The sequence below is a fragment of the Ambystoma mexicanum genome, chromosome 11, assembly GCF_040938575.1.
Source record: "Ambystoma mexicanum isolate Mex_15411 chromosome 11, UKY_AmexF1_1, whole genome shotgun sequence".
Classification (NCBI taxonomy): domain Eukaryota; kingdom Metazoa; phylum Chordata; class Amphibia; order Caudata; family Ambystomatidae; genus Ambystoma; species Ambystoma mexicanum.
This window is the reverse complement of record NC_090934.1, coordinates 1081721698-1081793786: the sequence shown is the minus strand read 5'-3', so window position 1 is coordinate 1081793786 and position 72089 is coordinate 1081721698. Positions and strand designations below refer to the sequence as shown.

The following is a 72089-nucleotide window of genomic DNA, read 5'->3' as shown; positions in this document are numbered from 1 at the left end:
TGAGGGAATGGTCCTAGGCCATGATTTAATTTTGATGGTAACTCACTCTGTAGATGTCCTATTGAATAAAACCCAAACGCAACACCTCACCTCTGCACGGCTGACAAGGTATGAATTAATTCTGTTTGCCCCTCACATTCAAATTAAGAGGTGTTGTGTTCTTAATCCGGCTGAACTTCTACCTTTCCCGCAAAATACTGTTTGCGGTGACGAAGAATTACATGACTGTCTGTATACCACTGAACAGGAAACAAAGGGCAGGATAGATCTTATAGATACTCCTTTGGATAATGCGGAAGGGGAGCTGTTTTGTGATGGCTCCTGCTTCAAACTTCCAGATGGAAAATCTACAGCTGCTTACGCAGTTACTACGTTGAGTACAGTTGTTGAAACTAAGAGAATTTCGCATAACTCCGCGCAGGCCGCAGAGATTATAGCGTTGACCCGAGCTTGTGAACTCTCCGAAGGGCGTATAGTAAACATATATACTGATAGCCAGTACGCCTTTGGGGTGGCTCACAACTTTGGGAGGCTCTGGTCGGAAAGAGGGTTCCTAACCTCACATGGGACCAAGATTCAGCACGGTCCCCTGATAGTGCAATTGCTCTCGGCACTCTCACTCCCTAGGCAGTTAGCGATCATGAAATGTGCAGCACATCATAAGGTCATAGATGATGTGGGAAAAGGGAACGCTTTTGCTGACCAGATAGCCAGGCAAACGGCTACAGACCTTAGCGCAGACATGTATGCTCTAAGGGAAACAAAAGATGCCTATGTAATGGATGAGGGTATTGGGTCTGTGCGAGATATTCAAACTGATGCCACAATAGAAGAGTCTAAAAGGTGGGCCGAAGGAATGGGGAAATTGGATGATGATGGGTGTTGGGTGGATACATCTGAAGGAAAATGGTTGCTCCCTGATTCATATGTGCTGGAAATGGTTACGATGGCACACGGTCCTACGCATGTGTGTGCTCAGCAGATCACGAAAATGTTAGAACAAGTATGGGTGAATGATAAAATTTCGAAGATTGCACAGCGCCATGTTCAGAATTGTATGATTTGTTTACAGCACAATGTGGGGAAGGGGACAGTAACTCCAAGGGGAAGCTTTGGACCCCCTTCTGTTCCCTTCGAGGTCATCCACTTTGATTTTATTGAGATGGAGCGGTGTAACAATCTAAAATATGTTCTTGTGATTATTTGCGCTTTTAGTAAATGGGTCGAGGCTTTCCCCGTTAAAGATGCTACTGCCATGACCACTGCAAAGACTATGGTAAAAGAATTCTTTCCACGATTTGGGCTTCCAAGGGTAATTTGGTCGGACAATGGTCCCCATTTTGTTGCAGCAGTAATTTTGCAGATATGCACAGCGTTACACATTGAAAATCAATTTCACTCAGCTAGACATCCTCAAAGTGCTGGGTTGGTAGAGAGACATAACGGTATCTTAAAGAATAAGCTTGCAAAAACATGTGCCGACACCAAATTGAAATGGCCAGATGCCTTACCTATTGTATTGTTAGCCATGCATACCACACCTCAAACTAAGACTGGGCTTTCTCCATTTGAGGTAGTGATGGGGAGACCTGCTAACATTTGGGGTCTTCCAAAGCCTAAAGCATTGAGGGAGGTAGAAAATGTATTGCTTGTGGACTACTGTAACCAGTTGACTAAAAATCTGTATCTCATTTATCATCAGGTCCAAACAGCTTTACCTGTACGGTTTACGGGCCCAGGACACGATATTCAGCCTGGAAGTTGGGTCCTAGTGAAGGCCTACGAAAGGTCTTCCTGTCTCGCTCCTCACTGGAGGGGACCCTACCAGGTGCTGTTGGTCACTCGGACAGCAGTGTGGGTGGCTGGGAAAAAACACTGGATCCACGCGACGCATGTCAAGAAACTTCCTCACCCGACGCCACACGTTACAGAAGAAGCAGAACCCCTCGCTGATGCTACAATCTCTGATCTTGGAGTAGCAAACAGTGCTGTGAGTGTGTCAGAGAATTTCCCTGAGCCCGTGGAGCTTGGGGAACAGTCCATTTCGTCTCCGCACTCTTTGAAAAAGTAATTTCCGGAAAACATTGTTTCAAGTTCTTCCGTCGCCTCCGATACGTCGCTTCCCTCAGGAAGTGACGTTACCTTGTTTCCGGATCAAACAGTTTTGGGTACCACCAGGTACGACCTTCGACGAAGAAAATAGAACCACGGCACGGGTCTTTCCGTGCATTTGGAAAGAAGAAGTGATTGAAAGTTTTCTCTTGTAAAAGAAAGTTCCTTTCGAACAAAAGGAAAAAAAGGGATTCTGCTGGCTAGGGTTGGGAAGGACTAAGAAGTTGCGCGACCGTAGTGTCGCCAGCAACGAACATTGGGATCATCGTTTGAGAAACTACGATGCCTGCCACCTCCACCGCTGCGCCCCGCATTGGACTTGTAAATAAGGGGGTGACCAACTTGGACAACGAACAATGTGCCTGGGCCCCGAAAACGTATTGCTGTGTTGTGTTAATAATAATTGGAATTTGTGTAATTACTGCCGTGGGACTTTGGTACTTTGAGGAAATTTACCCTCTAAAACCTCTACTGCCAATTGAGATTGTACCTACTGCTTTGACTCCCTCTGTACACCTTCACACTCTGTCACCTAGAGACTCTCAGCATAGACGAAAGTATCATAATAACCCTTTAATGATAGTAATGAATTCAACTCATGCCATTTTTAATAAGAGTAATTGCTGGATTTGTACTCATTTACCGCAACATGGGAACAAGGGGCTAGGATGGTATATTCACCCTTTACCTTTAACGACTGCTTGCTATGCCTCTCTTAGAGCACTATTCTTTGGCCGTTGGAATGATAGCATCTCAGGGAACTTTGATGGAACTAATTTAAACGATTTTGAGAAACGTGAATTGACTCCCCTGGGATGCTCGCTTTTTGCAAATAGAAGTAAACCTAATGTTGCTTCTATTAGGCCATCTGATAAACTATCTCTTCCTTTTCAAACTCTAATTTCCTTTAAAATGGCTCCGATAGGCAATAAGGACGCCGTGCCTCCTTCCTACTCTATTAATCATAGCCCTGATTCAGTCCCCTTTTGTGTAGAAATGGCACTCGGCCAATGGGAGATTTTGAAGGTTGTGTAAACATTGTAAATTTGACTGGAGAGAACAGGCCTCTGTATGTAGGGGGGCCTGTTTATTTTGTTTGTGGTAGTTCAGCATTTCCCTGGTTGCCCAAGGATTGGCAGGGAACCTGTTATTTAGGAATCCTGTTACCTGGGGTATTTATAGCTAGTACATTGGAAGTTTCTAAGGCTCGCCCATGGCGGGACGAGAATGAAGATACCCCTGGGCAAGTATTGGGAGATATAGCGAAATCAGTTGTGCCATTTTGGGGACAGAGAGCAAACTCTGAAAACATTAGGGGACTAGCAAGAGTACTGTAGAGAACCATCAACCGGACCACGGATATACTCTACAATATGACACTAGAACAAAAGGCAATAAGATTGGTAGCACTTCAAAATTGGATGGCATTAGATGTCATTCTGGCAGAACGTGGTGGAGTATGCAAATTAGTGGGGTCAGCTTGCTGTGTTTTCGTACCAGATTCCTCGCCGACAATTTTCAAAGCAATACAGAACTTGCACATCCTTAGTTCTGAAATACATGTTCCTGTGGGAGATTGGAATATTAGCGCCTGGTTCTGGGAGTCTCTACGATCCTGGGGTTGGAAGGTGCTTTCTGTTATCCTGGTTATTTTGGGAATCCTGCTATTCCTTTGTTGCTGTTTCCAATGTCTACCTAGTTTATGTGCAATGCTAGGGGGGTGTTGTGCTCAAGCGGTGAGCACAGTAGGGCACAAAATGTATGCCCCAGATACAGCATCTAAAGAGTTTGTGTTACAAGAAGTTCTGATGAACGACCCAATGGCTATAGACATTACAGATAATGATTCAGGATGTATGGACGACAATGCATGGAGTTATTTGCAGAAGTATTAGAAATGATATTAGCACTTGGCATAGGCCAAAAGGAGGGTCTGTCGGAATTGAAACAATATTATGCCTCCTATCGCAGCAATTGTATGTGTATTGGCCTACGCCAAGTTGTCTAAACATCATATGCGAACAAACTCCGCGGCAAGGTCTTGACCTTAGAGAAAGTAATGTAAGTCGCCATTTTGGGTTAAACCGCCATTTTAGGTTCTCTTGTAATATGGAAGTCACCCTGAACATCAAAATGGAGGCCGAATGACATTCTGAGTAAGATTCTGGCCGTTGTGACCTCCGTACACATGAATAATTAATATGCCTGCAGGCCACTTGTCGGGGTCGCGAACTGAAACCTTGTCCTATTGCTGACCTATGTGTAAATGTACAACTATATCAGTGAAACTAATCAAAATGCATATATCATAGGATTGACCTGGCTAGGAACCCATAGGCCCGATCCCTAGAATGGTTAACCTGCGATGGGGTTGGCCAAGGGCTGGACAAATCATATAAAAGACCCAAGTATTCCAATGTACGGTCTCTCTTACTAATGCATCGAACCTTCGTTGAAGTTCGTTACGTTACTCTGAGAGCCGAATAGCTATCTGTTTGTCAATTGACTTTGGTAACTGTTGTAGCTTAAATAAAGCACTTGTATGTTCTTTGTAACCTGTGTTGGTGTGTTTCTTTTTTTGGGCTTCCCGGTCTCATAATGAGGCCCTAAGTCTGAATCTGTTAAGCATTTTATTGTGTGACACCTTGATTGGGGAGGGAAGGAACTCCCTGAGTTTAGAGTGGGCGCCCAACAAATTGGGGGCTCGTGCCAGGAATTGGTTGAGGTTATGAAATTTGCATTAGCAGCAGACTATTTATTCGGGTGTAATTGTATTACAGTGGATAGAAAGTTGTGTTTGCATTGTTAAGTTGCTGCTCAGCCTTGAACCCTGGGTTCCAGGGTGGTGGATAGGGAAAACACAAAATTGAACAGTATTGATTTTAATTTGTCATTGTGAGTGGAAACTAAGCAGGAACAGGGTGAGATTTTGCCCCTGCATAGAGAGACTGTATACGGTTGAAGAACACATTTCAAAATGAGCACCATAGAAATCAATGTTTCCAGGAAGCACCTCCTATCCAGATTATTTATTAGGTGAATGGTTGGAGGAAGAACATGAAATGTGACAGGCCAAAATGATGCAGGAGGTTACCTCTGTAAATGGTGACATGTGACAGGATAATGGTCTGTTACATCAAGCTCTAACATACTTTTATATGACACAAACCACTAGAGATGAGCAGACTAAAATGGCTCAGTTGACAGCTTATATGTACTTTCATTTGCTGATAGAACTACATCAGAAAAGTGTGGCCTGTGTACGCAGAATCAGACTGTGGTGTTGAATGAACCCCAGCAAGAACTCAAGCAAGTACAAAATAAAGCACAACAGAGCCGCATTTTAGAGTTAAAAAAAGAAAGCATCACTGAGTCGCTAAAAAATGAGTTAAAACACAGCAACAAGAAAATGCAGAGCATGAAATGCACTTTTCTGCACTGCAAGATGAGCATAAGGAGTGTGTGGAAAATATGAGTAGACTGCCACACAAGCTAAATGATCAGGCTGCTCATAATAGAGTCTTAGTGGAGGACAGTATAGCCTTCCAATTACAAATAAAACAATTGAAAATTGAAAATAGTCAATTAATTACAAAGGAATTGAGTCCCAATGTGATTTTGATCAGATGCACCAAGATATGAACACCTTGAAACAACAGAAAAGGCAGTTGAGGAAAGAGAAACACCTAATAAACTAAGAGAATAGTGTCCTTTCTCAGGAACTGACTGGCATGAGGTGAGAAAATGCAGAGTTAATGGAGTGTGTGAGGTAGAGGTTGTATTGTTGCAGGCAACACAGTGCAGAAAGGTGCAAGAGGAAGAGATTAGTCTCTTGAAAATAAAATGCTCAGACTATACGCACACAATACAGGCCTCACAAAATGAGAATTAGTCCAATTGCGAAGAAATCAAGGGATTAAAAGATCGATTGATGGCTCAAAGTAAAGTGCTCGAAGCCAAACAAGCACTTGTCAGAATTAAAAATTCAGGTCCCTGCATCTCAGCAAGAGATAGGGACAGAGAACAACAGGTGTGAGAGGTTGGCAGATCAAATAGAAAGATACAAACAGGCTCTGAGGCCCCTGACCAGTCAGGGTATGGAAAAGCACCCTCCGATCAAGGAGCAGTGACCTCTCTACCAGGGCCCTAACGCCAATTAATCACCACTGTGTATGTCCGGAGTGCATCTGACCTCAAGCATACCACTTACCAGAAACAGGGAAACATGAGGCAGCTGGACTCATCCAGGCCTAGTCAAACTGAGCCAGATGGCCAGTCCTTATCGGATATTGATGAATATTCATCTCTCCCACACAGAAGGGAAGGTGGCTGGACCAGTAGGTCCTGGGAAATCAAAAATACTGCATGGAGAACCTTTGACAACGAGGACTCCTATGATGAAAAGATCAGGGAGTTGGACTGGCAGAAAATGAAACTAAAGGGATCACTGTGTCTGCTTTACAGAAGGAGAAAAGCCAGAGTTTCGGTCTAGACAGAGCCTCTTAAATACCTCCACAGATTCAGGCAGATGGGGGGATTTCCCCAGCATACCTCATAGGAGGGCTGAGGAGGATGAGTACTATTCTGCACCAGAGGGTGACCGCAGGGCAGTGACCCTGAGAATCCATGGCGACATAGGAGAGAGAAGTCTAGGCCCCGTAATTCTGGCAGGCATTCCCAATCTCATAGAGGTAGGGAGCCCCTAGAGGGCAGGGAATAGAACACAAACAGTAGCAGCTCTGAGTCAGAAGGCGAGGGGACTCAGGTGCCGTGGAAAAGGAAAGCTCCCAAACAGAAGCAAGGTTTTGCTAAAAACCCAATTCAACAGATAAAGACCATAAAGAGCTTCATGATTCCCTACCACAAGAAGGCAAAATATTCAGTATGGGAGTATTCTGATCTTTATGAGCAAATTATGACATAATTTGGAATTTAAAATGATGGTAACTGCATGGAGTTTGTCAAGTGGACATTCTCCCCCGAATACTCCAACTTCTGTTCCAGGGTGGAGGTTCAAGATCACTATAAATGGACCACCTATAAGGTGGCCATTTTGAAAATGTTTCTACTGACAGAAACCCAGAGGAGGCCCGAAGGACGGCATGTAACTTGCAGTGTAGGGGAAGAACAGGCGCCTAGAGAGTTTGTGCATGATTTGAAACAAGCATTTGCCCTGACTTGTAGGCGGGTGAATACCAAAAGCAGGGGGTTCATAACTACATATTTCCATGCGCTCCCTAAATACATAATGACACAATTGGTGGGAGATTTTCATGAGCATAGGGCCCTGGATCAGGTGATTGAACAGACAATCGGGACCTATGAGGTCCAAAAGCACTCTAAAATGTATAAACAACACTAAAACCCCTAAACCATCCAACACGCCTGTTGCGGCACAAAGGGGGGAGGTCCAATCAGGTAAGTACCACCCCAGGAAACTTCCCTCTAGACTTCCCTCCAGAGAGAAGTAATACTCTGCCTCCCAACCTGAACATCTTCCCCAGGTGCCCCCCGAACCAAAATTTCCAGAATAATCCTCCTCTCTCTCTCCCCACTTCCAGAACAGTAGATTCCTGAACCCGGGAGAAGAGAGACTAAGGATGGAAAGTTATCGGTGAAATTTCCAATACCAAAGCTATTACGGAGAAGTGGCAGTTACCCTTTCTGGGAGCAGGAAATGTAAGAATCAAGACCTCCCTACCAACCAGAAAAAGTTTCCCAACTGGAGCGACAAGTCCAACAACTAACCGAAGACCTGGGTCGCATTCTGAGAGCTCAGTCAAACTCTCAACTGGAACCTGCTGCCCATAACAACCCAAAACCCGGGTCTGATGCCCCGGAGGGGGAAATGACTAAAAAATAATTCTGACAACCAACAGGTTCCTGAGGAGGAGGCCCTCGGGGAAGGGGAGAGGCAAAGCCCTAGAGGAAGCTTCCTTCCCCACCAAAACAAAACCCCTGGAAATCTCTGAGCCTGAATATGAATCTTCTTGGACCTGATTAATAATAAAGCCTGGTCACGACTGGGGGGTAACCTCATGGGCTTTGACAACACTGAAAAAGCATTCAGGTCATCTCAATTGCTGCCTTATGTGGTGGACGTTCAAGTGAGAGAAGAGGTTACCGCCCTACAACAGGTGCAACAATTTACGATTCCCCTCAAAATTAAGCGAGGACAGAACTTCAAAAATCAGGACGCCTATATAAATTTGAATCCTCATCTCCAATAACAAGGTTTATATTTACATCCAACATCCTACTCGACCTAGAACACATCACCATTTGAATATTGGTGGGTAACAGCGACCCTCAAACTATCACTTTGCGCGCAGACACCTTTATTGGAATGGCGGTTGATGTCCTACATTATTCTTTTGATTTAGGTAATGAAATCATTGGACCAAAATTCAAATGACTGTTTCAGTATCAACAATGGTATCTCTTCTGAAAAGATGTTCACCAGCCAAGGGGGGAATTTTTTGGTGTACTCTTCCTGCCCATATGGGGTGGAAAAGGTGGCCTGTGACATCAGGGAGGATGAGGTGGTATTCCGAGTCAACAATGACTACTACGCATCCTTGGAACCTTATGCCAGGTCAACACCATAACAAGAGATCTCTCCACCCAACTGGAGCATACTGCTGAAATTGCCAAGCCTGAGGTCTTCCCAGGCTTCAAGTAGATGGTCGAAGAACGGATCAATCTTGCTGATGCCTGTGAGACTAAGGAGAAAAGACAGAAGCTAAAACAGGTGTTCCTGGATTTCCAGGATCTCTTTTCAGTGGACTCATATGACTGTGGACGCACAGATATACATTCAACCACCATACCCATGGACCCCCAAGATGGTTCCAGTATATGTGAAACAATACCGGTTACCTCTCGTTTCCATGGAGTCACTCACAGAGATTATTAAAAACGTAGAATCCCGTGGGATAATTCATCCAATCCACAGTACCTTTAACAACCCGGTACAGAGGACACTCAAACCCAATGGCCAATGGAGATTTTGTGCAGACCTGAGGGAGTTGAACAAACGGGTACACATGTCAAGAGGGCCACTTCCCAACATCGATCAAGGGCTGGCACAGATCCAAAGGTCAAATGTGTACACATCTATTGATCTGACTAAGGGCTACTAGACTGTGCTCTCCCAACCTGAACTTCTTCCCCAGGTGCCCCCCGAACCAAAATTTCCAGAATAATCCTCCTCTCTCTCTCCCCACTTCCAGAACAATAGATTCCTGAACCCGGGAGAAGAGAGACCTAGGATGGAAAGTTATCGGTGAAACTCCCAATACCAAAGCTATTACGGGAGAAGTGGCAGTTACCCTTTCTGGGAGCAGAAAATGTATGAATCAAGTCCTCCCTACCAACCAGAAAAAGTTTCCCAACTGGACCGAGAAGTCCAACAACTAACTGAAGACCTGGGTCGCACTAATGTGAGGAGAGAAGAACAATACAAGCTTACCTTCACCTTCGGGGGAAGCAATACATGTGGACCCGAACCCCTTTTGGATACATAAACTCTGGCAACAAGTTCAACATCTTTCTGCATAAGGCAATGTCCGATTTGGACAAAACGGGAAACTTAGCCTATGTAGATGATGTCTAAATCAAGAGTTCATCTGTGGAAGAACACATAGCAGAAATTTGCTTTGTTCTGTCCCAGTTGCAGAAAGCCGGAGCAAAACTGTCCTTCCAGAAGGCACAGTGCTGTAAGGCCCGCGTGAAGTTATTGGGCCACAAAATCACCCCAAAGGGTCTTAGTCCCCATGCAAAGAATGTGCAAGCCTTATTGAAATTAAAAGACCCTACTACTCTGTGAGAATTAAGAAGCCTTCTTGGACTCACTAATTATAGTCGAAAATCCATTGAAGACTACGCAGAGATCACTCGACCTTTGGTTACATTTATTAAGGGCCGGAGTCAAGTGGGAGTGGGGTCCGGAACAAACTGAGGCAGTTATACAACTGAAAAGATGCCTTTCCCAAGCTCCATGTTTGTCTTACCCCATCAAGAATGAGGAGTTATTCTTGGAGACAGGGTTTTCAGATACCTGCCTAACAGCGCTATTGTATCAAAAGCACAAGGTCAATAAAATAATCTCATACGCAAGCAAAAATGTGTCCTCCATCGAGGAAAAATTCAATGATTGCAAAAATGCACTCCTGGCAATGGTGTGGGCATTGAAAATTGACCACCCCTTCATCCGGGGGAGCACATCATTGTGGAGACTCCTCACCAACCCTTGCAATACTTACAAAGTGACTGAATCTGAGCAGGGAATGTAAGTAATTCCAGAATTACTTCCTGTATTCTGTCCATGCACAGCTTTTCTGTGGAGGTCAGATATGGCCAAAACAAGAAGAGTCCTCTAGTACAAGTATTGGCAGACTTGCATGACTGTGCTCAACAAAACTGTCTCAAGGTCGCAAGTCTAATCACAAACGAGAATATGGAGGTGTACCTTACTTCCCCGAACAAAGTCTATGAAGAAGACACGTGTCATGGGATACTCATAGTTTATGTGGATGGGTGCTCCTACCATGTTTAAAATAACAGGGAAAAGGAATTAGTGGCTGGCTTTGGCAATGCCTGGGTGAATGATACCACAGAGCCCTTTGCTGGTTACAAAATAGGCCCCTGAAGTGGTCAGGTGGCAGAGCTGATGGTAGTGCATGAAGCCATCCTAACTGCAGCACTTCACCAAATCAAAGAAATGGTCATATTCACTGACTCTGTTTATGTCAGGAATGGGTTTGTGGAACACCTGATTAACTGGAACAATCATGGCATGCTGTGTGCAAACAATAAACCATTAAAGTATGGGAAATTAATCCAATCATTTGATGATCTGGCAACCACTAATGAGATGACTATCTATTGGAAAATGATCATAGGTTAATGCAAAATAGAGGGGCTAGATAAGAATGGAAATGACTTGACTGGTCAGCTGGCTAAAACTGGATTTCTACACAGGGATTTCATAGAAACAGAATCCCTGCTGTGTAAAATCGAACTCACTGCTGTCACCCGGTCCCAAACCCATAACAACAACAAACTCTCAACTGACGAGTGCAGGAAAGAACCCCTAAATGCAAATTTGATTACTGCACAAAAGGAGGAACTGATTATTGGGAAATTATATCAACATATTGAAGACCCTGTGAATTTTCCTCTGACAGATTCGGATTATACCGGGAAAGATGATCTCCGGGTGTTGATGAAGTTTTCCAAAATGTTCTGAATGCAAGACGGTTTGTTGGTACAGAGATCCCTATCTGGATGTGGCCAGTGGGTAGTGCCTGTCTCATTCCGAAGCCAGATGTTGAGGCAACCCCATGATGCGGCCACTGCTGGTTTTAGGGGGTTTCATGAGACATTGGAAATCTTGCGTGAGGTTGCATACTGGTCACACATGGGTCAGGACCTTGACATCTACTTGACATCTACTTAAAGGGGTGTCTTGTGTGTGCTCAGTTCAGTTCTCACACACACACACAGTTCCCCTACAGAAAAGGGGAATGACACTGGCTTGGTCAGATTTTCAAGTCAATTTCATCAGGCCTTTGATTTGTTCCTCTAGAGACTGTAACATGCATGTTTACCAACTTGGTTGAATGTCTTCCGCCCCCGAATTGTAAGGCACAGACTGTTGCTGCACTAATGATCAACCACATCTTCTCTCATTTCTGCCTCCCACAAAGGATTGAGTCAGACAGAGGCAGTCATTTTACCAGCGAGGTGATGATCAAGATGTGGGAGATTCTAGGGGTAAAAAGAAATCTGTACATTGTCTACCGCCCAGACTTGAGTGGGGGCCTTAAGAGGTACAAAAAGACGATTGTGGGCATCTTGAAGACGTTTGTGGTGGACTTTGGACCTAGTTGGGACATCCAATCACTGCTTGTCCTGATGGCCATTAGGTCAACACCATATTCTGCAACAGAATGTCTCCATTTGAGCTCAAGACTGGACAAAAGATTGTACTACCTCATCATCTGCTCTACAGGACTCAAGAGCAGACACTGATAAATGCGTCCATTGCCCATGAGTACATTGAAACTTTAAGGAATCACCTGCAGCATGCTTTTGCTTCTGCTCAGCGCAATCTAGAAAAGTCGGTCGAAGAAATGAAAACCTGCTACGAGTAGAGGAGGAGCCAAGTGCCTCTACATGAAGTCCTGCCCCCATTTTACCCATATGTTGGAAGCCGGAAATTGTGACATGCACGACGCCAGTAATGGCCCCTATACCGCGAAGAGTCCTCGAAACAAGGTATCCATTGAGAAAGCCCTGTATGATGTAGCCGCAGAGAAATGACAGACTCTTAAAGGAGGTCCTTGAAGAAGTGTGAAGTGACAAATGCAAGAGACTGGTGACATCACATGAAGCAGAAGTGACGCACCCAGAAGAGAGACGAAGAAGAAAGTATATAGACTTTATAGAATCTGATGACGAAGTGAAGAACTAAACAACATTTCGTGAGCAAAATGAAGATTGCAGTGTGGAAAGCACTGAAGAAAATGCAAGCCGTTTTATAACTGTATAGATGCAGAAACACAAGTAGACTAAGTAATCATGAGGCTGGCTATACGTAGTGAATAGACTGCAGGCGATGCCGCCAATATATATATATATATATATATATATATATATATATATATATGTGTGTGTTTAGAATCTGGATGTTCCACAACGTATCTTAGCAAACTCGGACCCCATGAACAGAAGGGCTGAAAGTGTAGCGCAGTACAAGAAAACAGCTGATGCTGAAGGAAGATTCGAGAAGGCTTGTCTGCCCAGTGTCAAATGTTGGGGCAGCCAGGAAACTGTTTATCTATTCAAGAAGATACAATGAACGTGAGAAGCAAGACAAGCTTCGGTTGAGGTATAATAGGATAACACTAGCAGTGCCAGGTTTTATTCATTTAATAAAATTAAATATGAAGTAGGAGCTCAAAATACGGTTTGCCGTCACATGGTCAAGATGGAAATAGACTCTAGGCAAGCTGCACCGAGACCAGAAGATAACACCATGCTCACACTCTGTTCTATTCTGAGACGCAGTGATACTTGAAAGGCCGAGTTCAAAGACTAGTTTGACTGACAGACAACAGGGGTGATGATGGATGTTGGACTAATTGGGTGGAGAGGCATGGCCAAGTCCAACCCTCCAGCACCTTCTTATTTTGCCACATAGTATGACGTCACGTATGACAAGTTTGGTTATAAATATGTGTTTTTTCAAGTGAAACATTCAGAATGCTTGTGCGGCGTCCGTTGATGCCCATTGTACTCCCTGTTTTAGATACTTGTTAATAAAACAGCTAAAGATTTGCCAACTTCCTGAGTTGGTTTGAATATTGGTGTCAGAGTAAGATCTGCATCCCCATCCATCCCAGATAGCGCTACCTCACTTAATAGAATTAATAGGCCCAAGGTATTCATGTATCTACCTGCTCCTCTGTGCCCTGATACCTCCGGGTCTTGTGCGCATTACAAATAAATAAACAAACAAACAAACAAAAAGGGCCTAAGAGTTCACTTGGTAGCAGAGGATGGTTCAGGTCCGTCGATTAGTAGGTCTGAACATTTTCAGATAGTCGGACATCCTCCGCCATCTAGCCGGAAGCTTGCAGGTTTCCTGTGGAGAGCGGCCGATACAGAAGTCTTGCAAGAAAATCGATACAGGTGGGATGGGTCCCTCTTTCACAAAATCCCTCCTGGTATCCACAGGTGCTGATGGACTGGAGGCGACGGTAGTCGATTAGAGAAGGGGTCGATACCGAGGCCCTTGAGCTGAAGATTGAATGGTGAGTAGATTGAGGGGACTGGCAAAATAAGGTAATGGGATTGTGGTAATATCAAAAAGTAACGGAGGGTTGTATAGTATAAATGAGAAGTGTTTTAACGAGGAGCGTTCTGTAGAGCCCGGTTTCCTACCTCAATGCAGGTCTAGAAGGAGTCATTTTGAAACTCTGAGGCGGTAATTAGGCGGCACAGAAACAGGTTTATGATAGGGAATGACTCAAACTCCAATCAGGGTATTTTAGGAGAAAAGGAGTACCATGGTGAAATATATGTAAAGTTGACTAGTTTGTCTGTTTGTGTATTTTGTAATTGAAAAGAGGTGTCGAAGAGCGACAAGAATAAAATTGTGAGGTTAAAGAAGAGATAAAAAGTAATTATCTATCGTTTTGTTGTTGTCGGCGCCGACTGAACAGATAGATTGAAATAATTGAGCAGTAGAGGCTTTGAGCGGCAAGGTTGGAGCACGCTCATATTTGTTGTTTTCTGAAACGTATTTGTGTAATTAATGGTAAGTATTGACAGTCAATTGAGACTTGTCACAATGAGGGATGTTACTCCACTGATGCATCTGTGCAAGACGCTGCCAAAACACACATCTAAGCTCAAACAGTACAGTGCAGAATGGGTAAAGGGCACAACAGACAAAATGTTCATGCCATGGCCACAAGAGGGATCGCTTTCAAAGGCGGTTTTGCAACACATGACGACATACTTGCACGCTGCATACACGGGGAAGAAATTGGAAAAGAGGCTAGCTAGTTTAGAGCTTTGAAAAATGTACCAGAAGGAGCAGGAGGATTCACCGCCTGAGGATTGGATCCTTAATCAGTGAAGGGAGGAGGATGTCAAGCCTTCTGCTTCCCTTGCCTCGCCCGAAGTAAATGGCGATAGTACAAAAGATGAAGGATTGTATCCGTTGAGGGAACTAAAAGCGGTAACAGAATATAGTAATCGGTATATATACTGCCTGCTTATGTCAGTGACGATAGTCCAGAAGAGACTAAAAGAAAGGAGGAGATGTTTAAGGTCTCACAGAAGAAAGAGGAGAAAAGTGAACGACCAAATATATCAGCAGACATAGAACAAGAGATTAAGAGATGTAAAGGAGAAAAGGATAAAGCTGATGAGGTAAAGCTCGTAGAGAACAAATGTTTGGGTGGACAGATATTGCTCAAGCTCGATGGGAAAGGTATCGAGGAAGTTGGGCAACGGGAAGATCAAGACGAACAGGATAGAAAAGACAGGGAATGAGAGAAAAGATTGAAAGAAGATGAGCATAAAAGAAAGAGCAGGCAGAAACGAGAACATATGTATCAGGAGGAACAGCAGATAAAGGAAGAAAGGGAATAGGAGCACAGTAAGTATGACAACAGACAGAGAGAAATCAAAGAACGAGATAGGCAAGAAAAGAAGACAAGAGGAGGATGTGCAGAAATTATGGGATAAAAGAATGCAAAGACTAAGGGAAGAAGAAATGCATAGAGCAAATGAGAGAAGGGAAGAAAAAAGAAGGGAAGAGGAATGAGTTACATGCGAAAGAAAACAAAGGGAATTAGACAAAGAAATGGAGCAAAAAAGGAGACAAAGAGAACTCAATATCGATCGCATTCAGAAGGAGTTGATGGAACCGAGTCCAGTAATATCATGGGGCGATTTAGAGGAATTCCTCCCGTCACAGGGAGTAACGTCTGGGCCATCTAAAGTTACACTAGATGAGAACTCCGAGATAGGGAGCATCGGAGATAGGATTGATTAAGGGGGTAAATCGGGAAGCAGAGGAAAAGAAGTTCGATCTATAGTCGCTCAGTCACAAGGTGCAGAAGGAAGCCCATTTAGTCTCGAGCATAGAGCCTTGTCCTTAGACAGGCTGACTTTAAATAAGGGTGATGGGGATGAAAGCCATACTAGTTCTGGAAAATATATGCAAGAAGAAGAGAGAGAGACCTTCCATGGGGAAGAGGGAGGAAGTGTATGCGGTCCCGAGGGATGTCTGCAGACAGATAATAAAGTAAGATGGTTTGTTTGTTTGTTTATTTATATTGCGCACCAAACCCGTGGGTATCTGGGCACAGAGCAAGTAAATAACAAGTGTTACAGTTTCACAGAAAGACACAAGCAGTTAGGTATAATGCAGTAGATGACATACATAATGAGCAAACAAGGCAACAGCGCGAAGCAAAATCAGTACTCAATAAGGGGTCACCAGAAAGCAAGGACTTCGGGTCATCAGATGTTATTTAAAGCTAGCAACTTTTTTTTGTATTTTTCCTAAAGTTTTGGAAGGCCTGTCCATTCGCAAGTGAGTAGGGAGAGAATTCTAGAAGTGGGCAGCCTGAACAAGAAAACGAATGCGCCCAGCCTTTTTCAGATTTAATCTGGGCACTGTGATACAATGCGTGTTAACCGTCCTCATGGGATGGGAAGAGGTTTTTTTCTTGATTTTGTCTCTTAGATATTGCGGTGTGTGATAAGAGACTATTTTGAACTCGATCCTGTCCTTGATGGAGAGCCAGTTGTGATTTCTTCTGACTTCAGAAATGTGATGTCTGCTTGGAATGCTAAGAGCAGTTCTTAATGCATTATTTTGCAGGATTTGTAATTCATTCAGAATCTGTTTATTGACACCTGTATATAATGCATTACAATAATCGAGTTTAGACAATATTAAAGCCCTTGCTAGTGTAATGCAACTATTGGTAGATAAGAAGGTTTTGCAAGCCTGTGTCATTGGTAGATAAGAAGGGTTTGGAAGCCTGTATCATCTTGCAAGTGTACGCCATAGCCGAAGCCGTGGCGTTGACTTGATTCCTTAGGTTCAATGCTGAGTCCAGGTAAAATCCTAAGGTTTTAGTCTCATTGGTGACTTTGATGTCAATGCTGTCAATATTAAATGAGGAATATTGACTTCCAAGTTTGATCAGGTTAGTAGGGGGTCCTAAGATCAAAATCTCTGTTTTTTCATCATTCAGACATAGGCCGTGGGCTGCCATCCATGCCTGAATGATTAAATATATTTTATTGACTAAAGCCAGGTCTTTTTCGTAGTCACCTGAGAGGTGTAATCTGGGTGTCATCTGCATAATTGGTGCAGGTGACACCCAGATGATCCAGTTCCTCGAACAGGGTCTTCGTGAATATATGATACATAGTCAGTGAGACACACGAGCCCTGTGGTACACCACATGTAATTGGAGAGGGGTCAGCCACGGCCGAGGGAGAGCAGACTCTCATTGACCTGTTGTTGACAAAGGATTGAATCCAATCAGCGGCTTCTTGCGAGAAGTTTACGGCAGTAGACAAGTGTTTGCGCAGCACTTTGTGATCGACCAGATGGAACGCAGCGGATAAATCCAGTAAGAGAAGTAGGGCGCATTGTCTGTTGTCTTTAAGTTGGTCAATTTGTGTTTTCAAGTCAATCAAGGCCGTTTCTGTGCAGTGGAGTGGTCTGAAGCCCAATTGGCTTAGCCCTAATAGATTATTAGACTCTAGATACAGCTGGATCTGAAGGTAGGCAGCTTTGTCTATTATTTTGAGGAGAAACGGGACAGTGGTAAAAGGTCTGTAGTTGGTGGGGATGGGTGGGTCCAGTGATGCTTTCTTTAGCAAGGGTAGTACCCATGAATCCTTAAGATTAGTGGGGACATTGGAAGCAAGGAATGAGGCATTTATTAATTTGGTGATAATTGGTGCTAGGTCTCTGGCTGCCTCTATAATAATTTGTGCTGGGCAGATATCTCGCTGGCATCTTGATGGTTTGAGTGAGGCGATAATCTTTTCCACCTCTTGAGAGAATTTAAATTCTTGCAAGGGTTTGGGAGAGTATTCTTGTGGGTTGTCATAAATATCTGGTTTGGTAAGGTTAAGTCTCTTAGCTGCAATTTTATTTTGGAGTGTGGTGATATTGTTAGATAAGGCATTTTGAATGTTAGTACACCATACTTTGTCCTTTATGCAAGAATCCTCTGGGGGGATGGGGGATTCCATTTCCCTCAAGATCACAAAGAGTTCCTTAGTATTGGAATTTGCTTTGTCGATCCTGTCATTGTACGTTTCGCATTTGGTTAGTAGAATTGCCGTTTTGTACTTAGTGGACATTTCATTCAGGTTTTGTTTGCTTTCTTTAGATGCATGTTTTTCACAAAACTTCCATTTGTCTTTTCTCTGCTCGAAGAGCTTTTAACTGAGGTGTAAACCATGAGTTGAGGTGGGCTCTGGGTTTACCTTTTTTCGCAATTTAAGAGGAGCGATACTGTCTAGTGCTTCTGTGATGGAAGAGTTTTATAGGTCTACTAGTGCGGCAGGGTCTAGGCACTCAGATGCAGAGTTCAAAGTAGGAAGCAGAAGAGGCATACGCTTATCAACTGTGATGTTCCGTTTGTTCCTAGTCGGAAGCAGTGGGGCTATCAGGATGGTCTTGGTTGCTGAATGTTTGGCGAGGGTAGTGAAAGAGACTAAGTAGTGGTCAGTCTACGACTGGGGTCAGTAGATGTAATCACTGTCTCGCAATTTAGGTCTGCAACCCAGTCTAATATTCTGCCTTTCTTGTGGGTTGGCTGGTTGACTCTTTGAGTTCAGTAAGGGTCTCAGACAGCTTCCTGGCATGTTGGTCGTTGGGGTCAAGGAAGCCCAAGTTGAAATCACCTAGCAAATGTATTTGTCAGGTGAGGTTTGTGTCTGACAATATGGTCATGATATCTTCCTCGAAGCATCTGATGGGACCTGGGGGTATGTAAATTAGGTGAACTGTTAATGTACTAGAGTTCGAAGTAGTTAGTTTAACCTGGAGTAATTTGCATGACTTCACGATAGGAGAGGTGTTAACTCTAAGCCCTAGGTTGGACTTTACAACAAAGGTGATGCCACCTCTTTTCGAGGTTAATCTATCAGCTCTCACAATGGTGTATGTGTCAGGTATGGCCAGCAGCAGGGACGGACCTGCCGCAGCATGCAGCCATGACTCTGATATAGCTAGGAAGTCTAGGTCTCCCGACTTGATTAGATCGGCTGTATCTATGGCATGGGCGACCACAGATCTGGAATTTATTAAGGCACCTTTGATATACGGGCTGGTAGTAAGCGACAAGGCAAGGGATTCCTTCTTAAGGTTAGGTGTTGGTATTTTTTTGCGGTTAGCCTTGGGAATAGCATTATTGGTCCCCAAAGGGCGACTCGGTATATTTCTAGGTTTAGTTTGAATGGAGAAATAATTAGTAAGTCTAGAGCAGAGCCTACTATTTCTGACTTTGATAGAACAAGGCTGGTTAGGTGTAGGTTTAGTAGCATATAGATTGATCCATTGGCTAGGGATTAAGGTATCTGATAATTCCGAAGGGCTGACTAGGTCAGTATTGCAGGTTTTGGTGTCTAAGTTTAGTTCTAGTAGGCAAGAGGTCGGCTTAATGGAAGCAAGGAATATGGTGGATTTGAGAGGAGGTAGGAATTTAGTTGGTTTGATCACCCGTGAAGTGGATGACGTCATGGTCATCATTGGGTATTTGAGGACTAGCAAGGAGCAAGTGCCTTCTTGGCTCAAGTAGCAGGCGGCTGCTACGGTGAACAATAGGATAACAATGCGGTGGCTAACAGACTGCATAATATAGGCTGGGAAAGCAGTTATGCATGGATGAGCCACCTGACAGTAAATGCTACTCATTAGAAACGTCCTATCGGGGACCTAGCAAGGCAGGATAGGTCAGATCGGCAGTAATCATATACAGTATATGGCAGCTACATCTAAGGCATATGAATATATGAACATGTTATTATTAATGGCAATGCCGCTAGTACAAGGTAATATCATGGGTATACAACACAGTGGTAGGCAGGTACATATCTAAGAGGCCTCAGAGGCATGCAAGTGTAAATAGAAGTTACAGTTGGCATCAAACTGCCAATAAACACTGTTTGTTAGAAGAGTTTGATCGGGAACCTAACAGGCAGGATCGGGCAGATAGGCAGTAGTTATATGCAGTATATGGCAGCTACATCTGAGGCATGTGAATATATGAACATGTTGTTATGGGCGGCAGTGCGGCTCATTCAGAGTAATAACAATGGGTATAGTACACATTGTCAGGCAGGTAAAATGGTCTGATCTAGAGCATCCTAAGGATAAGACGCCAGATCCCATTGCATATCCAGAGCAACCTAAAGGACGATCGCATAGCGAGAAGGGAGAGTTGCCACCATATGTAAACAGGCTGAGGTCATTGCCAGGTAGAAGGTGACCAGAAACCATTTTCCCCACTATGGATTGGCAGACAATGGGAGCCGATTGCGGATTTGAGTTCACGCAGTTCCCTTTCTTGGAGAAAGGAGGGACCAGACCACAGTATATCCCCTGGTCACAAATGGCAAACTTTCTAGCTTAACGGATGAAAGATGACGAAGATCTGCTTGCTTATATTCAAAGTATTCAGGAATGATGGACTCTTGAAATGAGGGAACCATGGGGTAAATCAGTGCCAGTATTTTACCACATTTTGTGTCAGGGATTACCGGAGCAGTACAGAGACAGCTCAAGAAATTAGTGGGAATGGAAGCAAACCCATGGGCGGAGATACAGTTGACTATAGCACATCACTGTCAGCTGTTACAAGAGAAAAATAAGAAGAAGGAAGATGCTAGAAAACTTGAGGAAACCAACTTAGTTCAGAAGAAATTGTCAAAGTACGCCATAGAAGGGGCGGTACTGACAAGCGGAGAAGGATTGGGAATGCTGCAAGCAGTGAGTACATCACAGGTGAATAATCAACGCCAAATGGATCAAGGAGGGAATGGGTTTATGCCGCGATCAAGGCAGAGGAATGGGCTACAGAGGAAGGGGTAGTTTTCAAAATAATCAAGGCGGGTTTCAGAATATGCAGAACAATAATCAGATTGTGCAAGGAGAATTTAATCAAGGGTGGGACCTAGTCAGAAGAGTTCCTCCTGTATGTTGGACATGTGGAGTGACAGGGCACATTGTGTGAACATGTGGAAGCCAAGAGTATGTACAGAATGGCCAATTCTCAAGAGGAGGCACAGCTTATCCTCCAGCATATAGCTCACAAACTAGGGATGGGTTTGTCCAAGATCAGACAGTGTATCAAGCACAAGCGCCGCAAATGCAACAGACATTTGAGACACAGCAAGCACCATTGAATCGCCCACAAGGGCAGTCACAGCACTCACCCATGAAGATACAGCAGAATGCAAACACAGGGCAGTTATTGACACCTAGAGTAGGGGGAGTCACTGTGGTGGGAGGAAGTCCTTTTACAGGTACAGGGATAAGCATGTACTCACAATAGGACAGCTCACAGGGTGACTTGATGTGTTGTTCAGTATTATCGGTGACACCATACCCCCAAGAGGAACCAAGGGTTGATGTAGCCATAGGAGGCTAATCTTTCTCTTTTTTAGTAGACACTGGGGCTACTTGTTCATGTATACGAGAGGGCAAATATCCAATTTCGTGAAATATCATGAATGCGCAAGGTTTCTCTGGAGATACAAGCAGAGTTCCTTTTACTGATGAATTACCAGTCTTCATAGGAGAGCGTGACATGTCTGTTCCATTGTTGTATTCAAGGCAGACACTGGTTAATATTCTAGGCTGAGATTTAATAATGAAGCTTAATATGACCATTTCTTTTGCTGATAATGGCATAATGTGTTCTACTCCAGGGATACATTATATGAATGTGGGAGAATTTATATTGGCCTTTACAGGGCAAATGGCTCTGTGAGGAATGCCATTGGAGCCAGAAATCTTTCTTAATGGGGTACACATTTTATTGACATGGCTAGCCGGCTTAGTGGGAAAGATAATGAGAATACCTGATGAGTTCTTGTTCAGGCCACAGATACCCATGGACGAAGAGGGGGACAGACTATTTCCCTAGAGTTAGATGCAGCCATAGTGAGAGGGGAAATTGCCATGCTTGAAGGCACAGTAGATGAGGGCAGGCCATGGAGAACAGTGATTGCCATTGGAGAAGGGTATAGATTGACTGACGTCAGAGATGAAGACATGTTCAGAGATGATCCAGCAGATGATAAAGTAGTATCTGAGATCTATATTACCTATTGGATCAGTATAGAGAGAAGAGGAATCCCACAGAGAATGGTGGTAGTGTGGCAATGCCCAGCATTTTTTGATGAAGATTTCGAAAAAGTGCCAAACTCTTTATGGACTACAGGCCCCTATGACGTAGGCCTGTTGAAGGTGATAGGGGAGGTTAAGATTAAGCCAGGAGCAATTTTATCTCGAGCAAGACAGTACCCAATGTCTCGAGAGGCTGATGAGGGTATTTTTAAGACTATATCAGCCCTGATGGAACAAGGTATTTTAGTGACGTCAGTCTCACCATGTAATACCGTTGTGTATCCTGTGAAGAAATCAAAGGGGGGGGGTCATGGAAATTGATCCAGGACATGAGGCCAACTAACCAGATTGTAGAGGCAGAGTTTCCTTTAGTTTTGAATCTGGCGACGATACTATGTAGTATCCCAACAGAGGCACGATATTTCACAGTGATTGGGCCTCATTACGAGTTAGGTAGTAAGGTAATCCCTTACCACCCTATTCCGAGGTCCCTTAGCGGGTCCCTTCCTTAACGCCTGGTCTGACCAGGTGTTAAGGATGGGACCCGTTAAGGGACTTCAGAGCTAATAACAGTACCGCAAATTGCGGTACCGTTATTAGCTCCAGCCCCATTCCCATTGAGCCCTATGGGGGCTCGAATGGGAATGGGGACTGGTTCCCAGAATGGGGACTTACCGGGTCCTCCAAGGATGGAATGACCCGTTAAGTCCCTATTTCGGGAACCCGGAATGCGGTAAGGGGTTAGCCATGGTGCTCATAGCACCATGGCTACCTCCAACCTCGTAATGAGGCCCATTGACTTGAAACATGTGTTCTTCTCAATCCCGTTGCATAAGGACTCCCATCATCAAACTAAACTGAAGAGCACTTGTTTGCCCCAAGGGTGCTGTGAGTCTCTATCGATCTTTAATAGGGTCCTACAGATGGACCTAAGCAACAATGATTTTCAAAGTGTTGTGCTGCAGCACGTAGATGACTTTTGGTTTGCATCACGACAGAAGATGAGTGCAGGCATGATTTGATTCAGTTAATGATTATTTTAGCAGACAAGGTATATAAACTGGACAAGGAGAAGTTGCAATATTGTCAACAAGAGGTGTTGTACATAGGTCAGTTAATCTCACATGAGGGGACGAAAGTCACACCTGAAAGAGCTGAGGCGATTATGAAAACAGCAAAACCGCACATGTTAAAAAAAGTAGCGGTTTCTGGGATTATGCAACTATGTTAGAGTGTGGTTATTTAATTATAGTTCATATACAAGATCCGTTTTACAGGCTCTGAAGAAAGCACAAGGGAATAAGGAAAGAATAGAATGGACTGAGGAAATGGAGGGATGGTTTGAAGAATTGAAGGAAGCAATTTGTACAGCTCCAGTTTTAGGAATTCCCAACTATGACGAGGAAATGTTTCTGTTCTCACATATGAATGGGACCGTTATGACAGCAGTGCTTACACATAGGACTACATTGGGGTACAAACCCTTGGCATATTACAGTGGTATTTTAGATCCAGTTATGAAAGGGCACTTTCCTAGCGAAAAATTGCTGGCAGCAGCCGTGTTCGCAACAGAGAAGTCTTCTAGTATTGTGATGGGGTGTTCTATGACGATCTTTATTGAGCATGCTTTGTTTGCCGTTTTGGAGAAGCCTAAGGGTACATTGACATCTCAGAGAGCTTCCGCATATGATGTAGTCATATTCAATACAGCAATCAAAATAGTCCGGTGTAAAATAGTGAACCCTGCGACGTTTGTAGCTGAGTCTGAGGCAGAAGGTGAGCATGTGCATGATTGCTCAAATTACGAGGAGGTTTAGGATGATATCCCGTGTGTAAAAGAAAATGCGCTAGCGGGGGTGAGATTCTCTTCATTGATGGGTCTTGAAAATTGATCAAACTGATGGGGAAAGGCATTCAGGTTCAGCTGTGGTAAGACACAGAGCTAATGGAGAATTTGAAGTGGTAGCAAGTGCAAGACTTCCGTCTCACTTTTGAGCACAAGCACCAGAATTTGTGGCGCTTATTGTCGTGCTCGAGAAACACGCAGGGCAGGAAGTGATGGTGTATAGTGACTCTGCCTATGTGACATCAACGGCGCATGCAGGGCTAGCACATTGGAAAAGGAGGGGCTACCTCTGAGCGGACGGCACTCCAGTGCATCACGCAGCATTATTGGACAGGTTTATCAAGGCACTGCAACTCCCAGTAGCCATTGCAATAGTTAAATGCACATACTAAGCAAACTGACTTTATCTCTCGCTAGAAAGAAGCCGCAGATGAAGCGGCCAAAAGGGTTGCATATTCGCCACATATTTCCAGTTTTGATACTCCAGATCTAAAGGAAAAAGTAGCCACGATTATGATAGTAAATGAAGGGTTTAATCATTTGTCAAGATCACAATTGATGGAAATCCAAGGTTGTGCACCGCAGGAAGAGCAAGAATTGTGGAAACGATGGGGGTCTTCTTTATCCCCCTCTGAAGCATTTTGGCGACTGGACAGCACTGGAAAGCAGGTGATGCCTGTAGCCTTATTAAGGTTAGCGCTTGAACAGTTACACTACCCTGCCCATGTAACTACGGAAAGCCTTGCAGCAGCTATTGTAGAGGCCTGATTCATACCGAACCTGTTAGAACACTTTGCATTTTGTGTAGTAAATTGCATCGTATGTCAAACCTTTACCGCTGGCCACACACTGCGAACAATCAGATGAGTGATTCCTCGACTGAACGGCCCTTTTCAGCATTTACATATTGACTATGTTGCTATGCGACAAGTATGTAGTGGATATAGGTATATGATAGTGGTGGTGTGTCCCTTTTCGAGATGGATTGAATCAGATCCATGTACATACCCTGATGCTACTTGCACAGCAAGGTTTTTAGTCTGAGAAGTCTTTCCTAGATGGGGAGTATGTGAGGTGCTGAGATCCAACAATGGGCCCCATTTTCTTAATGAAGTGTTTGAGCAGATTAGCCTATTGCTTAGTATAAAACACAAGTTTTCCTCTGCTTATCACCTGCAAGCAAACGGAATATGTGAGAGACTCAACAGCCTCCTTAAAGAAAGAATTGACAAGTTAAAATTGACATTGAAAAAGAGATGGCTGTATTGCCTGCCCCTTGTATTATATGTATTAAGGAATCAGCCTGGGTCGGACCACCACCTCACACCCCACAAGCTAGTGACAGGTAGGCGAATGAAAACGCCTTTGTTCCCCGATGGCAAATTAACAAAAAGCTTGATTGTCAAGGAAAGAATTATGAAGAAATATAAAGATGCAAGGAAAGAGGCCAGATGCAAATCAAAGGAACAGTACTTTCTCCAGATGGTTGGGAGGAAGGCATAGTTGTATGCAGAGCGGTGGCAGTAACAGGGCATTATGAGCCAGTTATAGATTGTGTGGAGAAGGGATGCAAACCTCTCTGCCCGAAGCTTGCAAAATTGCTTACAAGGGTCGATGACAAAGGAGGCCCATTGCAGATAGTTCCTCTGGCCAGTGCAGAGCTGTATTTCAGAAACAATAGCACAAGAAAAGTTGGAATGAATCAGCAGTGCAGTTGAATTTTTGATGTACAAGGAAGAAAGGAATAAAGGATGGAACAGTAGTGATAATGGACCACTATTGGCGCTGTGGCCTGTGGATCTAGAGTATACATGAATTTGGGAAGCAGTACTTGGGAGGGATATGTTCTATAGTAATTGTCCATGATCCAGCATAAGTGATTCCGCAAAGTGACCTGAATATTGGAGAGTTTCCAAAAGCAGATGGCCACCTGAGAAAGAGGAGATCAGTTGAATTTGTCAATTAAACAAAGAGGGAGAACCGCGCTTCAGCTAAATCGATAGAAGCCTTTGATTCTATTCTGTATGAACACACATTGTTCAGCCAGACTTCAGCAGTATTCACGACATTCTTCATGCCAGGGATCCAGACAATGGCAAATGCTAAATGGTTACAGATTACCAGATGGAAGCTCCTGCAGACGATCAGCACTACCATAATGGGATTCAACGCTATCAATGAAGAACTGAGAGCCATAAGACTGATGACCCTTCAGAATAGATAGGTCCTGGACATGATTACAGCCATCGATGGAGGCGTTTGTGCCAAAATCGGATCATCATGTTACACATTCATACCTTTTCATGATGAAGAGAATGGGACCTTGACAGAGGCCATAACGATGCTGACGAACTTGCACATCAAGATGGAAGACGAAGTAGAAGATATTGCAGATGACAGCTGGTTTACGTCGATCTTCTCATGGGTTGCACAATGGATGGCGAATATCTTCAAGTTTCTCGGAGCATTGTTGGTGATGATCATGTTTGGTTTCTGTGTGATCAGAATAGTAATCACACAGTGCAAAGAAAGCCGTAGGAATCAAGAACATGATCGATGTCGAGTCAGGGTTTGGACCCAAAGAGCTGATAGATGAAGAAATTAGAGACTATATAAAGGCCAGTATTCTAGGACCTGAGGGAACAAAGTTCCTGTATCCAAGGAACCACAAGATGTATGTGGGAAGATGGATCTACTGCAGTCTGAATGGGCAATGTAGTCTCATGCCCTGGAGTGTTGTTGACCATCTGAAATCAGCAGGATCTCTGCAATAAGTAATCAAGATATGGACTCCAAAGAAGCACTTTTTCAGACAAGGGTGTCTAGATGTGAAGACTGATGGGAGAGTGGTTGATGAATCAACCAGAGGGGGAAGTGTTGAGGAGGAGCCAAGTGCCTTTACCGGAAGTCCCGCCCCCATTTTACCTATATGTTGGAAGCCGGAAATTGCGACATGCACAATGCCAGTAATGGTCCCGATACCGCAAAGAGTCCTCAGAACAAGGTATCCATTGAGAAAGCCCTAAATGATGTACCCGCTGAGAAATGGCAGCCTCTTAAATGAGGTCCTTTAAGAAGTGTGAAGTGACAAAGGCAAGAGACTGGTGATGTCACATGAAGTAGAGGTGATGCACCCAGAAGAGATGCAGAAGAAGAAAGTATATAGACTTTATAGAATCTGATGGTGAAGTGCAGAACTGAACCACATTTCGTGAGCAAAATGAAGATTGCACGCGCAGAAAGCACTGAAGTAAATAACTGTACAGATGCTGAAAAGCAAGTAGACTAAGTAATCATGAGGCTGGCTATATGTAGTGAATAGACTGCCGGTTGGGCCGCCAATATATATATATATATATATATATATATATATATATATATATATATATATATATATATATATATGTGTGTAAAGAAACTGGATGTTCCACAATGGGCCTCATTACGACCCTGGCGCTAAGTGAAAAACGATGGCGGTAAATGGTTACCGCCATCATTTTCCGCCAGGTCCAATCATGACCCGTGACCGTTAACTACGATGCCATTAGCGGCATCATAGTTAACGCTGCCGCTAACTGCGCCAAGGGCGCGCGCACGCGACCTCCCACACCGTACTTAGCGCCATGGCGGAAAGGTACGCGATTGCCGACCCAAGCGGACATGCACCTAACGCCATCACCCAGCCTGTTAAGTACCTTACCGCCATGGTGCTAATTACGCCATCGCGAACCAACCGTAAAGGGCCATGTAAAGTGAAACCAGCTGCCACAGGTGCACAGAAACAGCACAGGTGAAGGCAATATAGACTCAGGAAGTACAAAAAGAGCACACCCCACCCCTTCCCACACCCAGTCACACTCCACAATGATACCAATACGACTAGCAATGTTGGGGCTGGAGGACCTGATTGCAATGCAAGTGCTACAACAGCAACAACAACAACAGGCAGCACAGAGGAGACGCAGGAGGAGAAGGAGGGCAAGGCAGGCCCAGCAAGCCCCACCAGCACAGCCAGTGCCACCCCGCAGGCAGCCCCCAATCCCACGCATCAGAGCCAATCAATTCAACCTCACTGCTGAGCAGATCCACACCCTGTACCATTTGGACCGGGACACCATCACCGCCATCGTAGACATGACACACAACGGCATCGTCAGCATGATAGAAACTCCAACCGCCATCCCACCCCTACTGAAGGTAGTGTCTGTACTCCACTTCCTGGCCACAGGCACCTACCAGCACACAGTGGGGCACTTGCATGGCATTTCACAACCATTATTCTCATGAACACTCATCCAAGTGCTCGATGCCCTCCTCAAGCACACAGACGACCACATCTCTTTACCACGGACTGCCCAGGAGATTGCAAACACCAAAGTGGGTTTCCATGCACTAGCCGGCATACCTGGTTGCATTGGTGCCATCGACTGCACCCATGTGGAATTGGTGCTTCCACGTGCCATGGAGGTACCGTACCGCAACTGGAAACAGTTCCACTCCATCAACGTGCAAATGGTCTGTGACTCCAACAAGATCATCACACATTGTTGTGCCCGATTCCCCGGATCAACCTATGATTCTATGGTCCTGAGGAACTCCACAATACCACGCTACATGGAGCGACATGCAGGCCCAAGATCCTGGCTACTCAGTGGGTCCAATGTCATGGAAGTGGGCAGGTGAACGACGTACCGATGCATACTCCACCTGGCTGAAAGGGGGGGGGGATGATGCATACTCCACCTGGCTGTGAGTAGCAGAGAGAACGGAGACAGAGGATACCCTGAAGCAACCCATACTCCACCCAACACCAGTAAAGCCAATAGCCAATGTATGCAGCCCTACCATGTGAATGAGGTTGTGTCCCAACCATGACACAACCATCTGCAAGTGCATTCTACCAAATCAGGCCACATTGTCAACAATGAAAAGCACCTACATGCACGTCACCAAACACCATCAACCGATAGGCCTGTCCCCCATAACTGCCCACGAAGGAGGCACATGACGGACAGAAACATCAACACACCATTACACAGGCAGCAGGGCCCCCAAAATGTCCCTGTCTACATCAGCATTGCTCACTAGGGTCATGATGAGGCCCACAGCAATGTTGCAATGATGTGCGCATTGCCATCACAGGACATGTGCCAGGCCAACTAACCAAACGGCATGAACGGACACAGTGGATGGGCACTCACAATGCACTCAACCCCTCTGCATACATTGGGTGATGGCATGCAAAACAGGCCATGGGAGCCATGAGCATATACTGGTTGCATTGCGTGAATCAATTAGTTCATGTAGAAGTGAGCCAAAGTAACAGTTGGATGCAAGCCATGGTGGCACATCATGTTCTTGATCAGACGACATGACTGACACATACATTCTCGCCTACATACAGGTGATGCAGGCTATCCCCTGAAGAGGTGGCTCCTTACACCAGTCCGGAACTCGCAGAACCAGCACGAGGAGGACTTCAACCGTGCACATACACGTACCCGTGTGGTCATAGAGCAGACATTCGGCCTATTGAAGGCACGGTTCCGATGCCTCAGCAGGTCTGGTGGGGCACTCCTGTACCGCCATGAGAAGGTGGCAAAGATCGTCATGGCATGTGTCATGCTACATACTATGTGCGTCAGATGGAATGTGCCCCTGCCCCCTGACGCAGAACTGCAACCACCTGACGATGAGGATGAGGAGGGTGCAGATGGGGCGGCACCCCATGGAGGAGGCGATGCACAGGAGGGGCGTGCAATGCGCCAAACTATCATCGACCACTGCTTCTAGCACACACGGCTAGTGTGTATCACATGGAGACTGCACTTGGGGCACTGTGTGTCTCTGGGACATGCACACTGTGGACAGTACACCAATAAAGCACACATATGCAATGAAAATGTCCACACATTTCATTTCGGGAAAGCAAAAAGTGTATTTCAATCATTAAACGTCGTGACACAACCCCTCCCCCCTCCCCCCTGCACACCCCAACACACCCCCTCCTCCCTCCCCCCTGCACACCCCAACACACCCCCTCCCACCTCCCTCCTGCACACACCAAACCACCCCCTCCCACCTCCCCCTGCACACCCCAACACACCCCCTCCCACCTCCCCCCTGCACACCCCAACACACCCCATGTAAGTGTCAACAGATGCCTGTGACAGTGGCCACAGGATGTTACAAGCCCCCTCTCCCGGCCCCCGGGGCACCCCCGGCTGTGGAGCGCAGGTTACGTCTGGAACGTCGGACGGGGCTGCTCTGTGCAGAACTGGCAGCAGAGGATGTCCCTGCCTGCCCCCGTGCATGCACATCCTGTAGGGTGTGGGTGAGCTCAGTGAGCGCACGACGCAACCCGGCAAGTTCACCACAGATGTCCCTAGACATGGCCTGCATGGCATCCCTCAGGGTGGCAGTGCTCTGCGCTACTTCGGCCCTTAGGGTCTCCGTGGCCTGTTCAATGGTTTCCCTAGCCCCCACACATTCCGCGGCATGCTCAGTCAGCATCGTGGACAGTTGTTGCTGCTGTTCTATGATGTCCTCGAGCCATGCCCAGTGCTGGTGGTGTGATGGAGGGGCTGCTCCCCTCCTGTGGACTGAAGACTGGGCATGGGGTAGAAGACCACTCCTCTTCCTCTGTGTGCCCCTGTGTGTGATCCTCATGGGGGCTGGCGTTTGACAAACAGGGGGAATGTGGAAGGTCAGTGGGGCTTCTGACTTCGTGCTCCTCAATATCAGAGTCTGAACATGCAGCAATTGCAGCTGTTTCACCCATGTTGCTGCTGGCCGCAGACCCGGTGCCTTCTGTGGCAGGCAATGTTGGTACAGGTGGAGCTGCTACTGCTTGCCTGCTGCCTACAGGGGTGCTTGCCGGTGGGCCATCCGGTTTGCTTGCAGTGGATTCTGCTTGTTGTGGGGTCTGCCTCACTGCAGCTGAGGTTGAGGGTGCGGGGATGGTATTATTGGCCTTCTTGGCTCTCTTCGTCGCAGGGGTGTCCTGGTCCTCGGGGTGTGAATCTGTGCCTGTGGTGGAGCAAAGGAGGGAGGGCGTTATTGATGGGTCTGCGGACTTTGGAATGACAATGATTGACATGATTCTGGTCAGTAGATGAGGCAGATTTCAGGCAGGGCCATGCAGGTTGTCTCCTTTTTGTGTGGAATGTGGACGCAGGTATGTGGGTGCCAGCAGTGTATACAGGGTGGTGCTCGCATGTGGCTATGGGCAGTGTGGAGCTAATGTGTTGCATTTACACTCTAGGGCAACCTTGTGCTACACATGAATGGACTGCAGTGACTATGGCATGTCTTGTTTGAGGCACCTACCTTCATCGCTTGATGTCGAACTCCCCTTTCCATCCCTCCAACGCCTTCAATGCCTTCCATGCCAATCGTGGTTGCACAAATCTCCTCCCACAGTTGGAGTTTTAGTGGGGATTCCGAACCTCCACCGGTACCCAGGGCAAGGTTGCGGTTCGCAGAGATGACGGCTCTGACCCGTATGCGAAGGTAATCCCAGCGCTTCCTGCACTGCTGTGGGATGCGGGGTACGGTCCCCACCGCGCTGACGCGCTCGGCCACCAGGGCCCAGATGGCCTTCTTTTTTGCTATCGCTGGCCTGGTCATTTCCGGCGAGAAAACGACAGCTGCGTTGTCTTGCAGGGTCTCCGCAAGCATGCAGAGTTCCTCCCGGCTAAATCTTTCCTGGCGCTGGTTGTCACATGCCTTCTTAACAACTTTAGGCATTTTTGGGTAGTTGGATGGGTGGGTGATTGGTTGGGACAGGTGTCAGGGTTGGATCTGGTGTTGTTCGGAAGGATGGCAATGGATTGTGTTTTTAAAGATGACCGACGTGCTGTTTCCCGTTCCGCCGCGATGACGCTATTTCCGGTTCTGCTTTTTACGGTGACCGCTAATTGCGGCCACCGCTAATTACGGTGGCCGCTAATTACGGTGGCCGCTACTTACGGTGGCGGAAGTGCACCTTGCTCGCCCTACGATGCCGGTAGGGGCCTTTTCCGCCATGGCGTTAATTGCATTACCGCCATGGCGTAATGCTCGTGCGCGATGGGTCGTAATGTGGCGCTCTTTACGCCATCGGCCCACGGCGTAAACGCTCATTACGCCATGGCGGTAATGACGGCAGATTACCGCCTGGGTCGTAATGAGGCCCAATGTATCTTATTAACAAACTAGGTCCCCATGAACAGAAGGGCTGAAAGTGTGGCGCAGTAGAAGAAAAACAGCTGATGCTGAAGGAAGATTCGAGAAGGCTGGTCTGGCCCAGTGTCAAGGGTTGGGGCAGCCAGGAAACTGGTTATCTATTCGAGAAGATACAATGAACCTGAGAAGCGAGACAAGCTTCTGTTGAGGTATAATGGAAAAACACTAGAAGTGCCAGGTTTTATTCATTTAATAATATTAAATATGAAGAAGGAGCTCAAAACACGGTCTCCTGTCACATGGTCAAGATGAGAATAGACTTTGGGCGAGCTGCACTGAGACCACACGATAAGACCATGCTCACACTCCCTTCTATTCTCAGGCGCAGTGATGCTTTCAAGGCCGGGTTCAAAGACTAATTCGACTGGCAGACAGCAGGAGTGATGATGTATGTTGGGCTAACTGGGTGGGGAGGCATGACCAAGTCCAACCCTCCAGCACTTGGGGTACCAGCTTGCGTGCTGCTAGCGAGTGGAATATTCCAGAAGGGTACAAGCATGCCAACCAATCATAGAGGGCCGCATATTGAGGAGCCCTATAGTTTGAAAGCCAATGAATTGTGTTTTTTATGACGGGGAAGATGACTTGCACTGGGAGTGGGCATAGTTGTCCACTTGACCTTAGAGATCCAATCACAATCCCATCCCTCATAGAAAGTATACTCAGATGTTCCCCTTAAGCCTATCACATCCCCTCTTAGGTTTTCTTATTTTGCCACGTAGTATGACGTCATGTATGATGAATTATGGTTATTAACATGTGTTTTTCAAGTGAAACATTGAGAATGCTTGGGCAGCATCCGTTGATGCCTGTTGTACTCCCTGTTGTAGATACTTGTTAATAAACTAGCTAAAGATTTGCCAACTTCCTGAGTCGGTCTGATTATTGGTACAAGAGTAAGATCTGGGTCCCATTCATCCCAGATAGTGCTACATCACTTAAAAGGGCCGACGGGTTCACGACCAAAAGACCACCAAGAAGGAGTATGATGTAGGCAACAGGGTCTACCGGTACAATTTTCGGAGGAACCAGACCAGGCAGCGGAAGTTCCTTCCCTCTTGGTGTGGTGCCTTTAAAATTGAAGATAACATTTCACCTGTTGCCTATAAGATCTGCATCCCTAAAGGAGAACGCACGGAAGAGAAATGGGTCGATATCAATCAGTTAAAGAGCTGACTCCCCAGGCAAGCTTTACGACTGATTGAGGAGCCCAGTGACAGTAGAGCCCAGGAACCATCTGAAGAATGAACGGAATGAACAGAAACCTGTATGTGGAATACAATGTAGATACAGGAAGTAAAGTAATTAAAACTCTTAAAGAAATGCCTAAAAGAGGATTGAAAATAATATTTCGGTAGGATAATGGTCAGGTAGTTCAAATAAATGTCAATGTGTGGTCTTGGTTGTATAATTATATGATGTGGTTTTGTTTTTCAAATTGTGTGTCTATTGACCGGGGAAAGGGGTATTGTACAATGGACTTCACCTCTCTTTTACTCCTCTCTACGGACTCAAAAACTCTGATACTTTCACAGCCTGGGGGGATGGAGGACGCTAAAAGGAAGGGGTTCGAGGACATACCCCAAAATCTGAAGAGAGGGGTGCAGGCCAAAGTGCCCACTCCCTCAGGATGGGAAAAGGGGCAGATGTGCGCCAACGGAAAGAAGTAAAAAAGAGAGAGAAAAGAAAAACTCCACCATCCCTTGCTCTTTCCTTCAAGTGACCAGAGTCAAAGAACCAGTGGATGCTGGGGGGGGCTGTAGACTGTAAATTCAGCCCAAGATTGATATGAACTGAGAGGCCATGTAAGGCCACAACTGAAAGATTAAAGCTGGCTAATGGATGAGACCCATTGGAACATGCAGGCCAGCCCAAAACACTTATTTTCCAATTTCCCAACATGCAGCCCCGTAGATGCGAAAAATGGGCCTCACTCAACTTTACCAAAATTGAAAGGCACTCAGGTGAAGGAAAGTGTGCCTTATCTGTAATATTGCTAAATGTGTCCAATGGATTCCAAAAGGGCATGTGGTGCTGCAGATGCTGTCTTTGTGTAAACTGGAAAAGGGCACATTTTGACTGAGGAAGACAAACAGCAGCATGTTACATTGACTTCTATGCAATACAAGACTGTAATTTAGAAATCTAATTGAAGTTGTGAGTTATACCTAAAAAAGTGAAGCCAAGTGCCATATTTAATTTGACATGAACAAAAACACTTACTTTGAAACTTATAAACTGACATTTAAATGGAAAGGCCTACTTGGAGTTTTAAAGTGGACATTGCTTTCCCATGGTAAATAATGGCTTATGTTTGTACAATACAGAAGGGATACAGATGTCTTGTCACCTGTTAGACTAAAGAAATACATTACACATGGACAGAAAGCCCAGATTACATGTAAACAGTTACATGTAAAATATCTCTTTTCAATGAATTTAAAATGCCATTTCTCACAGAATTATACATGTAGCTTGCTTTTGCAGCTTCCCCCGTTGAACTGTTGGGCTGCGTAGCTGGATCTCTGACCCCAGAGACCGTTGGCTGAGGCCTACCAGGAATGGAGGCCTGTTTCAGAAAAATGTTAAAACAAATACACTGTTTTCAGATCAAAATTGTGGAAGGGCCAGATAAGGAAAGACAGGCCTAACCTTGCAGGTCTGTCATGGCCTCAATAAACTGCCTTGCATCTTCGAACAGAGAATGTTAATGGAACTTCAAATGCTATTACATAAACAGCCAACATGGATAGGCAGATGTCCAGGTCATCTGACTTTGGAGAAAACAAAGTTGCCTAAATTTTGAGAAATGGAAACTCAATGGTGCCCCATATTAATGTATTGCCATTTAAATAACACGAGACATATTTTCATTAATAACTGGAGAACCGAGCACTGTAAAGAGATGATTAAGGAACCATTTCGAAGATCACCAAAAGCCTGTCAGTACTATGTATATATCAATTTTATGTGATGTTTAGAATTTAAGATAATAAGAAAAATTATTCTGGCCTTCTCATAATCAGAGAAATCTAAAAGTCTGTGAGGTGATGGAAAGCAACATTAATGTCTGTTCTGTGAAGTTTGATGGTTATAACTATTAGGGTTTATGAATAAACCACAAAAAATGATAGCTACCCCCCAGGAAGGTCCTGCCGTGATCAAAGTAATGTCCCCAGATCCGGAGATAATCATTGAATCTAGAAATATATATATTATTGTGGTTATCTGTAAATTGCAGAAAGTTATCATGTGTCACTTTCTGAGACAAAAATGTTACTTTAAATGTCCTTTTAAAAAGGTGCATTTCTCTCCTCCCCTTATTATCCATAATCTAGACCTCCTAAACCCCTTACCCTATCGGCTCACAGAGGTGGGCTCTAGAGAGGTGGGAAGAAAATGAATGTCCAATCCAACGTGTGGGAATATTCATAATGTGGATGCATCATAAGTACAATATAATAGCAGTTCCCAGTGACAGAAAAAGATGGAGGGACAGACAAGGACAGAAAAACAAAGGCAGAAGGTAGACAGAGAGAGAAAAGGATACACATGGACACTTGCTGGGGACTTTTGCTTGGAAAACTGAGAGCCCTATCTGAGACAGCCTGTGGCTGGTGAGACATTGCTGTGAATAGAGGGTTGAGGTATTGTTAGGCAGAATTATATGCAGTACCCTTTGGGAACACCACACACAATTAAGACTATAAGTGGCAATAAAAATTCACCTTTGGTACAAGCCTGTACTACACAGTAAAGTGGTAGCGATGGTTGAGCAGCCAGACTTATCCCAAGAGTAAATTAGCAGTATCAATAGTTACACAAAGGACAGCAATTACTATGATTCAAACAAACACTGACTCAAGGTTTCTGAGTAAAAGAATATACATTTATTTACACATCAGTTGTAAAACATTTCACTAAAGTAAAGCAGTTAAAAAAAATCACAGTCTTAATACACCACACCACGCTCAATAGATTCTGGACAAGTTAAGCTCAAAATGAAGTGTGAGCAAAATGGCACTCCAGCAATTTAAAATGGAGGGAAAGACAACGTTAGACTAAAGCTGAGGAGCCCCAACAGGTAATTAAGCAGGGCAATCTAGAAAGAGGAACTACAGTGATGGAATCAAATCAAAAAGGCTTACGGCCAAAGTCAATAGGAAAAAAGGTCTTTTTGCTCAAAATCACACAGTTCAGGGTAGTTTGTGGTTAAATCTTTGCCAAGAGTTCCGGACAAAGTTGGTCAGCAGAAAAGTTAGTTTAAAGGGTAGAGAAGGACAAGCCCTTGGATTGGCGAAAAGTTTCACACACCTTCACCGCGGTTGGACGAAACGAACAACCAGATTTGACAGTACCTTTAAATGGAGAAGTAACTGCAGCTGAGGAGGAGGTTCCTGGCAGGTCCTGCAGGCTCACAGTTCCTAAAGTGACTGTTGGACTGACACGAAATAGGAAGACTGGAGGGTCCTGCACTGCCCAGGGAAGAGACCAGCAGCAGAGCAAAGCAACGAATAAAAGGTGCGCTCCTTAAAACCCAAGCAGGGTCAGACCTTCCTGGCTATCCGGTTCACTGTAGCTCTGTACAGCAAATTCGCCAAAGGAGGGAGTCCTGGCTTGCAGTTTGGGTGAACTGGTTGGTTCCAGCAGCTCAGGGGGAGAAGATTCCTGGTGATTCTTCTCTGTTGTTGGAGTCTGAAGATTCGGACCTTCAGCAGGGCTTCACCGGGTGGTTCAGTCATTGTAGGGGTCCTCTTCTGTCAGCTCCTTGTCGGTTCTTTCGTTCCAGTGGCGACTCTGACTTCCAGTCCCAAGAGACCTGCTTTTTATGCAGTTTTTATCCATTCACACTGCCCGGCTGTCAATCACACAGCAGGGTGGCTGTCCCGCCGGGACAGTCACCTAAGCCAATCATGCTAGAGTGTGACATGGGTCTCCAAGGAGACCCTGTGCAGGGAGTCTCAAACCCCTCCCTCACATCCTGCCCCCCTCAGACATCCAGGCGCCTAAGGAGGGCTTCTGTGTAGAGGCCTGCGAAAGGACGTCGAACAAAGGAACCAAACCTGGTTTGGCGCACAGAGTAAAACACGAGAAAGACTTTTTCAAAAAGAAAAGGTGAATAAACCCAACCGGAACCGTTAAAAAAAGTATATGGTCTAGCGGGTTTAGGTTTGAGGCTACCAAGATAGCCTAAAACAATACCAACGTTATTTAAGATAACAGCGGTAGGAAAAATAGGGTAGTTACCACTGCCACCAGCCAAGTCTTGATGATAAGGGAGCAAAACAGTGCTCCAAGAGAAACAGACAAGAAAGGGAGAATTATTATCCTTTCCAGTACTCTATGTAAGATAGGGTATACTGGGTCTGTGAATTTAAAAAGACTAATAAAGTCAATGGCAACTGTACATTTTCTGGGAGGCAGTAGTCAGTCCCAGAAAATCGAGTCAGAGTTCAGAAGTCTAAAAGACAACCCTGTGTCACTGCACTGAAGGTGCTGTGTAACACACAGTAGAAAGATCATGCCTATGGAGTTGGTGAAGCTCCACAGTCCAAGAACACTACAAATGTAAAACACACACAGCAAAACACATGTAAGAGTGGGAAAAAGGGCTCACAATCTTACCAGGTGAAAATAATAAATCCTAGAAATCCAGCAAAGCTATCCATTGTGTGGTGGAAACTACCTGCCTTAATCCTTTCCATTAAATTGTGGGTTAGAGGGGCAAGAGGTGTACACCCATAGCCATTTGATTAAATAATTCAATTAATTCCCCTATAGAAAAGATCACGGGATGAGTCTTGTTAAAATTCAAAATGAATAAATCTCCTTCCTGTGCGTTATAGTTATTCTAGCCAATAAAGTAATTGGGTGACCCTATTTTCCTGTAACACCTGACTTCCTTACAGAAGAGGGGCGTCCCTAGTTCCAAAACAAGAATCCCAAAAAAAACTTCCTTTCATTTGAATGTATTGTGTTCACAATCGAATTTTCCCATTAATTCCAAAACATGAATCCCAAAACCCTGGCTTTCTATTGAATGTGTTCTGTTCCAAACGAATGTTCCCATATGCTTTGTTTCTAAACCCTGCTTTTCAAATTGAAAAGCCAAACACAATTCCCAATACACTACCACACCCCCAGATCCTGCCTTGAAATCAAGGGGTGTCACAGATAACTGATGCCTAGGGAGTTGGGGGGTGCTGGGAGAAAAGAGCATGTTGATAAATAAAGTAAATTATGGTGTGTTTTTAAAGTTTCCTATGTGTTAATGTGCAGAGAAATTCTATGTGTGATCTAATTTAAATTTCAACCTGTGTTTTGTGGTTGCAATTGAAAGTCCATTAAGGAATACAGGTCAGTCTATTAACATAAGAAAATTGATCCGGTGCTGTGCTTATTGTGTTGTGCCATGGAGTTGGTTCCTTATGTTATTGCAGTGTAGCCATTATTAATTGTGTAACTAAAATAAATATATATTTCTACTTCTATACACCGGCCTGGTTCCTGCCTTATTGGTGGCACAGGGGGTAGAAGCTGAGTTGTATTAGACAGGTTAGAAACCTGACCAAGTCTGAATCTTTTAAGAGTTTTACTGTGCGACACCTTGATTGGGGAGGGAAGGAACTCCCCGAGTTGAGAGTGGCCACCCAATAAATCGTTACAAATACACACCCATAATGCCTTTTCGGGGGGTGGAGGGGGACAAGAAGTTGTAGATAGCCCTAACAGGCATCCTCTGGGGGATGAAAGAAGGCAGCTTCCTGCCAATGTCACTCATGGGTGTAGTGGAGACAGCCCGGCCAGACTCTAATACACATCGGCTTTGTCACAGATGAAGCTTTGCTCACAGAGCAGACACTTGTATATTGTCAAATTGCTGTGGCTGCTATACATTTGTGTGACTCTATAGCCACTATGCCACTAACACGCTTAGCTTATATTTAAAGTTTAGCATGCCACCAGACTGGCTAAGTTACACAATTATTAGAATGTGTACTCGGGTGCAGTCAGTTACAAATCCACCTCTGCCTGCTGTCTCTTTGTGTTCCTGCAGCTTTCTGGAATGCACATAGGACCTTTCTTTTTTGTCCTTATTTTTTTATTGTGATGTGTTTTAAATTGAAACCTTACACAAATGTTCACACATATCGAACACTAACCACCATAAAATACAGTAACATTACTAAAGAATTCAACTTGACTAACTACTATACTGTTTCTAAAAAAAAATATCCAATATCCAGTTACATGAGACCTTTGAATCTGCTCTGCTGCCACTGCCATGATGGCACATGACTGAACATACCTCCCTTTCAGAAAAAGAATTACCTGTATCATTTCATTCTAATAAATATCAAAAGAAGTTTGGTCTATCCCACCTTCACCAGATGTATAATCTGTCACACACCCACATTGCCAAACAGAGTGGGGACGTGTCACTGTGAGAGAAGTGAGAAGCAAATGCGTAAAGTTGTAAAGTGACTCGCTCAGGATCACACGATGGTCAGTGGGGGAAGCCAGGTTTTGAGCCCGGATTCCTGGTTCCACGATTTGCAATTCCGATAGCAGAATAGACAATGTAACGTCCTGTTCCATCTTCAGGTCTACAACCAGTGTACAATGTTTTCTTCTCACTTGTCTTTAAGTGCTGGGCGTGTAGTCTCTTCAATAACATTTATGTGCAAATCCCCAAACCGGCATCATAAATCAGTCTACAAATATTCACGAAATGTTCCTAGAAGCGAGTTTTCAAAAGCAAGTCTGAGTCAAGCTTTGGGAAGCAAAGAAAGGGGCTGCGCCGAAACCACCAGGATGCAAGACGAGGATGCGCATATCTCGCCACGCTCGCTCTACCCGCTGAGCTGGCGCCTCGCCTCGCGGCGCATCACGCAACCATCAAAGGCTTCCGGGTGAGATGGGATTGCCCAGACACTGGCCAGTGCCTCTGCTGGGAAAGCGCGAGACGGAAGCAACTCGGCCTGTGTGGGGACTCCCACCCCCGTCCAAGTCATCTGAACATGGCATGGCTCTAGAGCAGGGCACCACGTACCTGCAGCATTATGCCAGGGCTGGGACATTATCGCCCATTCGCTGACAGAGGGAGGGGTGGGGCTGGGTGAAAGATGGCACTTCTGTCGTCAGTTGGTATCCGGGACGGGAAATGAGTTGCACCGTCCTATGGATAATGAGAAGGGAGGTGATGGCTGCCCGCCCCGCCCTCCGTACCTGGTTGCGGGACCGGAGTAACACACTCCTAGGGTGCTTCTGGCAGGTGAGAGAGAGGGACCTATCAGTGCCGGTCCATCCGGGGAAGGAGTAGCGCAAGCACCACGGAGCTCCATCCCTAATGTGCCTAGAAGCTGAAGCCGGCGTCCTGCGCCCTCCTGTACCTTGTCTGCCAAGCTCCAGCCTGCGCCCAGTGAACAGGAGCTCCAGCCTGCATCTTCGGGTCCTGTGCCTTGTCTGCCAACCTCAGCCTGCACTCTCTGCTGTGCCTAGAAGCTGATGCCGGCGTCCTGTGCCTTGTCTGCCAAGCCAGCCTGCGCCCAGTGAACAAGAGCTCCAGCCTGCACCTCAGCTTGTAGCTTTGCCTTCCAAACTCCAGCCTGCATCCTGGGAAATCCCGCCTGCGTGCTGTGAACAAGACATCCAGCCTTCAATCGGTGCCTTCCAAGCCCAGCCTGCATCGCGCAAACAGAAGCCTCAGCCTGCATCCCGTGGTGCGCCTATAGAGGCCCAGTCTGCATTTGCGAACAAGACCTCCAGCCCCACCTCTGTGCCTTCCAAACTCCAGATTGCATCCAGACGTCCATTACATCGGTAATACTCTGCAAAGGCAGTGGCAGTAAGTGGCCTGCAGTGCTCCAGTCTGCACCCACTGCTGCCTGCAGACACTCAAGACATCACGCATACTCTCCAAAGGCAGTGGAAGTGGCCTGCAGTCCTCCAGCCTGCACCTAGTGCTGCCTACAGACACCCAAGACATCACTAGTACTCCGTAAAGGCCATGGAAGTGGCCTGCAGTGCTCCAGCCTGCACCCAGCGCTGCCTACAGACGCCCAAGATATCACTAACACTCCATAAAGGCAGTGGAAGAAAGTGGCCTGCAGTGCTCCAGTCTGCACCCAGTGCTGCCTAGAGATTGAAGAGACATACTTATATTACACCAGATAAGGAGAAACCAGTGCTCCCAGTCTCGAGCCTGTGTTATGTGGAGGATCCATCAGGGCCAGGTCACTTTGGATCTTCTCTTTGCCCGTCTTGTCCCATTTCCTTTTTACCCCCTGTAATGATTTTTTTCCGGAGAAAGGGGAGCAAACTGCAGCAGATTCTAGGACTGTTAGTTCTGACGGCCTGTGCTACCATCATGCTAAAGTTCTACACCACCAGGGATTGCGAGCTGGCTGACCTGCGCACAGATGCCAAGCGCCCAAACAGTGCTGTGTGCAGGGACCGACTCTATACGCAGCTGCATCTCTCACCCACAGATGGCACCAACTGCTTCCGCATCCTCAGGGGCGACATCGAAGCCTTGCAGCAGGCTGCCCTGCAGAGGCTGGAAGTGGTCCACAAGCATCAGCCAATCAAAGAGGGCTTCTATATAAATCAGACTCAGGACTGCAACAGCTACATGGCAAGCAGGCGATTTATGCCAGTGGCGCTGAGCCTTGAGGAGGAGGCCTTCCCCATAGCTTATTCCATGGTCATCCATAAAAACATTGAGATGTTTGAGCGGCTGCTGAGATCCCTCTATGCTCCACAGAACATCTACTGTGTGCATGTGGACGCTAAGGCTCCCACACCTTTCCTGCAGGCGGTCCAAGCCATCGCAAACTGCTTCCCCAACGTCTTTGTGGCATCCAAACTAGAGAAGGTGATCTACGCCTCTTGGTCCAGGGTCCAGGCAGACCTTAATTGCATGGAGGACCTTCTGAAGAGTCCTGTACCCTGGAGGTACTTAATCAACACCTGCGGCACTGACTTCCCCATTAAGACCAATGGTGAGATGGTGCGTGCCCTACGCGTGCTGAATGGACGCAACAGCTTGGAATCTGAGCGGACATCAGAATACAAGAAGAAGCGGTGGCAGCTGCAGCACAAGGTGGAGAACTCTAATATTGTCCAAACCGGCATGACAAAGGCACCTCCACCCATCAGCATCCCTATGTTCACCGGCAGTGCCTACATTGTGGTTTCTCGGGAATTTGTGAGGGTGGTCTTTGAGGAGCCTGTGGTCAGAAAGCTGGTAGAGTGGGAGCAAGACACTTACAGTCCAGACGAGCACCTCTGGGCCACCCTACAACGCATGCCTGAGGTGCCTGGCTCCATACCTCACAACGACAAATACGAGTTCACAGACATGAACGCCCTAGCTCGCCTGGTGAAGTGGCAGGACCTGGAAGGGGATGTCACTAAGGGGGCGCCCTACCCACCCTGCACCGGCGTCTACCGGCGATCTGTCTGCATCTACGGGGCCGGGGACTTGCACTGGATGCTCCAGCATCATCACCTCCTGGCCAACAAGTTTGACCCCTCAGTGGACGACACAGCGATCCAGTGCCTAGAAGAATATCTCAGACACAAGTCGCTGTATGAGGAGGAACTCTGAGGAGACCCTTGCCCAGGTGCTTGGAGGGCAGAGGCAGCATGGGCAATCGATGACCAAAGACTTTGCCCCGCCATTCCTTGAATTTTGTCCCTCATGGAAACAATGTGAATAATTGTAAATGGGCCAGTGTAGATCCTGGTCACACGCCGCTCTTAGCAGGTGGTCCTGGTCTGGTAACTTCATACTGAGGCGGGCGTTGGGCTCAAAGTGGTGAGAGGAGGGGTGCATTCATCGGAGTGTGAAGGAAGAAGCAGCGATGAAGGAGAAGAGTAGCTGTGATGAAGTAAATAGTGTATAGAGGGAAGGAGTGAACTGCGAAGTAGGAGTGAATGAGTGTTGAGGGGGCAGATCTTTTGGCGTTTTTGTGCAGATTACGGTACTTGAATGGCTGTAATTGCATTGTTATTCATGAATTGCATAGTATTCGTTATTTATATAACGCTCTTTCCCCATTTGCATGGCCTCAATGTGCTTTGGTGTTATTCATGTGTTACACCTTCCTGCTTTTGCTAAATCACTGAGATGAAAACCACAGCTATGCAAGAAAAGTGATAGGCTTTTTAATGTATTATTGAACAGCCCAACTTCGAAATGACTACTGCAGAGGTCTGCAATTCCGGTCCTGGAAAGCCCCAAAGGGCACACCAGGTTTTTAGGAAAGCCTTTGCCTATGTAAATAACTCTAATTTAGATTCACTGTATTCAAATGCACTTTGTGAGGTTATCCAGAAAAACCTGGTTTGGCTCTTGAGAGGTAGACTTGGAGAGTGCGGGACTGCAGTATTGACACGGTACCAGAGCACTGCCTAGTGAAATAATAGTAATTTAATTTAGCACTTTGATCCAAAGCAACTTACATAGTGCATATTTACATACATTATTATTACACAATCGAAATTGTTACTCACCTTATTGACCTCAGAATGATGAAAGGCTGAGTTGACCGTGCCAGGATTTGACACGGTACCAGAGCACTGCCTAGTGAAATAATAGTAATTCAATTTAACACTTTGATCCAAAGCACCTTACATAGTGCATATTTACATACATTATTATTACAAAATCGAAATTGTTACTCACCTTATTGACCTCAGAATGATGAAAGGCTGAGTTGACCGTGCCAGGATTTGACACGGTACCAGAGCACTGCCTAGTGAAATAATAGTAATTCAATTTAACACTTTGATCCAAAGCACCTTACATAGTGCATATTTACATACATTATTATTACACAATCGAAATTGTTACTCACCTTATTGACCTCAGAATGATGAAAGGCTGAGTTGACCGTGCCAGGATTTGACCCTGCGACCTGCAAATCAAACACAGATCACAACAATCGCTTAACCCACTGAGCCATTTTACCGGCTGTGAAAAGAAGCTTGCACCCATTTGAGAGTCACCATGTTTGATGCTTCTTGCAGATGAACGCAGGAGAGCATTGGGCATCTTTCTGGATCAGGAAATAAAGTCCAGCATCCTTGGAAAAGTTCTCAAGGCTGTGGAAGGAGCAGCAACAAGTAACTCATGGGCCTTGCAACAACATACAAAAACCTCAAGGGCTACCATGTACACCTTCCTAATGGGTATTCCCACATATATTGTCTTGCATGTATTTATTTTGTGCTATGGAGTTCAAATCCCAGTTCTAAATATGTGACAGCCTCACCACCATCACACCAGTGCACTTTTTGGGATACAATAAAGAGTGAACTTATACAAAAAGTCATTTTCAATATGAGCAAAGGGTGTTTTTGTGCGCTTTAAGGTTTTCAAAGTATTGGATTGTATTGTGTTCACAATCGAATTTTCCCATTAATTCCAAAACAAGAATCCCAAAACCCTGCCTTTTGATTGAATGTGTTCTGTTCCAAACGAATGTTCCCATATACTTTGTTTCTAAAAGCTGCCTTTCAAATTGAAAGGCCAAACACAATTCCCAATACACTACCACACCCCCAGATCCTGCCTTGAAATCAAGGGGTGTCACGGATAACTGATGCCTAGGGAGTTGGGGGTTGCTGGGAGAAAAGAGCATGTTGATAAATAAAGTAAATGATGGTGTGTTTTTAAAGTTTCCTATGTGTTAATGTGCAGAGAAATTCTATGTGTGATCTAATTGAAATTTCAACCTGTGTTTTGTGGTTGAAATTGAAAGTCTATCAAGGAATACAGGTCAGTCTATTAACATAAGAAAATTGATCTGATGCTGTGCTTATTGTGTTGTGCCATGGAGTTGGTGGCTTATGTTATTGCAGTGTAGCCGTTATTAATTGTGTAACTAAAATAAATATATATTTCTACTTCTATGCACCGGCCTGGTTCCTGCCTTATTGGTGGCACAGGGGGTAGAAGCTGAGTTGTATTAGACAGGTTAGAAACCTGACCAAGTCTGAATCTTTTAAGAGTTTTACTGTGCGACACCTTGATTGGGGAGGGAAGGAACTCCCCGAGTTGAGAGTGGCCACCCAATAAATCGTTACAAATACACACCCATAATGCCTTTTCGGGGGGTGGAGGGGGACAAGAAGTTGTAGATAGCCCTAACAGGCACGAAGATTGTGGAACCCCTCACGCAGTCCACCTCTCTTATCTGGCAACTCTAAGTCTGTCTCATCCCATGTGTGCTTAATTTAAAGGGACTCCAGTGGTCAGGACCCTTGCGTTTGTGTGTGGCTTTGTTATGGCAGTGCCACCATTGAAGAACAGGGTTCCCACATGCTCTGCAGGAAGAAGAGGGCTCACAGGTGCTTTCCTGGGGAGGGTTCTTGTGCTCTGGAGGAACGTTGTACTCTTCCTCTGGGGGATGAAAGAAGGCAGCTTCCTGGCCAATGTCACTCATGGGTGTAGTGGAGACAGCCCGGCCAGACTCTAATACACATTGGCTTTGTCACAGATGAAGCTTTGCTCACAGAGCAGACACTTGTATATTGTCAAATTGCTGTGGCTGCTATACATTTGTGTGACTCTATAGCCACTATACCACTAACAGGCTTGGCTTATATTTAAAGTTTAGCATGCCACCAGACTGGCTAAGTTACACAATTATTAGAATGTGTACTCGGGTGCAGTCAGTTACAAATCCACCTCTGCCTGCTGTCTCTTTGTGTTCCTGCAGCTTTCTGCAATGCACATGGGACCTTTCTTTTTTGTCCTTATTTTCTTATTGTGATTTGTTTTAAATTGAAACCTTACACAAATGTTCACACATATCAAACACTAACCACCATAAAATACAGTAACATTACTAAAGAATTCAACTTGACTAACTATTATACAGTTTCTAAAAAATATCCAATATCCAGTTACATGAGACCTTTGAATCTGCTCTGCTGCCACTGCCATGATGGCACATGACTGAACATACCTCCCTTTCAGAAACAGAATTACCTGTATCATTTCATTCTAATAAATATCAAAAGAAGTTTGGTCTATCCCACCTTCACCAGATGTATAATCTGTCACACACCCACATTGCCAAACAGAGTGGGGACGTGTCACTGTGAGAGAAGTGAGAAGCAAATGCGTAAAGTTGTAAAGTGACTCGCTCAGGATCACATGATGGTCAGTGGGGGAAGCCAGGTTTTGAGCCCGGATTCCTGGGTCCACGATTTGCAATTCCGATAGCAGAATAGACAATGTAACGTCCTGTTCCATCTTCAGGTCTACAACCAGTGTACAATGTTTTCTTCTCACTTGTCTTTAAGTGCTGGGCATGTAGTCTCTTCAATAACATTTATGTGCAAATCCCCAAACCGGCATCATAAATCAGCCTACAAATATTGACGAAATGTTCCTAGAAGCGAGTTTTCAAAAGCAAGTCTGAGACAAGCTTTGGGAAGCAAAGAAAGGGGCTGCGCCGAAACCACCAGGATGCAAGACGAGGATGCGCATATCTCGCCACGCTCGCTCTACCCGCTGAGCTGGCGCCTCGCCTCGCGGCGCATCACGCAACCATCAAAGGCTTCCGGGTGGGATGGGATTGCCCAGACACTGGCCAGTGCAGCTGCTGGGAAAGCGCGAGGCGGAAGCAACTCGGCGTGTGTGGCAGTGTGTGGGACACGCCCGTGCGCCGGGTGCAGTCGGTTTTCTCTGATTCATAAACTAGCTTTTAGAATCATTGTTTATCTTCATACGGATCAGTGTAGCACCGTCTCTCCGCGCGGGCCACGCCTGGGCATACAGGCTCCGGCGCCCGCTATGCTCCTACCGTGGGACGGACGAGATCTGCTGCAAGGCACGGAATCTGCCCCAGCCCCCCCCCCCCAACACCCCCAACACCCCCAGGGCACCATGTATCTCTACATCCTTCCGTAGCGCACGAAGCCTGCCCTGGGGACCACCGTCCAGGGTCCGCCAAGTCATCTGAACACATGGCATGGCTCGAGAGCAGGGCACCTCCTGGAGCCCCATGCCTGGCCATGGAGTGAGAAGGGGGAGGCTGAGGCTCCGACAGAATCCCTCATTCGCTGACAGTGCGGGGCGAGGGAGGGGCCAGGGTGGACGATGGCACTTCTGTCGTCAGTTCTTCGCAAGTTATCAGGGACAGGAAGAGAGCTGCACCATCGTACGGAGAATGAGATGGGAGGTGATGGCGCCCCGCCCTGCATACCCGGGTCCCGGACCGCGGGGGAGGTGCGTCGGGGGAGTTGCACAACCCTCGGTACATCTGGCAGGTGAGAGTGAGAGGGACCTCAGTGGCGGTCCATGGGGGAAGGAGTGGCAGAGGGACCACGGAGCTCACGCCTGCCCCCGGTGCCTTGTCTGCCAAGCTCCAGCCTGCGTCCAGTGAACAAGAGCTTCAGCCTGCATCCTCTGCTGTGCCTAGAAGCTGAAGCCGGCGTCTGTTAAGTTCCAGCCATCGGTGTGCGCACACGAGGGCTGGAGGAGTTATGCAAGGCCGCACGGCCTGTGGCGCAGCTCCAGCGGGAGCTTCAGTAACTCACACGCACACGAGTGGATGGTCTGCCCCGGAACTGCCTCCCGAGCGCGGGGGCGGGGCGTTTATTTGGCACGCCCTGCGTCTCCACGTAGCGGGACGCAGGGCAGAACATAACATTCCTCCTTTATTATAAAACAAACAAACATAACACTAACTTGCGTCAACTGTGAGTGCAAACATCGGCTCACGCTCTTAAAAAATAACCGCCCGGCCATTAGTGTCTGTGGTCCAGGTACCTCACACTACCACACATAGTCATTTAACTTGGCCGGCGGTCTTGTGGCCGCTCTCAGACCGTAGCGCCCTTCTCGGGGCCTGCACCCCCCCGGCTCCTGATCTGGCTCACCTTCACTGGTCAGGTCCTCGAGGCTGGGGGCCTCCAGCGGTTCCCAGGTTCCATCCGCCGCTCCTGTCTCATCCGGGATGGACCTAGGCTCGTCTTCGCTGGGATGAGCGTCCTCGTCTTCCAGATGGCACTCACTGTCAGTCCACAGGTTGCGAGGCACCGCCTTGAACCACGACGAGTTCCTCATCACTTGACGGTGTCCTCGGGTCACAGTCACCATGGTTCCGTGCCGATCGCTGACGGTCCATGGCAGTTCCTCGTATCTGGTGTTGAGTTTTGATTTGGTGGGGTTTCGTAGCATGACTTGGTCGTCCACCTGGTGATCGGACTGCCTCGCTCTCCTCTTGCCACTCATGTGGGCATTGGCACTCCTTCTCCTCATTTCCGTGCGTCCTTCATTGACCTCGTCCGGGGTCCTGCTTGGATGGTGCGGAATCGAGGATCGGATGACGGTGCCGAACATGAGATCCGCCGGCGGTATGCCGGTTGTGCTGTGGGGGGTAACCCGATAGTTCCTAAGGAACCGGTAGAGGTCGACCTTCCATGGGCTGGCGTTCGCCTTGGATACCCTTAGCACCTTGTTAATGGTTCTCATGAAATGTTCGGCGTCCCCGTTGGCCTGGGGCCACCTCGGCATGATGTGGTGATACTTTATATTAAGGTCCTGCAGATAGTTTTTGAATTCCTCCCCGGTGAAAGGTGGCCCATTGTCACTTTTGATGTCACTTTTGATGGAGGTTGGTAGTCCGTGAGTTGCGAACATTTTTTCTATGGCTGGAATGACCACTTCCGCTGCTGTGGATTCGACTATTTCAACTTCCGGATATCAGGAGTGGTCATCAACGGCTACCAAAAGGTGGAGGCCTTCCGTAGCTTGTAGAAATCAATACTGATGGCCTCCCACCGAGAGCGGCCGCGTGTCGCCGATAGAATTGGTTTTGGTTCTGGCGGTGCTCCCGTTATCTGACAGGCTAGGCACGTACTGATGAGTGTCTCGACCCGTTCCTCGATCTGGGGAAACCATACCCTGTGCCGTATGCGGGCTTTTGTCCTTGCCAGCCCTTGGTGTCCTTCATGCGCTAGGGCCACTATCCTGTCTTGTATTCTGAGAGGGATTACGATGCGGTTACCCCTTAGTATCACTCCGCCTTCTGTTCTTGCCAGACGGTAAACATGCCGGACAGAAATCCTTTTGCTTCCGCTGTTCTGTTGTGTGTGTGTCTCATGAAGGTTTTCCAGTCCCCTGAGATTATGGCATCTTTCACTAGATTGCAGCAGGGATCCTTGTTGGTTTCTGCCTCAATGTCTTCGATGCTCACCGCCTTTGGGCTCATTGCGCAAACTACTTGGCATATATGTTCCTCTGTCTCTTCGGCCACTTGGATCTCTTGTTGGGTTGCCGCTTGCGGGTGCCTCGAGAGGAAGTCCGCAGGGTTTCCACTGCCTGGTTGGTAGATGAGATCAAAGTCGTATTGCTGGAGGTGTAGTAGCCATTTGGTGATCCGTGCCGGAGGGTGTGACGACGTTCCCATGAAGATGGGCAGTAGGGGTTTGTGGTCGGTGACTGCTGTGAACCGCCGCCCATATAGGTAAAGATGAAAGTGCTTGCACCCCCACAGCACAGCGATGGCCTCTTTCTCAATGTGGGAGTACCTCTGTTTGGTTTCTGTGAGGGCTCTCGAGGGGTATGCTATCGGTCTTTTCTCCCCTTCTCTCGTCACCTGCATTAGGATGGTACCGAGCCCAACGGGGCTTGCATCCACGAACAGTTCTGTGGGCAGTTCGGTGTTGTAATACGCCATCTTGGTGTCGATCGACAGGGATTCTTTAATACTTTCAAACGAGTCTTGGCACTTCTGCCCCCAGTCCCACTTGACGTTTGCTTTCGTCAGTTCCCGTAGTGGCTCAGATAGGGTGGCCAGGTTTCGAATGAACCTCCCGCAGTAGGTTGCCATCCCTAGGAAACTGCGTACTTCTGTGGGGGTCATCGGTGGGCTTGCCGCCTGGATGTCTGCGACCTTCTGGGGATCAGGGGAGATGCCCGTGCTGCCAAACTTGTAACCAAAAAAAGTGATTTCCGATCTGAGGAACTCGCACTTCTCCCTGTATATGGTCAGTCCAGCCTTTTGTAGTCTGCCCAGTAGGGTATGAAGCCTCTTGAGGTGCTCCTTCTTGTCGGGGGCGTGAAACAGAATGTCGTCGCTCACGTTGAGGACCCCAGGGATGCCCCTGATGACCTCCTGGATAGTTTGCTGGAATACTTCAGCAGCGGACGGGATCCCGAAGCTCAGGCGCTTGTATCTCCTTAACCCCAATTGCGTCGAGAATGTTGTGATGTAGCGCAAGTCTCTGTGGAGTTTGAGTTGATGATACCCCGCTTTCAAGTCAACTTTCGAGAAAACACAAGACCCTGTGAGGTCCGCCACGATTTCGTCGATCGTTGGGGTGATGTGGCGTTCTCGTTTGATGGCAGTGTTAGGTAGACGCATATCAATGCAAATCCAGACCTTTCCGGGCTGTTTAGGCTTTCGCGTGACGACCATCGGGGAGACCCATGGTGTGGGCCCTGTAACCGCCTCTATGATGCCAGCTTCCTCCTGAGCCTTGAGTTCCTGCTCCACTTGTTCTCTCATGTGGAAAAGTGTCCTCCGTTGCCGTACGGCCTTCGGCTGTACTGTTTCGTCAATGTGCAGCTGGATGGTTTTGCCCTTCAAACAGCCTATTCCATCTTGCAGCTTAGGGTATTGACTTAGCATTTTCTCCACCTCTTCGGCCTCATCAATGTGGCAGATGAATTTGACCACTCCCAGATCTTCTGCGGCGTCCCCACTCAGGAGGCTTTCAATTCCTGCCTTCAAGACATAGACTTTCGACCATAGTCTGTTTTCGCCGTGCTCCAGCGTGGTGCGGAACCTGCCCATGACTGGTAGGGGCTTCCGGCTGCCGTAGGCATACAACAGCGTGTCTGTGCTTTTCAGGACTGGTTGAGGCTTTAGAGTCTGGAATATGCTTGTGGGCATAGCATTCACCGAAGCGCCTGTGTCAATAGTCATGAGAATGCGCTGGTCTTGGACGGTGACCATGCACTTGCGCCTTCGGACAGATTTTCTTTGTGTTTCTTGACCTTGGCTTAATGCGGACACCAGGTATATCTTTCTTCCTTTCCTCTCGTTGTCCTTGCCGGGATCCTGCTGCCCTGTCGAGACATCATCCCCTTCTTCCTCTGTGGAAGAGTTGGCCACTGCGACCCTCCTTGCACTGGCTTGCTTCTTTTTCTTGGTCGTGTTTTTGTCTGAAAGGTTCTTTGGGGGCTGCGTGGAGGCGCCCGATGATCTGCACACCTTTGCATAATGATCCTTTCTGCCGCAGGTGCCGCAGGTGGTGCCTTGCGCAGGACAGTTGCGGCGGCCATGTCGTGGGCCACCACACCAGCCACACTCTGTGGGCCCAGGAATGCGCAGTTGCCACCTGTTCTGGCCATAGCCCCCACCAAATTCATCCCTCGAGGATTGTTTGTTGGTGATCTGGGCCACCATGGCTGTGTTGAGGGCAGGTTGCAATCTGTGCAGTGTGGCCTCCATGTTGGCCGCTCTGGTGTGGGCTAATTCCCTTTGTCGTCCTAATTCAAGGATTCGTTGCAGGGGGATGCCTCTCTCGCTGAGTATTAGGTGCCTTAGTTTTTCTGATTGTATGCCGTTAATGATCTGCCTCCTGATCTCCCTCTCAACATTAGTGAACTCGCAGGACATGGCCAATTTTCTTAACCGAGTGTGGTAGGCATCCAGGGTCTCGTCTGCTGCCTGTATGGTTGTGCAGAAAATGAAAGTCTCATAGTCCGGGTTCAGTTGGGGGAGAAAATAAGCCGTGAGGGCATCTTTTGCGCTTTGGTACGCATCTTGGCCATCAGCCACATTCAAGGAGTTGAAAATGCGCAGTACCTCGTCACCCACACTGAGTAGTAGGTGCGCCTTCATCTTCCTGGCCGACGTCACATCTTTGCACTCCATCGCCATCTCGAACTTCTGGATCCACAGCTGCCATCTGGGTCCACTCGAAGATGGGTCGGTAAAGGGGTCAAAAGGCTGGACCAGTGTCGATGAGCCTCATTGTGTGCCAGGCTGTGGGGACGTCAGCGATAGGTTTGCCGCAATTCTGGACGGCGTGGTGGGCCCAGGGGTGGACGTGCCGGCCGCCATGTCGTCGTGTACCTGTTCAGTGCTGGCGTGAGCTCTTCGGGCAACCACTAGCGCGGTGAAGTTGGGCCTTCCCTGGAGTTGCTGTGGTGTCCAAACGCTGTGGCGGAGAATTCAGGTGCTGGTTTTCCCCTGCGGTTCCGATGCCACATCGTGTTGGTGCCCCTGGTGTGGGAGGCCAGATGTCAGATGGCTCCACACTGCCCGGCCATCACTTGTAGGGCGAGTGATGATGAGAAGATAGAAGGGGGAAAAACATTTTTTTTTTGGGGTGGGTCACGTGTGCGATCCCCCCCCACCGGGTGTCCAAAAATTTTGCCGTGATGGCTGCGGGCCATCTAGGCGCCGTGAACGCAGAGCGCGTGTTGGTCCTTGTTCCACCTCGTCACCATTGTTAAATTCCAGCCTTCAGCATGCGCGCACGAGGGCTGGAGGAGTTATGCAAGGCCGCACGGCCTGTGGCGCAACTCCAGCGGGAGCTTCAGTAACTCACACACACACGAGTGGATGGTCTGCCCCGGAACTGCCTCCCGAGCGTGGGGGCGGGGCTTTTATTTGGCACGCCCTGCGTCACCGCGTAGCGGGACGCAGGGCGGAACATAACAGCATCCATACGTGCCTTGTCTGCCAACCTCAACCTGCATCCTCTGCTGTGCCTAGAAGCTGAAGCCGGCGTCCATACGTGCCTTGTCTGCCAACTTCAACCTGCATCCTCTGCTGTGCCTAGAAGCTGAAGCCTGCGTCCTCAAGCTCCAGCCTGCGCTCATTGAACACGAGCTCCAGCCTGCATCCTCTGCTGGCTGTGCCTTCAAGCTGAAGCTGGTGACGTGTGCCTAGTCTCCCAGGCTCCAGTCTGCGTCCAGTGAACAAGAGCTCCAGCCTGCACCTATAGCTTCGACTCTGTGCCTTCCAAGCTCCAGACTGCATCCCGGGAACTCCAGCCTGCACGCTGTGAACAAGACCTCAAATCCCAACTCTATTCCTTCCAAGCTCCAGCCTCCATCTAGTGACAAACATCCAAGACGTCAGTAATACGCTGCAAAGGCAGTGGAAGTCAGTGGCCTGCAGTGCTCCAGCCTGCACCTAGTGCTGCCTACAGACACTGAAGACATCACTCATACTCTCCAAAGGCAGGGTAAGTCAGTGGCCTGCAGTGCTCCAGCCTGCACCCACTCCTGCTTAGAGACACCCAAGACATCACTCATACTCTCCAAAGGCAATGGCAGAAAGTGGCCTACAGTCCTCCAGCCTGCACCCAGTGCTGCCTACAGACACTGAAGACATCACTCATACTCTCCAAAGGCAGTGGCAGTAAGTGGCCTGCAATCCTCCAGCCTGCAACCAGTGCTGCCCACACACACCAAAGACATCACTAGCACTCCGTAAAGGCCACGGAAGTAAGTGGCCTGCATTGCTCCAGCCTGCACCCAGTGCTGTCTGCAGACACCCAAGACATCAGTAATACTCTCCAAAGGCCGTGGAAGTGGCCTGCAGTGCTCCAGTCTGCACCCACTGCTGCCTAGAGACACCCAAGATATCACTCATACTCTACAAAGGCAGTGGAAGTAAGTGGCCTGCAGTGATCCAGACTGCACCCACTGCTGCGTGCAGACACCCAAGACATCGCTCGTGCTCTCCAAAGGCAGTGGAAGTAAGTGGCCTGCAGTGCTCCAGCCTGCACCCAGCGCTGCCTAGAGACACCCATGACATCACTCATACTCTCCAAAGGCAGTGGAAGTAAGTGGCCTGCAGTGCTCCAGCCTGCACCCAGTGCTGCCGCTGCCTAGAGACACCCAAGACACCACTAGCACTCCGTAAAGGCTGTGCAAGAAAGTGGCCTGCAGTCCTCCAGCCTGCACCCAGGGCTGCCTACAGACACCCAAAACATCACCAGCACTCCGTAAAGGCCATGGACGTAAGTGGCCTGCAGTGCTGCAGCCTGCACCCACTGCTGCCTAGAGACACCCAAGACATCACTCATACTCTCCAAAGGCGGTGGAAGTAAGTGGCCTACTGTGCTCCAGCCTCCACCCAGTGCTGCCTGCAGACACCCAAGACTCTGCAAAGGCAGTGGAAGTAAGTGGCTGGCTGTGCTCCAGTCTGCACCAATGTTTTTTTTCCGGAGAAAGGGGAGCAAACTGCAGCAGATTCTAGGACTGTTAGTTCTGACGGCCAGTGCTACCATCATGCTGAAGGTCTATACCACCAGGGATTGCGAGCTGGCTGACCTGCGCACTGATGCCAAGCGCCCAAACAGTGCTGCCTGCAGGGACCGTCTCTATCCACATCTACATCTCTCACCCACAGGTGGCACCAACTGCTCCTGCATCCTCAGGGGCGACATCGAAGCCCTGCAGCAGGCTGCCCGGCAGAGTCTGGAAGTGACCCACAATCATCAGCCAACCACAGAGGGCTTCTATCTAAATCAGACTCAGGACTGCAACAGCTACAGGGTGTTAAAACGGATTTCTGAACTCTGTCCTGGAGGCGCAGAGGTTCAGAAGGCCAACCTAGTTTCTTGGAACAGGGTAACCTCTGGACAAGCCAGACCAATCAGGGTAGCGATCGCGGCGGTCAAGACTAGGTCTCAAGAGGGCTGAGGGTGACTGAAAGCCCGCAATGACCACTCCAAGCAAGGACACTTACAAATTACTCCAAACAGGTGTTATATTAAAAATATATACACATTTATTACAAGGCCTTTGTAACTTTGACCGTAGCGAGAAATCACAATAAAACTCCAGTAAACCAACACATCCCAAACCAATACAATATATATACAAATACAAACGAGTCTAACGAGTTATACGCACGAAATGTGTAGACCACCTAGATGGGGAGGAAAACAGGCAGTGCGAATAATAATTAGACCCAGTCCGCCTTCAGAGGCACCTAACTAAAAGGAAGTCCAAGCCCTACGAAGAGTGGATCCTTGTGCTCAAAAGTACCTGCACACGCTGGTGCCAACGGGCAAAAAGGGGAGTCTCTTCGAGGGAATCAGGCAGTTTAGTTCGGTGAACAAATGGAGATGAACAGAGCTCTGCGACTCAAGCGCAGCCTCCACTGTGGGCAGAAGCAGAGCGCGAGTACGGAAAGGTGTGCTGTTAGACACAGCGGGTAAAAGCTATGGGCTCCTGCAGGATGGCGTCCAGTTCCTAGCGATGCTACTCACCGGTCCCCGATGCAAGCAGACCCAGGCTTCTCCACGTCAGTTTCAGTGCTGGCAGGTTCAGATAGGAGCAGGGGACGTCTCGTCGTCGTGTAGATTCTGCAGCAGCAGAAGTTGAGTTGAGGGCGTCCCAAACGCAGTGAACCCGCACAGTTTGTTACCACAGCAGGGCAACGGAGCGGCCGTGTGTATTTCAGCCAAATGTACACTACTCACTTCAGACCTGGGAATGCCAAGTGTACGAATCGTGTGAGAGTGACAAGGACTCGTAATACAACACAACCTGACGGCGGTTACAGAGCAAGACTCCTGGGTAGGCTGGGCAGTCTGCTGGATGGCCCAGAGACACTTCCGAAGGCTTACGTGCAGGAGATGGTGAAGGTGCCGAGAATAGTTGTTCCCACTATTCCAAGGGTCGAAGTACCAGTACAGGCCTTCTCGTTCGATCAGAGGTAGAAAGTGTTTCACAAAGCGACAGCAGTGCAGAGGAGCAGTCCTTCAGCGGGTCACCAGCGATTCCTCGGTTCAGCCTCGTGGTTGCAGGATACTTGGCTCCTGTATTCCTTTGTTCGTGAGAACTCAAGAGATCGACATGGTAGTGGCGTTTCCAGCCCCCTCTTATCCACGGTTCCCTTCGCGCCAAAACGGAGGGGACCCAATCGGAGATCCGCTCATAAAACACTCACACCATCTGTGGACCGCATCACGGACCACGGGGGTCCCAGGCATTCACACCACCCTAGACTCTCTGGCGCCCAGGATGTGTATTGGGACCAGACATCCCAGCCCCCATCCTGGAGGCACACACAGGCCTGTAGAAGCCAGCGAAAGCATCTGTGTTTCGCGGGAAAGTACATGCCCAAATAAGGAAGGCCCTGGGTCGGCTCGACCTGGGGGAGGTGAAGGGGGCAAGACCGTCAGCGGACAGGACAAAGAGCCTCGTGGTCTGGCCATTTTGGGAGCCAGGCCACCATTTTGGGCTAAGCGCGAGAAACACGCTTAAAACGCCAAAAGGAGCTCAAAAACACAAGAAACGATCGCTGCCACCAATCCCGTCCGTGATTCACTTGCACCATTCATTTACAATCCAAAGAGTGTATCTAGGGCCTGTAGAAGACTAGATACCCAAGAGAGCAGTAATTTAGCTTACAGTGCCCTCTTGTGCCATGTTGCATGAAAGCTGCAACATGATAAAGAAACTACGGAAAACAACGTTTCCCGGTACTGACTGTCTTAAGGGCATGTCAGTTTCCCCGTAAGAATGGAGCGAAAGCCCAGAGGAGTGCGTCTGAGGGCTGCACTTCTCTGGCAAAGTCTAGATCCTGGTGAAAACAACAACAAAAAGTTTAGGGGTTGCCACATGGAAGGAAAATTACCCACAATTAAGAAATCTTTCCTAACACAGGGCAAGCAGGCGATTTATGCCAGTGGCGCTGAGTCTTGAGGAGGAGGCCTTCCCCATAGCCTATTCCATTGTCATCCATAACAACATTGAGATGTTTGAGTGCTGCAGAGATCCCTCTATGCTCCACAGAACATCTACTGTGTGCATGTGGACGCTAAGGCTCCCAAACCTTTCCTGCAAGTGGTCCAAGCCATCGCAAACTTCTTCCCCAACGTCTTTGTGGCATCCAACCTGGAGAAGGTGATCTACGCTGCCTGGTCCAGGGTCCAAGCAGACCTTAATTGCATGGAGGATCTTCTGAAGAGTCCTGTACCCTGGAGGAACTTAATAAACACCTGTGGCAGTGACTTCCCCATTAAGACCAATGGTGAGATGGTGCGTGCCCTACGCGTGCTGAATGGATGCAACCGCGTGGGATCCGAGCGGACAGTAGAGTTCAAGAAGAAGCGGTGGCAGCTGCAGCACAAGGTGGAGAACTCTAACATTGTCGAAACCGGCATGGCAAAGGCACCTTCACCCATCAGCATCCCTATGTTCTCTGGCAGTGCCTACATTATGGTTTCTCAGGAATTTGTGAGGGCGGTCTTTGAGGAGCCTGTGGTCAGAAAGCTGGTGGAGTGGGAGCAAGACACATACAGTTCAGGCGAGCACTTCTGGGCCACCCTACACCACATGCCTGAGTTGCCTGGCTCCATACCTCACAACAAATACGAGCTCTCAGACATGAACGCCCTAGCTCGCCTGGTGAAGTGGCAGCACCTGGCAGGGGATGTCACTAAGGGGGCGCCCTACCCATCCTGCACCGGCGTCTAACAGCGAGGTGTCTCCATCTATGGGGCCGGGGACTTAAACTGGCTGCTCCAGCAGCATCACCTCCTGGCCAACAAGTTTGACCCCTCAGTGGACGACACAGGAATCCAGTGCCTAGAAGAACATCTCAGACACAAGTCGCTGTATGAGGAGGAACTCTGAGGAGACCCTTGCCCAGGTGCTTGGAGGGCAGAGGCAGCTTGGGCCACCGATGACCAAAGACTTTGCCCCCTCATTCCTTGAATTGTGTCCCTCATGGAAACAATGTGAATAATTGTAAATGGGCCAGTGTAGATTCTGGTCACACACCGCTCTTATCAGGTGGTCCTGGTCTGGTAACTTCATACTGAGGCGGGCATTGGGCTCAAAGTGGTGAGAGGAGGGGTGCATTCATCAGGGTGTGAAGGAAAAAGCAGTGATGAAGGAGGAGAGTAGTTGTGAGGAAGTAAAGAGTGTTAAGAGGGAAGGAGTGAAGTGTGAAGTAGGAGTGGATGAGTGTTGAGAACACAGATCTTTTGGCGTGTTTGCACATATTACGGTACTTGAATGGCTGTAATTGAATTGTTATTCATGAATTGCATTGTATTCGTTATTTATATAGCGCTCTTTCCCCATTTGCATGGCCTCAATGTGTTTTGTGGCTGGATTGCCCTCAGTGACTGCAGTCAGTCAATGTGGTTGAGGTTCTAAGAGTTTAGATCAAGAGATGCTTGTGCATTGTCGCCAGCTTAGGACTTAGGTGGCTCTCTAGGCTCCATTAAGCAGCTCAAAGGTCAGGCACACGTGGGTGAGCGCTGTTGGTGGTTTAGGATAGAATGCTATTTGTTGAAGATTCAATGTTTGCCCAGCTATACCAAATTTTCTTTCATTGGTAGTCGCTGTATGCTAGTGGCAGAGGTGTTAAGGTACGTCAGGAATTTCAGTGTGGACGGCTATGTGTGCCATTAGACCAGAATGACATATCCATAGCTGCATTCTATGGTGCTTGGATGTATGGCTGTGCCTTTGGCCTGTGTCCAAAGAGATAGTGTAAGGTATACGTACCATATGTTTTAATGTAGTTCGGCTGCAGCATTCTTTTTTCTTTGTCCACTCTGGACAGCATGGTTTCTTTGTTCGTGGCCTCTATGTAACGGAAGTCTGGGCAGCGAGGGTGAGTGAGGTTTATTGTGATGTGCCTCAGCGAATGCTGCCGGCTTCCCTGGTGTATTTATCGGGTAGGAGTGCTGTTGTGGATCGGGCTATAGTTTGTCAAGGTCAACCGACGGGAACGCTGCAGTTATCCATGCTGTAATAGGTCGAGGAGTAAGGTTTATTGAGGTGTTCCTCAGCGAATGCTGCTGGCTTCCCTGCAGTATTTTTTGGGTCAGAGTGCTGTTGTGCTTGGGGATGATAGGTTATCAAGGTGAGCCACTGCGGATGCTGCCGGCATCTGTGCTGTAATTGATGTATAGGAATGTTGGGTTCATCAATGTAGTTTAGTTGAGGGTTCAGGGGGATGTTTGGAAAAGGGCGGTTTTAAGGCCTTTCTGAATTTCAGGTGATTTTCAGTATTGCAAATGTATAGGGATAGGGAGTTCCATAAAATCGACGCTTGGACAGAGAATGAGGATCCGCCCAGCTTGGAGGAGTTGTGAAGTGGGACCACAAGGTGATACACTGTGTGAGATCTGAGACTCCTTGAGGACTGGTAGCGCTGGATATTGTTACAACTTCCTGCTTTTGCTAAATCACTGAGATGAAAACCACAGCTATGCATGCAAAGTGATAGGCTTTTTAATGTATTTATTGAACAGCCCAACTTCTAAATGACTACTGCAGAGGTCTGCAATTCCGGTCCTGGAAAGCACCAACGGCCACACTAGGTTTTTAAGGATAGCCATTGACTATGTAAATAACTCTCATTTAGATTCACTGTATTCAAATGCACTTTGTGTGGTCATCCAGAAAAACCTGATTTGGCTCTTGAGGTTAGACTTGGAGAATGCAGGACTGCAGTATTGACACGGTACCAGAGCACTGCCTAGTGAAATCTAGAAAAATAATTGTAATTTGATATAGCACTTTGATCCAAAACACTTCACATAGCACATATTTACATACTTTATTATTACCCAATCGAAATTGCTACTCACTTGATCGACTTCGGAAGGATGAAAGGCTGAGTCAACCTGGCTGGGAGTTGAACCTGCAACCTGCAGATCAAACACAGATCACAACAAGCACTTAACCCACTGAGCCATTTTACCAGCTATGAAAAGAAGCTTGCACCCATTTGAGAGTCACCATGTTTGATGCTTCTTGCAGATGCACGCAGGAGAGCATTGGGCATCTTTCTGGATCAGGAAATAAAGTTCAGAATCCTTGGAAAAGTCCTCAAGGCTGTGGAAGGAGCAGCAACAAGTAACTCATGGGCCTTGCAACAACATACAAAAAACATCAAGGGCTACCATATACATCTTCCTATTGGATATTCCCACATTTATTGTCTTGCAAGTATTTATTTTGTGCAATGGAGTTCAAATCCCAGTTCTAAATATGTGACAGCCTCACCGCCATCACACCAGTGCATTTTTATGGATACAATAAAGAGTGAACTTATACAAATGGTCATTTTCAATATGAGCAAAGTGTGCTTTTGTGTTCTTTAAGGTTTTCAAAGTATTGGATGAAGATGACTTGTTTTAATATTTTATATTGTTTGAGTGCTCATTTTTGAAGTCCCTGTAAAAATAGCGTTGGGGAATGTTACGTGCACACTTTCAGGAACACAGGTCCCGCTACCTTATTCTCCTCAGTTGCACGGTGCAGTGCAAGAGAGGAGGGTAAAAGTGCAACGTACATGCGTGTACGCCACCCTTTTGCACTCCGTGCAAATAAAGCAAACGCTGTGTGCCATGTGCACAGCATGGCAGGCGGAGTTTACAATGGATTTCTATGGCGTCTGCATGTGTTATGCTGGTGCACAAAGCAGGCGAGTTCCATAGGAATCCACGCGATTTGCGCCAGCATGAAAATACATGCTGGCGCAATTGGTGGAAAAAGTCATCAGGCCCTGAATCCCCACTGGAACTGCTGGGTTCAGAGACGAGTGCTGCGAACGTCCCGAATATTAACCAGAAAAGCACAGCACATTTATTTGCACAATGAAATAACTCACTGGGTTTATGTGCTTGCTGCATCTATCCGTGAGTATTATAATAAGCTTTGAGATGAACAATTCCATAAAAGCAGACACAAGAACAAGGAGATGTATACATTAAAAATGTAATTTAAAATGCAACATAAATCTTGAAATTCATAATATTTCCAGCTTTGAAAAACATGCGCACGAACAATGACACAGTGTGTGTGATCCCCAGGTTTTGAGTAGATACGATATTGATGCTGTCAAGATAAAGTGAACATTGTTAATTCATCAATTATAGGTTAGGAGCTACACCTCATTATAGACATTAATGGGCCCGGTTCAAAGTGAATTTGCACTGCTGAAAGGTGACTTTGCACTGCCGACACAAACCCTGATTAATGGAACCGTGCAAAGTGTATTTTTGCCATGCAAAGTCAGCGCATAGTCTTTTTTACAGTTCAAAATTACTTTGCACTGCAAACATACACTTTGCACGGTTTCATTAATCAGGGTTTGTGTCGGCAGTGCAAAGTCATCTTTCAGCAGTGCAAATTCACTGTGAACCAGGCAAATATTCCATGAATCGGGCCCATTGTGTTTCAAATAGCTGTAAAACTAAGTTTAGGCACGTTTGCAGCAACCTTTGCAGAGCAGATGATAGACAGACAGCCTTTCACACAGAGTTCCATTCTATCAGGTGGAGGTCAAGAGCGTCAGCAGTTGGACGATACAAACTGGCAGTGCACGATTCTTCTGTGCACGCTTCTTGCACAGCGCACCAAGGCCGCAGAAACAGAAGCCTGCGCCAGGAAGCAGCCTGCCATCTAGCCTACTCCAAACGCTTTGATAAGGAAAGTACAGACTACATTCCCAAGACGAATGCCTACCTACTTGCCCAAAGCGTTCTTCTAAATCTGCCCCTCTTTGCTTTCTGCTCATTAGTGCCCAGGCCAATGCTGCCACATGTGAATACAGGTTTCTACTTCTCAGAGGAAGGGCCATCAGTCTGCCACGAAAGCACAGAAAGTGGGCATGCCTCATGCGGCTTCCACACCAGCAGAGCATATCAGTTGCTCCAGACCGGGGTAGCCGACCAGCTAGTCTCCAGATGAGCCTTTCACCAGCTGCGGCTTTGCTCATGGCTGCTACTGCCAACAGTTGCTGGCCTTTCACCTCCTGTCATGACCACAGCTTTGCCGACTTGCCAGGCCCTGCAGCCAGCCTCAAAGCCCTCCCGCCTCCTAAATGCTGGATAGAAGACTGGTCACTGGTCAGTGCTGCCGAGGGTACGCACCGCAGCTATAAAGCACGGACAAGTAACCAGAGGGGCAAGGCAAGGGGGACAGAGGGACAGAGCGCATGCTGCTAACAGCACCATGATAGTAACACGAGTCTGCCAAAACACTGCATTCCTTTCATCCCAATCCTTGCTGTTGGTAGTTTAGGGTGACTCAGAGGGGCGGGTTTCTCACACCAGGGTGCCAAGGCGCTAACAAGTGCCGCCCCTGCATGCACAGGGGAAACATAGCGGGGAGATCCCCATTGGGCACCCCCACCTCCTTTGGTCAGTGTAACAGATACCAGAATAAGTAGACACATACAACTTTGTAAGATTTGGAAAGTACACGGTCGCAGTTTATTAGGAGCAAGACAATCATTTGGGACGGTCCCAGCCACATAATAATAACAGCCAGGTTACAGGTGAACTATGTCATCCTATTTGCCACCGGCAAACACTGACAAACCTCTGGTTACTACCAGCTAACACTGGTTACTACCAGCAGGGCACTCATGGGGACTGACCTGGAGGTTGTTGGCCTAGAGCCTTAAGGAAGAGAAGTCAGTGCCCATCAAGGGATCGGCTCGAGCCCGGCCAATCCGTACCGCTGCCGCCGAAGCTGCAGCGTGAAGTCCCTCACTGGCTCGGACCGCCCCGATACTCCGCCTGCAACAAAAATGAAAAATTAGCATCTCATCACACAACACAAGATCATTATTTTTTACAATTACTCAAAATCAATTTCTACCTGTACTATTACTGTCGGTGCTGCGAACGCATCACCCAGATTCTACACCTTATTTTTCTGTACATAAAAAAGGCTACTCCCAGCTTCATGCTAAACTCACATGTCCTCAGTCCAATTCTCCTTTAGCACTCAGTCCCTCGCTATAAACATTGGAGTGGGTGGTTGAGTGATCAATGACGGCGGGAGCTGCTTTCTCAAAGAGAATGAGCACCTGCAGCTCCCGCCCTTATAAGCGTCCCCGGTCCACTAGACCGGAAGCCAGTTCCCCAGGGGTGCCTCTTCCGCCCCAGAAGATGGAGGAAGAGTAGAGGCTAGACCAACCCCCGGAAGGGGGTGGACGGCATTTTGTTCCTTGTCCTGCCTTTCTTGTGCCACTGTTGTGGCCAACTCTGGGCACACCATTCCCGCCCCAGAATTACTCCAAAACCTTCGCTCCCCGCGGCGTCAGAAAACAACTGCAGCTCGGCACTGGTTTCCTAAGGGGTTTGCCAAATCTGCACCCCATTGAAGCTATCTAAAAATGTATACCACATCCTTAAGTCGTCTTTTAGGGCAGCCCTTAATCTAATGTGGTGTTGTTTCTGCACTACACCTGCAGTTGCCCTGGCCAGCCTGCGTGCAAAGACCCTGCCCGCTGGGATAACCTTGGCTGCAAAATTAAGCTTACCCAGGAGTTGCTGCATTGTTTCCAGGGTGGTTCTGTCTTTTGACAGATTATTGGCAATTTCTGCTTTCAATCCTTTAACCTTATCCTCTGGTAATCTACAATTACCTGCCGTAGTGTCTATCTCGATACCCAGGAATGTGAGCACCTTACACGGTCCCTCTGTCTTCCCTGGAGCTAGGGGAACCCCCATCTCGTACATCAATTGCTCGAAAGCAGACATTGCCCGTGCACAGTCACCAGACCCATCCCTGCCTGAGAATAGAAAGTCATCCAAATAATGCACAGTTGCCCCTCTTTGCTCAAATATGCGTGCAGCCCATTCCAGAAACGTGCTGAATGCCTCAAAAAAGGAACAGGACACGGAACAACCCATGGGCATACATTTGTCAACGTAGAAACCGCCTTTCCACTGGAAACCCAGCAAGTGAAAGCTGGCCGGATTCACCGGTAGTAAGCGAAAGGCCGATTCTATGTCGACTTTGGCCAGCAAGGCACCTTTGCCCATGTTGACAACCACCAACATTGCCTGATCAAAGGATGCATAGTGCACAGAGCATAGTTCCGGGCTCAACCAGTCATTCACCGACTCCTCTTTTGGATAGGAAAGGTGATGAATGAGCCTGAACTTACCCGGCTCCTTTTTTGGAACTATGCCCAGGGGTGATACAATGAAGTTAGGAAGGGGGGGGGCATCAAAAGGACCAGCAATTCTGCCCACCTCCCGCTCCTTACTAATCTGCCTATCAACCTCCCCCGGCAACTCCATCACTGAAGGTAAGTTCTTTGCTAAGTGGCAGGTCAGTGGTCCCTCATAAGGAATTACAAATCCTTCCGTGAAACCTTGTAGTAGCAACTCCCTCTCCCTCTTTCTGGGGTAATGATTTAGGTGTTCCTCTAGAACGTGCAAATTAATTGGGGTGGGACCTTTTGTTCCTAAATCCATGCTCTGTGATGCCAACAATGCAATTGAGGGGGGGCGGTAAATACTGGGTACTTACTGCCCTTTGCGCTGTCCCCTGCCCCTGGAGGCGCCTTCCCGCTTGATGCACTTGACCAGCGGATGGCTCCCCCCACACTTTTCACACTCGTGATTGTACCTACACTTGGATCCCCAGGTGCAGCTGCCTTTGTTGAAAAACCGGCATGCGACATTACCTGCTTTTCTGTCGTCAGGGGTTCCGTTTGTATTTGAGCTTGCTGCTCCTGCATCCTGGCCCCCCTGTCCCTGAGGGGCATTTTGAAAGGGGCGCCCCGTGCCCCCTTGATTCTTCTTACCATACCATTTCTTCTTACCACTTTTGTAAAAATCAGCCCAGACGATACTTGTCCTTTGCTTGCCACCCATGTATGTGACCCAACCATCCATCTCTTTCTGGTCCCAGGTCATAGTAGGGCATTGTTCCATCATATGTCTAAACTTCCTGTCATAATCCATCCATCCAGTCGAGCCATACTGCCTTCGTCCCCAACAATAGTCTCCCAATATTTTACCAAACCCGGGCCATGCTCAGAATTCTTCTCCATAACTAGCACTGAGAGTATAGCGAACGCTTTCTCCCAGTTAGAGATGTTCTCTTCGGGATGATATTTGCGGTGCCTTTTATTGTTTTCTTCCGCACTTAATGTTACATTAGGGCCAGCATCTTCGATCGCCAAAAGGCTAAATATGTCGATATTTTTCCTTGCCCAAATCTGTTCTTTTATATCCTGGGAGATGTGCCAGGCCAAAGATGACCTGCCAGATAACAATGGGGCAACAGTCACCGGCTGGTCCGCTGCTGCAGCAGATAAGGGCAGAGCAAGGGGAGCTTCTGGGATGCTGTTGCTAAGCTCCAGTGGGGGGGGGCAGCGGGGGTGAGAGCAGAAGTGGAGTGTAGATTACTGCTAATGGTGTTCAAGGTAGGACCCTCCCAAACGCTCCTCGCCACCGGCTGAATGACCGCCCCTGAGGAAGGAACCCCCCACCCCTGACCAACAACAACATTTCCTCCAAAATCATGACAAACCTTTCGTTACCCAACACGCCCCCTCCTGGGGACATCACTGCAGAATTAGCGGTTGGAAGTACTGGGGATGGAGCTAAGGGGGCCGTTTCCACGTGGGTAACTCCCGTGGCCCCAGGCATTCTCAAGGTCTCTATGGCCGTACACCCCGGCCCGGCCTGAGCCACTTCGCTTGGTACTTGTGGTGGAAGCACCACCTGCAATACCTCTGTGGATCTCTTACCCTTTTGCTGACGCTTTCTCTTGGCGGGTAAGGGCTTCGTTGTAATCGCACTCGGGGGAGGGGTGTCTATCAATGGGGGTGGGATGATCTGGACATCCACCACCAAGGGCTGGGGGGGCGGTGGTAGATTGCTTCCCAGAACTTTCTTAGCCCAGCCCTTCCCTTCACTCTGCATCCTTTCTTGGAATAAGGCCAAGATCGCCCCTTCATCTTCCTCCTCGCTTGAACCCGGGGTGTTGGGCACTTCATCGATTGTGTGGAACAGGTCCTGTGAGTCCACCACCGACATCCTAAACTAAATACGGGAAAAGTGTACAATTAATTCGATCCTCTTTGTACTATGCAGAGCTGGACTGGGCAAAAAACACTCGCTTCACCCCTGTTCACGAAAGACTCCCCATACTGGGAAAACATTAGGCATTCACCTTACCCCTCTTCTTTTTCGCATTGAAAAAAGGTTAAGTCTTTGACTAACAGCTTGCCTCCTTGCCAAACCTGCATCAGACAAATTCTAATGTAGAAGGGAATTGTTATTACACCAATAATTTGTTCGCCCTTCCCTTCTTAACAATTTGTCCTTCTTTGATTGCCACCGACAGCTCCATAGCATGACCCAGGCACAAAAACGCCCCCCATTACAAATACTTAACTTTTGCTATCCACCAATGGCATGCTGCCCAAACCAAGCTCTGGCATGGCATGGTGCCCGCCTGTCGCTGCCCCTTCACTACCCCGTAGCATTGCAGGCAAAAAATCTGACCCCAAGTGAGCACCTGCTGTGGCGCGTCTTAACTAGTAAAACATGCTGCCCTCCCCTGACTTAATGCCCGTGGCGCGGCAATCCATTGCAGCAAAGTGCAGTATGATATATCCAATACAACCTGCCTTGTTGACACACTTGAAATGCCACCCTTGGCGCGGCGGCCACAACTACCAAAACATGCTGCATTACCTTTTGGCATAACGAAAACACGATGCCAGTCCAAGAAATCTATTAAAAAAACTTGGCGTACATACTCTCGAGCCACCATGTTGCCTTACGTTCTTAAATTAATGGCAAAACATGCCACTTTAAACATGCCTAGGAAATTCCAGACATTGGATTAGAATTCAGGTATCCAGCATCCCCGGCTCAAGCACTTACCATTTGCGCCACTCATGGCTGTGCTGGGCTTGCACCCCGTAACGTTCAATTAAAAGTGGCGCGGCGGCCACCCTAACAGCAAAACAGATCTTAAAACACAACTTCGCATGGCGGCCGACTTGAGCCGTGACTGCCTGTAAGGATGGAGCTGGCCACGTTAAAAACGCTTTGTGCCCAAGCAAGAAAACTAGTAATTAAATGCGGCAGGCACAGACATTATGCATTGTGGCAAACGTGAAAGAACCACGGAAAAACAAAAAAACCTTTGCATATATACCCCATATTTTTTAGCATCCCCCGTAGTTTCCGAAATTACTGTCCATCGGCTAGAGAATGTGAAAGTATCCGTGGCCGACTGCAACCACGTGATGCCATCAGGCGTTGTGATCTATACCCACATATACTGTATATATACTACATTTTTAAACACGATGCTTTAAACAGCGGTCTGCGTGTATTTTTGGAACATTCCCAGGTGATCCGATCATTGGATCCGAACCCCGGTCTCCCGCTTTACAAGACCAAGCCCTTAGCCACTTGTGCCACTGCTGGCCGGTGCGATGAGACATCCCAATGTACGATCATTGACCAGTGGTGCGTGGGTGGGGGGCGTATGGGTGGTGGTGGGGGATGGGTTGAGGCCTCATTTCCCTCAACGTGGAGTGGACAACAACAAAGGAACTCACCATCGTGGACAAAATGTCGTGGCCAGCGAACCCTCTCAACGAAAGTTCAAGCCACTGATTTAAACCAAATTGAATCGAACGGGGAAACTATGCATTCTCTAATTGTCTGCGGGCCGCAACACGTACCGCGGATAAAAATCCCCTACGTGGCACGGCGGCCCACCTTACAATGAACAACATGAGCAGGCACACGTGGCCCGGCGGCCATCACAACCTTTAAAAGCCTTACAATATAACCAATACAAGAGGCACGGCGGCCACAATAAACATGTTAAAAATTGCAGCGATAAATTAAACTCACTTAATCGCTGGCCCACACATTAGAAACATCAGGAGTATTCATGGATAAATTAACTATGCACCCCCGTGCCACCAATACAACTGCAATTGCAACGACAAAACAAACTCACTTCATTGCAGGTAACACAACAGTAATAGATGGAGGAATAACGGTAATATAGATATGTGCTCCCGTTTCTCCAGTACCGGCACGTTGATAGCAACGCTTCACAAGAACATTGTAATGGGTCCGCTTGAGCTGGCTTGGCGACCAGCACGCAGACCCCCCCTAAGCCGCCACCCTCCGTGCGCCAAAACGCCCCTCATACTTACCAACTCCTCGTACTGCAACAGAACGGCGGGTGCTAACAGAGATCAATGACGGCGGGAGCTGCTTTCTCAAAGAGACTGAGCACCTGCAGCTCCCGCCCTTATAAGCGTGCCCGGTCCACTAGACCGGAAGCCAGTTCCCCGGGGACGCCTCTTCCGCCCCAGAAGAGGGGGGAAGAGTAGAGGCTAGACCAACCCCCGGAAGGGGGTGGCCAGAGGGGACAGCCCGCTATGTAGGCTGTCCCTCTAGCGCCCCCTACGGGGGCCGGTCAGCCTCTGAAAGAAGGCAAGTGGACAACAGAATGGCCCAACAAGGTGCTAATGGCTGTCGGCGCCAACCGGCCAGGAGTGCAGCAAAGCCCCCACAAACACATGCGTCGCCCAGGGCGAAAATATAAGGATAAAAGGAGTCGCTGGGGAAAGAGAAAATAAGTTCACTGGTACTCTGGCCATAGCACCATACGTATTCTGCACACGCAGGAATCTTTTCTTTTCCCAAAACCCACCCATCCAAGAAAAGTAGAAGGGAGAAGAAAGGGACTACAGGGCAACAAACATGGCCCACGTCGTCATGGGAAGAAGAAGGCGGCACAGGCCAGGGGCACAACCCTGAACCTCGTACCCAAAAGTGTACATTGTGTATTATGTGTCATTATGTTGTTTACAATTATGTGATATGCAATACAGACCACAGCCTTTTATTGCCAAACACTTACACAATGTTCCGGTCATCATTGGGTAAGCATAACATTGGAAACAGGTATTGACTCTTAGCTCCACTGTTTATGCTGTGTCTCTAATGGCGCTTCTCCAGACCTGGCACTAGAGGCTTGCAAAACACCCACAGGCGAGCTCAGAAGAGTGCTTCCCCAAAATCACAAGGAGCACCATTGCAATCCCACCACTTTGCAACACAGATGAAAGGGTAAGTTAAAAGTGCAATGCAGTAGACACTTCCACTGAGAGGTGCAAATAAGATGAAATGCTCTCATGTCAAACTAATGGCAAACACAGTCACTCTTTTGGGGAAAATACACTTAGGTGCACCATTAAACACTATAAAAAAAAATCAAAGTGAACAGAGCTTGTTCCTAATTCTATTTCAAAAAGGCCTCAATGTGGTGGGTTCATAGCATTCTCTATCTCCTTTAAGGTGTTGGGCCTGGTTATGCAAATGTAGGAGCGTGGGCACCGCGCAAGCGACCCTCCAGCCCACTCTAAAAAGTTGCCATCTTTGTAACCGTCATGTCGCAATTTGAAGTCTGATGAAGTCTGATGATAGGGAACTCGGGCTTTCATCTTTCTGAAGTCCATCAAAAAAGTGTCATGTAGCTGCGTCACCTCTCATCAAAGGTGAAAAACCTGTGATAGTCGCATGTAGTTCAGTGTGCTTGTGAAACTGCAGGTAAAAAGTGGAATCTGCATTGCAACAGCTCCATTTTACTTCCTACTGAAGATAATGACATGATCTTTGACTGGGACTGTCTCACCTTCTGTGATAAAGGCATACGGGTGCAAACAGATGTCCCTTCCCGGAGACAAACCACTGGCACTCAGAATACACACATATCTTAGCTGTCATGAGGCTAATAGTGTTGGCTTATTAAAACTACTGCAATAAAGTACATCGAGGGAGAAATGGGCTATGAGGAGGGACACACAGCTTGTATATGTTGTTTGGTTATTTGCCCATCCGTTGACTGCCCATGCTAATCCCTACAGCCATTCCCACCCACATCCTGCCCTTCCCTGCCCAACACGCCTCCTCTTGGGATCTCTTTGAGCTACCTTTATCAAGCGTTGACATAAAGCTTTCTGATATGATATGAAATGCCATTTATAACGCGTCTATACACAAGTGTTTCAAGGCCCGACCTGGCAAGCGAGGGGGAACAGAGGGAAGACAGAGACAGCGATCCTACTAGGCCGGGTTTCATTCAGATCGCGCAAGTGCATGGGAAGGGGTCAGAGGAAAAGTGCAGAGTGGGAGGGGTGATGGGCACAGTGCTGTACAGGGGGTAATAGAATAAATAACAATGTGAGAAGTAGGGCAGCTGGTGGCAAGTGCAAGGGTAAGTGCAGACATCAGGTGTGAAATGCTGGATGGGGGACTGTAGGGGTACAGATAAGTAGTCCCCAAGTGCAGGGGTTGCCATGGAGCCAGTGCAAGTGTGTTACTGGTCGGGGAGGGACCTGGGCCCGAGATCAGAGGAGCCAGGTAACCAGTACAGTTTCAGCCAGGAGTTCAGCAGGGGAGAGGAGGAGAGAAAGCAGAAGCAAAGAGAAAGATTTTGAGGTGCTTCCGGAACCAGAGGTGGTTCTCCTCATGTTTCAGGAAGGCAGGGAGGCTGTTCCAGAGGGAGGCCCCAGCTGAAGAAGGAGATCTACCACCAACTCGTTGCTTGGAGAAGGGACTGACCCTGAGGGAGTTGGAGGTGGACGAGCGAAGAGCTTGAGAAGGAAGATATTTAGGAAGAGAGAGTTGAAGGTACTGAGTTCCCAAGCCCCAGAAGGCCTTGTGGACAATGCAGATGGTTTTGAACTTAATCCTCGCAGCCACTGGGAACCAGTGCAGAGATTTCAGTTCTGGAGAGATACAATCCCTGGGCTAAAGGCCAAGGACACGTCTCGCAGTCCTGTTCTGGATGTGTTGCAAAGGGCGGAGAGTAGAAGCAGGCAGATTTAGAAAGAGGCTGTTGCAGTAGTCCAGCCTAGAGAGAATCAGAGCTCTGGAGACAGTGAGCTTCTGGGGAAAGGAGAGGAAAGGAAGAATACCTCTGAGGAGGTGCAACTGGTAGTGTGATTTCTTAGAGATGTCAGAGATGTGAGGAGAGAAGGAGAGTGTGGAATCAAAGATGACCCCAAGGTTTTTAGCCTCGCAGGTGGGAGCAGGAGGAGGGCCAAGAGAGGCCGGCCAAAGGGTTATAGGAAAGGAGGGAGCGGGAGTGCCGATGAGGAGAATCTGTGTCTTACTGGCATTGAGGCAAAGATCATTGGTGGCACACCACTCCTGGATAGCAAACAGACAGTCAGCGATGAGAGACGGAGAAGAGGTGGCCGAAGGTAGCCTGAAAATGAGCTGAGTGTTATACGCATAGCACTGAAAGTTGGGGCATAGAGAGGCAATGCGGTGGGCAAGTGCCAGGTATTGGGTGAACAGCTAGGGACAGACGTTGGACCCCTGGGGGAGATAGAGAGGTAGAGATAGAGGAGAGGAAGGGCCCAAGTTGGACCTGGGAGGGTCGATCAGAGAGGAAAGAAGTCAGCCAAGCCAAGGCCTGACTGGTGATACCCAGGTTATCACGGAGACGGTTGAGCAGGATGGCATGGTTGACCATGTCAAAGGCAGAAATGAGATCAAGTAAGATGAGGACACAGCGGGTGTTGGAATCAAGGTTTGAGAGCAGCTCTTCAAGGTTGGTCAGGAGAGCAGTTTCCGTGCTTCTGGCAGCTCTCAAGCCAGACTGATGGTCATGAAGACAGCCAACAGATTCAGTATGAAGATTAAGCTGGGAGATGGCCAGCTTTTCCAGGAGTTTTCCCAAGAAGGGAGGGATGGAGATTGGGCAAAAGTTTGCCGGGCAGGTCAGGTCGGCAGACGGTTTCTTAAGAAGAGGGTGCACAAAGGAGTGCTTCAGGGAGGATGGGAAGACTCCAGAGGCGAAGGAGTGGTTGCAGAAGTCGACTAGAGCAGGAGCCGGGGAGGCAATGTGATCATTGATGGTTTTGGAGGAACAGGGATGAACCTGTTTTGATGAGACTTTCATAGATCGGACATGTTTCTTTTTTTTAAAATTATTTTTATTTGGTTTTTACAAACCTTTAAAAAGAAGGAATTTCAAATCAACGTTGGATAGAACAGATTTGAACACAAAAGGTTTCCCATACACACTTAAACACAGAATATAGGCGACAGTGGGAAAATAAAAACGATGATAAGTATAAAACCAATTACAATAATGTCTCATTGCACATTGTCTTGCTTTTCTAAGCGTATCACCATTGCTTCTAAAAAAAAAGTTAATGCAATGGT

General features: G+C 47.4%; 1 protein-coding gene and 1 pseudogene across 1 annotated transcript; both read left to right on the top strand.

The window, feature by feature from the left end:
- Positions 1 to 40013: 40013 nt before the first annotated feature.
- On the top strand, positions 40014 to 44972 carry LOC138504125 (beta-1,3-galactosyl-O-glycosyl-glycoprotein beta-1,6-N-acetylglucosaminyltransferase 3-like). Its single transcript, XM_069624344.1, has one exon. It carries the CDS (start codon positions 41383 to 41385, stop codon positions 42700 to 42702), a length of 1320 nt encoding a protein of 439 aa, XP_069480445.1. The 5' UTR covers positions 40014 to 41382; the 3' UTR covers positions 42703 to 44972.
- A 5165-nt stretch (positions 44973 to 50137) lies between these two features.
- On the top strand, positions 50138 to 57729 carry LOC138505108 (beta-1,3-galactosyl-O-glycosyl-glycoprotein beta-1,6-N-acetylglucosaminyltransferase 3-like; annotated as a pseudogene).
- Positions 57730 to 72089: the final 14360 nt, after the last annotated feature.

Excerpts from the sequence above, each read along its gene's own strand:
- LOC138504125 (XM_069624344.1), top strand. The coding sequence starts at position 41,383 with ATGATTTTTTTCCGGAGAAAGGGGAGCAAACTGCAGCAGATTCTAGGA.